This window comes from Sturnira hondurensis, unplaced genomic scaffold (genome assembly GCF_014824575.4).
Source record: "Sturnira hondurensis isolate 20B ecotype Veracruz unplaced genomic scaffold, ASM1482457v3 Scaffold0019835, whole genome shotgun sequence".
In the NCBI taxonomy this organism is placed as follows: Eukaryota; Metazoa; Chordata; class Mammalia; order Chiroptera; family Phyllostomidae; genus Sturnira; species Sturnira hondurensis.
Window position 1 is genome coordinate 2544327 of NW_028092466.1, and position 70140 is coordinate 2614466.

At 38.5% G+C, this 70140-nt stretch overlaps 2 protein-coding genes across 4 annotated transcripts; both read left to right on the forward strand.

The window, feature by feature from the left end:
* The first annotated feature begins 3642 nt into the window (after window positions 1–3642).
* LOC118974614 (myosin-2) lies at window positions 3643–30372 on the forward strand. 2 transcript variants are annotated; one of them, XM_037028103.1, is made up of 40 exons: window positions 3643–3658; window positions 3879–3923; window positions 5617–5843; window positions 5932–6075; window positions 7429–7585; window positions 10221–10248; window positions 10330–10444; window positions 10530–10622; window positions 10756–10819; window positions 11482–11580; window positions 11673–11776; window positions 11960–12098; window positions 12316–12434; window positions 12523–12672; window positions 13801–13971; window positions 14093–14402; window positions 15018–15094; window positions 16140–16227; window positions 16316–16433; window positions 17746–17869; window positions 17958–18094; window positions 19534–19789; window positions 21733–21975; window positions 22078–22254; window positions 22334–22479; window positions 22567–22657; window positions 22744–23133; window positions 23746–23872; window positions 24552–24670; window positions 24806–25002; window positions 25703–25886; window positions 25964–26129; window positions 26230–26354; window positions 26521–26829; window positions 26920–27123; window positions 27649–27774; window positions 27863–28033; window positions 28113–28217; window positions 28337–28432; window positions 30099–30372. In XM_037028103.1, the coding sequence occupies exons 3-40, from the start codon at window positions 5637–5639 to the stop codon at window positions 30249–30251; spliced, it is 5829 nt and encodes a 1942-aa protein (XP_036883998.1). In that variant the 5' UTR covers window positions 3643–3658; window positions 3879–3923; window positions 5617–5636; the 3' UTR covers window positions 30252–30372. The 2 variants fall into 2 exon arrangements, with proteins under 2 accessions (XP_036883998.1, XP_036883999.1); XM_037028104.1 differs by lacking the exon at window positions 3643–3658 and adding an exon at window positions 3717–3735.
* A 2758-nt stretch (window positions 30373–33130) lies between these two features.
* LOC118974615 (myosin-1) lies at window positions 33131–60346 on the forward strand. Of its 2 annotated transcripts, XM_037028105.1 has the most exons (40): window positions 33131–33147; window positions 33395–33425; window positions 35010–35253; window positions 35359–35502; window positions 35612–35768; window positions 36821–36848; window positions 37612–37726; window positions 37812–37904; window positions 38038–38101; window positions 38764–38862; window positions 38955–39058; window positions 39242–39380; window positions 39600–39718; window positions 39807–39956; window positions 42294–42464; window positions 43248–43560; window positions 43652–43722; window positions 45208–45295; window positions 45377–45494; window positions 45776–45899; window positions 45988–46124; window positions 46222–46477; window positions 48580–48822; window positions 48895–49071; window positions 49295–49440; window positions 49704–49794; window positions 49880–50269; window positions 50826–50952; window positions 52519–52637; window positions 52778–52974; window positions 54243–54426; window positions 54698–54863; window positions 54970–55094; window positions 55483–55791; window positions 55882–56085; window positions 56398–56523; window positions 56612–56782; window positions 58992–59096; window positions 59219–59314; window positions 60188–60346. In XM_037028105.1, the coding sequence occupies exons 3-40, from the start codon at window positions 35050–35052 to the stop codon at window positions 60338–60340; spliced, it is 5823 nt and encodes a 1940-aa protein (XP_036884000.1). In that variant the 5' UTR covers window positions 33131–33147; window positions 33395–33425; window positions 35010–35049; the 3' UTR covers window positions 60341–60346. The 2 variants fall into 2 exon arrangements, with proteins under 2 accessions (XP_036884000.1, XP_036884001.1); XM_037028106.1 differs by lacking the exon at window positions 33131–33147 and having other exon boundaries at window positions 33408–33425; window positions 35014–35253.
* Window positions 60347–70140: the final 9794 nt, after the last annotated feature.

The following is a 70140-nucleotide window of genomic DNA, read 5'->3' on the forward strand; positions in this document are numbered from 1 at the left end:
GACCGTCGAGTGCTTCTCCCACCAGACCAACCCCATTCAGTGCCAGCAAGGACTGGTTGGACAAATTTCAGAGACACTTTGAACTCAAGAGCATTTCTCTGCATGGAGAAGCTGCCTCTGCAGATAACAGGCAGCACCAGCAACTCCCCATAACTATGTTCATCTCTCAGACAAAGAGATCAGTTATGCCTACGCCTTTAGTGGAAATAGAAGTTATGGCCCAAGGTGAAGATACTGCACCACCTGAGGAAGCACCTGATGAAGTGGTGCCTTCAGAAGAGCTGTGATGGTCTTCTGGGCTGTGCAGTACATTCATCTCACCATCATCAGCTTCATTGCCATTAGTACTGCACAGATACATAGTTCATGATCTTTATCATTCAAGTTGTAGTATACTTCACTGGTGAGTACCCATATAGAATTTTATATGTTGTTAAAATTACATAGGTTTAAGACTGTAGAAAGGGTTTAAGAGCATATGAAGTGTTTATAAGAGTGTGGGAAAGGTTAATGACAGTGGGAAAGGTTTATAGGAGTGTGGGAAGGGTTTATAAAGCCTTAAAATATATATAAATAATAAAATAAATATAATGCCGCTACTTCATGGATTTTCACCTGTTGCAGGTGTCTCTGGAATGTAATTCCTGAGATAGGTGAGGGATCATTGTAAGAACTAACAAAAGACAGGCAAAATAGCAATCACAATCATTAATATCTATTAAATTAGTAACGGGTGTTCTCAGCTTCTAAGCATTATTTATTCCACAGAAACCTTTACAAGGCATCACTTCATTATCCATTTTATAGATCAGGAAAATGTCTTGGGAAGGTTTAGTAAATTTCCAAGGATATTCAGCTGATGTGTAATCAAAAGTCAAATCCAAGATCCAATTTCAGTTTTCAGAGACTTGAATGATTAGGATAAAGAAAGCTGGAGCATCTGAAATTCACAAACTAGGATTTAGGAGACACTTTCTGTATGTTCACATCATTCTAGGTATTGATGAGTATCTAATACATGTATAAAATATGGCTCCTTTCCTGCAAAGAACTTGTACACTGTATATTTTTAAACCCAATATGATATTGTTTGGGAGGTGAGCTGAGCTACTTCATTAGTGTTCACTTGGTGTTTCAGTTAGATTATAACCTCCTGAAGAGAGGGTTGATTGCCACTATACACTTTGAACTTCTTTGTACTGCACAGACAGTATTTATTCTTGAATCCCCCTTTTTCCTGAGTTGGGAAAGATTAATGACAGTGGGAAAGGTTTATAGGAGTGTGGGAGATATCCCACACTGTGTCAGATATCCCAAAGGGTAAGCAGTGGAAAGTAGAAAGCCCTGGCTCATTAGCGCAGTGGTCAAAACAGGTGAAATCAAGAAAAATGTTGGAAGTGAATGTACTCTATATCTTTGTTTTATTTGCAGAGTAGAAAAACAAATTACTTGGAACATTTACGTAGCATAAGTGAATTATCCAATAATATTTACCAATCACAAGTTGTTTACCATACCAAGTGGCATGGAGAACGATGAATGTGTAGTTCTCAACCACTGGAATGAAGCTTTGCATTTCCTTCTATACATCAAAAAATAATATATTGGACAGCTTCTTCCCTGGTATTCACTGAAGGAATCAAAAAACTGAGAAAAAAATGTAACCACAACATGACTTAAGAATGAAGGACATTTTGTAAAGAACATAAATAAGAAATATTTAAATAAAGTATAAAGGAAGTGCCCATATACAGAAGAAAAGGAACAAGAGTTTAGTTTGTACACTAAAAAATGGCTTCGTTTTTAGTGAAATAGTGTTGGGCAATAGAACTGCAGCTCGCCTTAAAGCAGAGCTGCCCAGCCAGTGTGTCTTGGCATCAAAATGGTTATAGATGTACATGAAAAGTGCATCCATTCTATCTTGAGCAGGGGAAGCCAGATCCTTTGGACGTGGTTTCCAGCTGTGAGAAGGCTAGGTAGTGGTTCCTCAGAGGGTGGCCTGGGTTGAGTTAGTGTTTGACAGTGTACTCTACAGTCCCTAAAGGAGGCAAGCAAAAATGGTGGTGTTTACCTTGTGCTGAGTGGAACCAAGGAGAACATTTACTTCAGCAGCCAGCTGAGAGTGTGATGCTGCCAGCTGTAGGCAAGAGACCCCTGGGGTTGCTGGGAGGATTAGCATTTCAGTATGCCTAAAGCAGGGCATGCAGGCAGAGTGCCACCGGCCAGCGTGGGAAGCCCGGAAGGCCAAGTAGTTTGTCCTGGTGGAGACAGTTCAGAGTGGGAGCTCCAAATCCTGGACTTCAAACCTATTAGGCACTTCTGTGTTTTGTGGCTGATGTGCCTGTTTACTAGTGACCAACCCAGCAGTGGGCAGCTCTAACACATGGACTTTTTGAAGATTAGAATTTTACCATCTTTTGAAATAGTTGATATGAAAAAGAGTTCAACTACATTTAAAATTTATTCTCATTATCCTAGAAGTTTTAACAAAGAGAAAAAAACAGGGCCAGTAAACTTTTAAAATATAATTTCAACAGTTTAAACAACATGATTTTATATTTTTATTGCCTTCTTGTGCAAAGTTTCCCCATGATGGTAATTATCAAGAATGCAAATGCTGTATGTGGTCATTTTAAAATTTTTTAAATGAGGAAATGTATCATTATTTCAAGTATAAAGCCAGATATAAATAAGTTTTGTTCTGTCAGTCTAGCTAAAATTGCTCCTTAAAAGTTTAGAAATAATGTTATTTGGAAGTTTTAGATACACTCAGTATTTAATATTTTCTTCAATGTTGGCTACACTTATTGTATTTGTATCATATGAAGAAGTGTTCTTACCAAGCCCTTTACAGATATAGCCAAATCACTCACACATTACACTAGCATACTACTCAAATATATCATTTTTTTCTAGGTGTGCTGATATAAAAAATGTTGGGAAGTACTCCTAATACACCTTTCACTACTAGAAATTATTAAGCCTTTCTCATTGCAGCCAAGTCAAACAAAGAGGTGAACAGGAAACTGCTATGCAGAGAACCAGCGGGGCAAAAGCAAAACAGTGAGAAAGTAAGGATGTTCTCCCAAACTACAACTATATTGGAACATTATAAAGAGAGGACCTTCTTTCTTTTTACACTGTTAAAGGCACATAGCTTAGTATTGCAGGGCAGAAAAGGACACATTAACAGGTAAAAATTAACCCTCACAAATTCAAATAAATATTTAAATATTAAAATTCAAATAGTTTTTTAAATTTTATTTTGATCATTTACCATGTTAAATGTGAAAAATAATGCAAAGTAAGCGTGAATGGCATTCCCAGAAGAGCCAGAAAGAATTTATGAGGGAAGCCAGGTATTGTGACTGCCCAGTCACTCTCCTTATCTATCAGCATGAACCCTTCATTCAGATCATCTTCTCAAATTATCCATAGGAGACTTATCCACATACTCAATAAGAAAAGTATTTCTAATTATATCCAACCATTCTTAATATGAATAGAATTATGCAGGGATGCAAGGTTGCCAAGACTTTTTTGCCAAACAATTTCTTTTGACTTAAGAAAGAACAGGCAGCTGCATTGTTTCCATAGCTATCCATATAAAAAAGCCCTTGGAATGAGGCTGACTCGTCCTGCTTTAAAAAGCTCCAAGGTAAGTGGGAACAGGACAGGACTTTCAAGAGGGACATTGGCCACGCTACCCACTGTCTGCTGAAGCTGCCCACTCTGGTACTGCTCCTCTGACACTGCATGTTTCCCACTCATGGCTTTTGTTAACTTCTGTTTGCAATAGCAAATAATGCCACAAATGGGATTCTGTTTTGTTTTGGTTTCGGTTAACTAATCAAGTGCTTTTCCCTTTTCTTTTACAGAACACTGTCTCACTCTCAGGCTACATTCTCTCACTTGCTAACAAGGTAAGATTTAGACTGACTAGTACCTGGAGGAGAATGCAAGAGACTGGGGGATGGATTCATGCTACTTAGCAACCTTTGGAAAAGTGCTTGTCTCAGGAAATACCTGTTAAGTACAGTTGTTAAACTGTACTTCAGGAAAGGTGCTGAAGAGGGAGAGAGGAAGAACAGTGCACATACCCTTACTGATGGGGTAATATTTTAGCAAAAGAACAGTCATTAATAGAATAAAAATTTGTTTCTGTAGGAAAAAAAGTGTGCACCAAGATTCCCTGGCTAAAAGTCTCAAATTTGATAAAAATGTATCTTGCTACTAGACTTTATTTAGTAAACATGATATCTCATAAATAAGACAGGAAGTACCTAGGAAAATAAGACTTTTAAACTTCTTTAAAATCTTTTCAAAATGTTACCTTACTCCAGCGATTTTCAACTGGTATGCCACAAGAATTTTTAAAACATACAATACCTGACTATTTAGAGAAACAGTGACTTCTTTTCCCTGAGATTGTAAAAAGAAAAAAAATACAACAACCAGCACAATAGCTATCTGGTATGAATGAATCAAAATTATCTCTTTCTGTCAGGTTGACAAAAATAATTTTTATTGGTGTGATGCAGAACTTTAGTTTATGTGTGACATGAAATGAAAAAGGTTGAAAATTGCTGCGTTACCCAATGCTGAGTGTTGTATGAAATAAAAACACTGTGAAATGTTTGTTACATCTATTGTAAAGGTATTATTAATCTGCCCTGCTACCGCATACTACATTTCTAAAAGAAAGACTGGTGGATGGTGATTAAAATGAGTTTCATGTAATTGGATCATGAAATGACTACAGGAGCATCCTCTGCCCAATCTTTTATTCTACTGATATCACTGGCGACCTGCAGGTGACAGAGAATGGCACAGCCTAGCATGCATTGTTCAGGAGGAAATTTGGGAAAGCAAAGGGAGCCCTTAAATATGGAAGAATAAGATAACATTTGCTATGGCTTTATCCTAAGTTACTTTACTTGGGACTCATTAATTGAATTTAATACACAAAGAATTGTATTGGAGAAAGTCTACTAAGCACCCAAGTGAAAAAAGGTAAATAAGATTACAATCCCCCAAAATCCACTGAATGTGAGCAGTTCTGAGTGAACATCTAAATGAGCAAAGAAAGTTCTTTTACATCACCTGGCAAAAAAATTGTTGTTACACTATAATAAATGACGTTTTATATCTAAATGGTAGCCTGAACTACTTCAAATTGCTTTCTCAGTCATCATTTTAACTTTATTTTCAAAGTATCTACACCATATCTCACAGACTGTGAATTAAGAAAGGTAGATATTGTAATTCCTATTCTAAAGATGGAGACACTGAGGCTCAGAAAGACCAAGTGCCTTACCCAAGGTCCCAAGCTCCTTAGCAGCATGATGAGACTACAACCCAGCTGCCTGATTAGAATGCCAGTCTTGGTGGATAAAAGAAGATAATGTGTGTAGAGCCCCCAGCTCAGTGTTGGGTACTCAGGGACTCTGATGCATGGGAATCTTTGAGATTATGTTCAGTAACTATAACACAGTGTACAGTGGACCTGCCTGGTGACATTTCTAACAGGACCTTTGAAATATCACTAGTATAGAAATGACTGATATATACAACAGTCCAAAATCTCTAGTGTGAAATGCTTCATCTTCTCTGTAGGACCTCTATGCTCAGCAGCCATGAGTTCCTCAGACCAGGAAATGGCCATTTTTGGGGAGGCTGCTCCTTATCTTCGAAAGTCTGAAAAGGAGCGCATTGAGGCCCAGAACAGGCCCTTTGATGCCAAGACATCTGTCTTTGTGGCGGAGCCCAAGGAGTCCTTTGTCAAAGGCACTATCCAGAGTAGAGAAGGAGGGAAAGTGACTGTGAAGACTGAAGCGGGAGCAGTGAGTAAAGTTTCAGCAGCTGACATCGTATTGATTTTTTTGTTTGGTCACTCCATCAACATAAACAGTGATTTTTTCTGTTCACCAGACTCTGACAGTGAAAGATGACCAAGTCTTCCCCATGAACCCTCCCAAATATGACAAGATCGAGGACATGGCCATGATGACCCACCTGCACGAGCCCGCTGTGCTGTACAACCTCAAAGAGCGTTATGCAGCCTGGATGATCTACGTGAGTGCCCCTCCTGGAGTGACGATGACCTGGACCCCACCAGCCCATTGCCTCTACTATAGTATCATTGGGTCACAGATAGTGACCCACTTTGCTTTCACTAGCAGTATAACTAGTTAAAAGTTTGACTATTGCTATTGTAAGTTGCAACCCAGTAGCTGGCACTCTATCCTGTCATCTAATCCAAAGCTGAGCAAAGCCATTGTCCACATACTGAGTTTACCACAGAATCTTGGAGCAGCTACAACTTATGTCTCAGCCACAGCCCACATTTCAACCCCACCTCCTCATTCCAGCAGCAGAATCATCCAGAGAGAAAAGATAAACTTATGTGACAGCACTTAAACATAATGTTTTTAAATACCAAATTTCACTCATTTTCACTCCTCCAAAATAACAGCAATTTGCATCTGTGCATTCTTGTCCCTTCTATGTGGAATGTCTTGATGAAACCTTACAGCTTCCCTGGGCAGAGTTGCATTTTCTGTCCTATTGTTCCTGGCCCGGCAGTAACATTGGTCATGTTTTTTGACCATCATTCATTTATATGTCCGTCTCCTAGGTGGACTGTGAGCTCCTCAGGGAACATTGTCTCATTTATGTTTCTTTCCCAGTGCCTCACAGAGACCTGGCACATAATACACACTCAGCACATATTTTCTAACTGCAGTTACTGGGTTACACTAATATTTTGTATAGGTAGCCAGAGCTGATATTCAGCTGGACCACACCTATACAAACTACTGCTTAGAGTCAGCATCCATTCTTATTGGTTGGTGCCTGTCCTAGATGAGTTGTCAAAGATTTGAAAGTCATCCTATTTAAACATAATGTATTTACAATATTTTGAGTTCTGTTTCTTTATAATGTAATAGTGTTTTGCAGAGAATTTACCTTTTTAAATGTTTGTATCATATTTCCTAAGATGATTTACCATAGTTCACTTAACCATTCCTGTATTGTTGGGCTAAATAATAAATTAAGTTGTGTCCAAATTTATGTTTTTATGAATTCAAACTATCTTAACATTGCAAAAGAAATATGCATATTTCCTGAAGTACAGGAAGAATGTCTCATATTACACATAAAAATCATTTGGGGGCTTCTGCTATGTGAAGATCACTGACAAATCCAAACAGGAATAAACTTAAATTGTGGTCTCTTCCCTCAAATTTTTTGCTATCTCATTGTTGTACCTAGCAACTAGTTTTCACACTGAAGTGTTGAAGAAGTAAGGCATCAGTACTTTGCTTACTTAACATGTTCCTTTAGGTTATAATGCATTAATTATTGAATTGTACAAATAATGGACAAGGACTTTGAGTAGTTATTCTTTCTTATTCCCTTGCACAGACCTACTCAGGCCTCTTCTGTGTCACCGTGAACCCCTACAAGTGGCTGCCAGTGTACAACCCTGAGGTGGTGACCGCCTACCGAGGCAAAAAGCGCCAGGAGGCCCCGCCCCACATTTTCTCCATCTCTGACAATGCCTATCAGTTCATGCTGACTGGTGAGCTGAATGCTCTATATGTGCATCTTCTTAGAAAAGAACCATATGAGAAAGAGACTTGAACTACCTCAACACTCTCTTTGAGACAGTCCCCTGCAGCTGAGGCTGATGTGTTTGTGAGGGAGATGGTCTAGGAAGGAGATAGTGTAAAGATGACTTGGAATCACTGCTATTACATAATTGGTAATAATCTACTAAACTTTTCAACATCAACTGAGGTTGGCCATAGCTACATAATTTACTTTTGAATAACTCTGAAAGTAAATAACATTGAGTAAAAATATAAGCATACCTATATATATGCATATCTTCCATGCCTACACACACACTCTCACTCACACAATCACACACCCAAACTATGTTTCTATTACCAAGAGCCGAAAAACAGAAGAGTAAAATTTGCCTCTGTGGTCTTATCCTATCACCAAAATTATGACTAATAAACAGCCTTTTTATATTAAGCATGGCAAAATGCTATTACCTTTTTTCTAGAGCCAATCTGAACACACTCCAGATTTTAAGGGGTTTCTAGTATAAGAGTTATACCATGAATCTTCTTTATTTTAATATCAAATTTTATTTTATTTTTTAAATAAATTTTTATTTTTGTTCAAGTACAGTTGTCTCCATTTCCTCCCCCCCCCTCCATGCTCCTCCCACCTCACCCATCCTTACCTCCCACCTTTGAACCTATCCCCTTTGGCTTTGTCCATGTGTCTTTTATACATACTTCTCAATGGTCCTTCTCCTATTTTCCCCCATTATCCCCTTCTCCTTCTCATTTGGTTACTGTCAGTTTGTTTTTTATTTCAATGTCTCTGGTTATATTTTGCTTGCTTGTTTGTTTTATTGATTAGGTTCCACTTATAGGTAAGATCATATGGTATTTGTCTTCCAACGCCTGGCTTACTTCACTTAGCATAATGCTCTCCACTTCCATCCATGCTGTTGTGAAGGGTAGGAGCTCCTTTCTTTTTGCTGTGTAGTACTCCATAGTGTAAATGTACTGCAGTTTTTTTATCCACTCATTTACTGATGGGCACCAAGGTTGCTTCAAGCACTTGCTATTGTAAATTGTGTTGCTATGAACATTGGGGTGCACAGGTTCTTTTGAATTAGTGTTTCACAATTCTTAGGGTATAACCCAAACAGTGGTATTGCTGGGTCAAAAGGCAGTTCCATTTCTAGTTTTCTGAGGAAATTCCATGCTATTTTCCACAGTGGCTGCACCAGTCTGCATTCCCACAAACAGTGTAACTAGGGTCCCCTTTTCTCCCCCTTGCTAGAACTTGCTGTTGTTGATTTGATTATGATGATTGTTCTGACTGGTGTGAAGTGGTATCTCACTATGGTTTTAATTTGCATTGGCTAGTCTCTAGTCTCTCATGGCTAGTGATGCTGAGCACCCTTTCATATGTCTCTGGGCCCTCTATATGTCCTCCTTTTTAGGTTCTTGGTCTACTTTTTATTTGGGTTGTTTGTCTTTCTGGAGTAGAGTCATGTGAGTTCATTTTTCAACCACCACTTTCTCCCCCCAACCTCCCCACTTTTTGCCCTCAATCCTTCCCCACTTTGGCTTTGTCTATGGGTCCTTTATACATGATCCTTGATGACCCTTTCCCTTCTTTCCCCTGTTATCCTCTTTCCCCTTCCCTCTGGTTACCATCAGTTTGTTCTTTATTTCCATGTCTCTGGGTATATTATGCTTCCTTGTTTGTTTTGTTGATTAGGCTCCACTTCTGTTTTCCATACTGTTTTCCACAGCAGCTGCATTCTCACCAAGAATGCATTCTCACCAAGAATGTACCAGAATTTTTATTTTGATGAACTCCCATTTGTTTATTCTTTCCTTTATGTCCCTTGCTCTAGGGCACATATCACTTAAAATATTGTTGTGTGGACTCTCAGATTTTCCTTCCTATGTTCTCCTGTAGGGCTTTTATTGTATCACAATTTATATTTAAGTCCTTTACCCATCTTGAGTTTTTTGCACGTATGGTGTAAGTCGGTGGCCGAGTTTAATTTTTTTGGATGTAGCTGTCCAGATCTCCTAACACCATTTGAATCTTCTTTCTAGAACATTGTGTCAACTAGACCAATCTGAGGTACTAGGCACCTTGGGGAAAGAGCTTAGAGGATTCCTCTTCAAGTAGAGTAAAACATCAAAACAAACGTTTACCTTTTCTTAAATAAATGACTAAAGCCATGATTACTTCCAAAGTTACTGCTTTTACCATACTTACTCCTTTTCACATGCTGAAGATCTCCAATACCTATTTTCATTATTTCTTGTACCTATAAATGTCATTAACTTGTCATCAAAATCCAACTGAAGAACCTATCCCATGTTTTATATTTATTTAGTGGTATAGTATAAACAGAAAAATCAGGTGCTTCCTTGTAGTGTTCTCCTTAAATGCTTGCATGTATGCTCAAGTAGGTGGAGAATGAGGGGAGCCTTAGGGAGCAGGGGAGAAGAGTACAGAAAAAGGTAGTAGGTCTAGGGCCCATTATACCCTAGTAACTACTGAAAGATACTAAGTCTGAAAAGTACTAAATTCATTCCATATTACTTTACTTAAGTTATAAATACATAAGAAAACAGTATTAAACGTCTATAATTTCTTTTTTGTAGACAGAGAGAATCAGTCAATCCTGATCACGTAAGTAAATTTTACAATTTTTTCCATTACTGTGATAGCTGCCAGCTTTGGAACATTATAGACTGAGTTTTTATTTGACAGCGGAGAATCTGGGGCAGGAAAGACTGTGAACACTAAGCGTGTCATCCAGTACTTTGCAACAATTGCAGTTACTGGGGATAAAAAGAAGGAAGAAGCTACGTCTGGCAAAATGCAGGTGAGAGCCAGAGTCAGAACCAAGACTGCTGGGGCTCTTGGAAAGTCCGGAGCCTCAGATGTGAGCACTGCTCTTACCTTTGCAGGGGACTCTGGAAGATCAAATCATCAGTGCCAACCCCCTACTGGAGGCCTTTGGCAATGCCAAGACCGTGAGGAATGACAACTCTTCTCGCTTTGTAAGTCTCTTGGTCACAGAAGGGTTTTCTCAGCCCCAAATATCAGAGAAGGCATGTCTGAGTTATTATTTCAATCTCCTCTTTCTCGTGTGCTCCCAGCTTTGTATATAACATCATTTTTTTCACTTGCAAGGGTAAATTCATCAGGATCCACTTTGGTACCACAGGGAAGCTGGCTTCTGCTGATATTGAAACATGTGAGTAACAGGACCGCCTAGATGGAATCCAAAGATGACAAATGATGGTTTGGAGGAACATCTTGCAGCTCCTGCTGAGCCTGGAGCCTGTGAAACACCAGTCTGCTGCCAAACGTGCCCATGGTTAATGCCAATGTTACCCAGAGTCCACAGTGTGCTTTATCCATGTCAGTCATGAGCTAATGAATCTGTAGCAACTGCAGGAGCTGCTGGGCTTGTCAGAATTATTCCAGCCTCAGAATTCATGTCAATTTTTTTCTAAGAAAAAAAAACCTAACACCGGGGTTAAATGAGTTGCCTCTGGGTTGAGAAGTGCAATTACTTCTTAGTCAGAGCCTTGATAAAATTTTGCTTTTTGTATTCCCTGTATTATGAAGTGAGAAGAGATCCTGGGAGAGAGAGATTATCAACAGTCAATTATATTTCATAAATTAAGGGTCTTCTGTACGAGAAATGAATATGCTTTGGGCCAGCTCACCTTAGATTCTTTTTAGAGATGGAGAAGCAACTGCCATTGTAGAGATGTAATGTGTGGTACCTCATGGTAACATTCAGCTGAAGTCTCAGGGGACCAATGAAATCTAGGTAATGACTCCAAGTGCCAAAACCACTCCAGAAACTTTACAATCTCCCCATAATCCAGTATCTACTTTGCATTGCAGACCTTCTGGAGAAGTCTAGAGTTACTTTCCAGCTAAAGGCAGAAAGAAGTTACCATATTTTTTATCAGATCATGTCGAACAAGAAGCCAGAGCTAATTGGTAAGAAAGAACTTAAATTTATAAGCTAGGGGTTAATTGTTTCATTCATATATTCCAATATACAATGTATCCCCTGAATTCTATGTACTCAGAAATGCTCCTGATCACCACCAACCCATATGACTATGCTTTCGTCAGTCAAGGGGAGATCACAGTCCCCAGCATTGATGACCAAGAAGAGCTAATGGCTACAGATGTAAGTCACACACACACACACACACACACACACACACATGCACTCTTATTTTAAAAATCCATTATGTTTGGGAATGACAATAGCAATCTGCCATAGGTGTGTGGTTAAAGAGATAGTATAAATTCTCCTAAATAAATTAGTGTCTTCTGCTTTAACTTTTTTACTTCTCTTTTGTCCTGGCAGAGTGCCATTGATATTCTGGGCTTCACTTCTGATGAAAGAGTGTCCATCTATAAGCTCACAGGGGCAGTAATGCATTACGGGAACATGAAATTCAAGCAAAAGCAACGTGAGGAGCAAGCTGAGCCAGATGGCACTGAAGGTACCAAATGAAGCTCCATCTGTGTTTAATAAGAGAATCTAGGCCAAAAAAAAGCCCATTCCAAACTCATGTCTCCTTTACAGTGGACTTTCTAATGAACATGCACAAGTTCATCCCCACACAGACTTTCTATAAAGTGATTCACTAATCAGTCTGCACCTGTGAAATGTGGGGTGCACTGTAGGTCATGTCAGGCACCTGAATTGTGTCTCTCCAGTTGCTGACAAGGCAGCCTATCTCCAGGGTCTGAACTCTGCTGACCTGCTCAAAGCCCTCTGCTACCCCAGGGTCAAGGTTGGCAATGAATATGTCACCAAAGGCCAGACTGTAGAGCAGGTAGGTACATAATTCATATTCACTGCCAGGGAAGCAAGCATTTTACCATCCTCTAATAACCTCAAGAGATATATCTTTTTCTTTTAAGGTGATCAATGCCGTGGGTGCTCTGGCCAAAGCCGTCTATGAGAAGATGTTCCTGTGGATGGTCACCCGCATCAACCAGCAGCTGGACACCAAGCAGCCCAGGCAGTACTTCATTGGGGTCTTGGACATCGCTGGCTTTGAGATCTTTGATGTGAGTATGGAGGTGGTTGGTTATGGAGTTTTATCTTAAGGCAATGAAAATATTGATGAGAAAAATTATGAATATTATAATCTTTTCTTAACACTGTCAACAATGATGCCAAGACTTAAAAGAGTGTGATTGCTTCATATACTGTAGTGGCAGTTTTACTTCTATGAGAAACGGTGCACTTGATGGGGACTCTTTAACTGGCTACATGACCCAAAGGGAGTTAGAAATCAGTTTTGTGTAGTGAGGAAGAAGGCTCTAAAAATCCCATAATGCAAAATAAAGTTAACATAAAAAAATCGAAGTAAATCTGTGTAGTGCATATTATGCCCTGAGTATACATACAGTGGAAAAATCATTCAGAAATATGTAGGCCGATAGTAAGAGCTGAGAAAATGTTAGTAACTTAGAGTCAGCATTAATAAACTCAGTGCAATTAACTCTTAATTCTTATTAATGTAGTAAGATGGGATAAAAATTCACATTGGAATATGAAATATATTTTTCTTGCATATAGTTTTGAAGAATTTATCTTTTTCTTTCAAATTCTAAAAGTAAAACTTGGGCATTGAAGAAAGTGTGGAAAATCTAGGGAAAATTTTTCACATTAATTCCATTATTTATATCTAGCTAATCTAGCTAATTTTAACATTTCAGCATTTAAAAAAATACAAGTGTGTGTTAACACACTGTACATAGTATTTGGTTTTTCAATGACTTTTTCACTTCAAATTAAAAAAGAACATGGGTGGCAATGATTGCTCACTTGTCACGCCGAATATGATGCTCTCCATACAACAGAGCCTCCTCCCTGCTCACTTCTAATGGGTCACAAATGAGCTTTTAAATGAGTCAACAGAAATGAGAATGTTACTGGGAATAAACATGATATGAAAAAGTAGGAGCTCAGAAAAATACCTGGGTAAACCTAAGCAAGTGCAGCAAAAGTGGATTAACAATGATTTATAGAATTGTGCATTAGTGGCAGCAAATAAAACATTAAATTTCATAAGCCCCCAATGATTTGAATATCTAAAGGCTATTTGACATATATTTTTAAATTAAAAAGTCCTATATTTAAGAATGCTCAATTTGATAAAAAGAAAAGTAAATATATATATATTTATTCAGTTCAACAGTCTGGAACAGCTGTGCATCAACTTCACCAACGAGAAACTGCAACAGTTTTTCAACCACCACATGTTCGTGCTGGAGCAGGAGGAGTACAAGAAGGAAGGCATCGAGTGGGAGTTCATTGACTTCGGGATGGACCTGGCCGCCTGCATTGAGCTCATTGAGAAGGTCTGTTTTACATTTCAGAAATCATGTTTTGTGGCAACTAAATTATTCCCTGCATCTTAATTCTGTGCACAGAGAAAAATATTTAAATAAAATTATAATTTTGTGTGTGGTCTACTTCTAGCCTATGGGCATCTTCTCCATCCTGGAAGAGGAGTGCATGTTCCCCAAGGCCACAGACACCTCCTTCAAGAACAAGCTGTATGAACAGCATCTTGGAAAGTCTGCCAACTTCCAGAAGCCTAAGGTTGTCAAAGGCAAGGCTGAGGCCCACTTCTCGCTGATCCACTATGCAGGCACCGTGGACTACAACATTACTGGCTGGCTTGACAAGAATAAGGACCCCCTGAATGAGACTGTGGTCGGGCTGTACCAGAAGTCATCACTGAAAACTTTAGCTTTCCTCTTCTCTGGGGCTCAAACGGCTGAAGCAGGTAGTGCTGAAAAAATCCAACACTTCCTCTGGATATTACAAAATGTGGGGCTAGATTCAGGCTGATGATCTCATAAGATTGCTGGGCCAAATCCATTGTGACTCCAGGTTTTGAGTAAGTAGGCTGCACTTTAATCATTGTACATCTGTTGCTCACTCCAGCACTGACAGAAACTCTACTGTAAAGGGTCAGAGAGGAACTTGTCAGGAGCTCAACCAAAGAAATGCCTTCACCTCTGATTCTCTCCTGTTTCCCCTCCACATCTGCTGGTTATTTAGTATCTGGGGGTATTTAAAGTAATATAATAAGAAACTTCTGCCTCTCAAATTCTAGCTTTTATTGATGATTTTTTAAAGTATAGTGTCCCCAAATGTTCTAATATTGAGGAGTCCATCTCTGTACAGTGAGCTGAAAGCCTTTCTCTTCATTTCCTAGTGGATTAAAAAAAATCACAGAAAAGTAAATGCAAACTTACTTGGCATATAAGATTTATTCAGGATCAAACAGAGAGGCCAGTGGTTTCAAAAATGCTCAGTACAGAAGCCAGCAAATAGGCAAGAAATAGCCCTGTTGACTCAAAACTGATTTGAATGAGATCTTTTATTTTTTCTCCAGAGGCAAGTGGTGGTGGTGCCAAGAAAGGTGGTAAGAAGAAGGGTTCATCTTTCCAGACAGTGTCTGCCCTTTTCAGAGTAAGGAAGAAACTGTTCTCAACACTCCAAGTTACTCTGGGAATTTGTTTTTAAAATCATAGGATCTTCTTTCCACTGCCATTCAGATAAAGCTGATATTAACTAGTGACATCTGTTAATCTAGCTTTGGGGAGAAGAGCTTTAAATTACTTGAAAATTATTAGCTCATCTTTTATGTTAAGCCAAATAATAAACAATATTTCATAGGAGATTTTATAAAACTTAATACTCTGCCATTCTTAATTTAGCTGAGTCACAAAAATAAGCAATGACATGCACTCAAAGAGACAAAATAATCAGTAAAACTAATAAAAATCTAATAGCTTGTCTATAAGGAACCTAATATAGTATCCTTGTTCTTGATCCAGTCAATTCTCAATCATAACTGGTAAAATTATTTCTTTTATAGACAATATTTATTCCCTAAACATTGATATAGTTGGAAAGGGGCAGCCATATTTATGAGAAAAAAAATGTTCAAATGTGGTACAGGCTTATATTTTGTTATTTGGAAAACCATGGAGTTTAGCAGAAGAAAGTGTGACCACCTAGTATGGGAAGGCAATGGCTTTGTAAATGTAAATGAATGGCCAGGGGGTAGGAAGAAAGACAGTACTTGTATAAAAAGAATCGCATGTCAGGCTGCTTTATATATCTAAGTCCTGCCCACTCAAGTGGAGAAAGAAGTACTGGGGCAGAAACTACATCTCAGGTGAAACATCAAGTTGTTTGCTTAAGTCTTTATTTATTTATTTTTAGAGAAAGGGGAAGGAAGGGAGAAAGAGATAGAGAGAAACATCAGTGTGTGCTTGCCTCTCATGTGCCCCCAACCAAGGACCTGGCATGCAACCCAGGCATGTGCCCACGACTGGGAATCAAACCGGTGACCCTTAGCCACACCAGCCAGGGCAAGGTGTAACCTTAAGTGAAAATGCTCCATACTGGTCATTCAACTCAACCATAGATACTGATTTTATAGACATCACCAGAATGCTAATAACTATGTTTAAAGTCTGAGATAACAGGATTTTTCCTGATTTTATAGGAGAATTTGAACAAGCTGATGACCAATCTCAGAAGTACCCATCCACATTTTGTGCGGTGTATCATTCCCAATGAAACAAAAACTCCTGGTAAGAAGTTCTAGAAAGAAAACAGTGTGTGACAGCCATACCTCCTTTTTAACAAACTCTGCATGGAAATAAACATGTATTTTTTTAGGGGCCATGGAGCATGAACTTGTCCTGCACCAGCTGAGGTGTAACGGTGTGCTGGAAGGCATCCGCATCTGTAGGAAAGGATTCCCAAGCAGAATCCTTTATGCAGACTTCAAACAGAGGTCAGACTCTCCTAATTATAATGTACCCAACAGTTTAGTATAAATATATTTAATGCAAGCAAAACAATTTGGGGAAAATATACTTCTTTTTTGTTATTTTAATGTCTCACAAAAGGTAAAAAATTATGTCTCAAAACACCTTTAAAATGTAAATATACCACATATTAAGCATTCTGCAGACTTTTCACTAAATTTGTGAAGATTCTGGGTTAGCTCATAGATGTGTACATCTACTTTAATAATTATGAATACTACCGTTTTTGAGTGCTTAATATATTTGGATTATCTCATTTAATCCTTATAAAAACTCAGTAGAGCCAAGTACCATCAACACCTCATTTGATAGATAAATAAACTGAGTACTTAAATAGAACAGAAGTACACAGTGCTCTTAAATTCCTGAATTTTTGTTCATTCATTCATTCATCTGTCAATATTTATTGATCCTCCTCATGGTCAAGCATGTGCTGGACACCAGCTATAAAAGAACAAGGCGCTGGCCTCTTGTNTGGATTATCTCATTTAATCCTTATAAAAACTCAGTAGAGCCAAGTACCATCAACACCTCATTTTATAGATAAATAAACTGAGGCTACAAGAAATTAAGTTACTTCACAGAAGTCACATGGGTATTAAGTGGCTGAGTTAGGAACTCTCATGCATCTATAACTATCAAGTCATTTCCTGTCACTTTATCTTTTTCTCTCACACACTAGTTTCCCAGAACCATATAAGAATAACAGCTCCTCAGCTCCTTTTTCTCCTCCCTAGATAAGTCCACCTTGAGAATCAAATAAGAGGCAAAGTGGTAGGGGCTGGGTAACTGCCATAAGCAGCTGGTCTCTCCCAGGTCTGGGTCTGGGGAAATTGACAGAGAATGCCAGTCTCCAAGACCTCTAGCACTCTTAAGTTTGCTCTTAGGTGATTAGAACAGATCCTCATGCTTAAAGAGTACTTTCTACCACATTCCTCATTAAAATGTGCTTTCTTGGATTCAGAATCTTAAAAAACAAAAGCATCTAACAAGGATAGCACGCTATATTTTATTGGTCATCTGTACCTTAATGTGAACAAGATTATAGAATCTTTGCCTGAGAACAGGGTCTTATGAGGCAGAAAGTTACAACTATGGAAGAAGGTAGAATGGAATAAAAATAGTCAATGATAGGTTAACTATCAATACATGCAATGTCCTTCCTGTAAAAAACATAATATTTTTTAAAACTCTGATTTTTAATGGATCACTTAATGTTTAGCTACTATTTGCATCATCAGTAAACCAAGTTTTAAAAAACTGTATTTATTTGAACAGATACAAGGTATTAAATGCAAGTGCTATCCCTGAAGGACAATTCATTGATAGCAAAAAGGCTTCTGAGAAGCTCCTTGGGTCCATTGACATTGACCACACCCAGTACAAATTTGGTCACACCAAGGTAATAGTCTCTAAAGTCTATCTGATGTTATTCCTGTCCTTTTGAGGTTGATGTAAAGTTTCCAATCCACAACTCTCCCCATGCACAGGTCTTTTTCAAGGCTGGTCTTCTGGGGCTCCTAGAGGAGATGCGAGATGACAAGCTGGCCCAGCTGATTACCCGAACTCAGGCCAGGTGCAGAGGGTTCTTGGCAAGAGTGGAGTACCAGAAGATGGTGGAGAGAAGGTATATAAACATATTGTTTATTCGCATCTCTCTTCCTCAGAAACATATTTGAGGTGGCTTACAGTTAAGACTCAGATAGGTTAGGCCACCAAAGTAATAAGGAATGAACATGAGTCCTTCATTGAAGTAGAGACATACATGTACCAGAAAACTTTAGTTGGAGATCATCACTAATGAATACATCCTGAGTGTTTAGGATATATACATATGTGTGCGTGTGTTTGTGTGTGTAGAGAGAGAGAAAGAGAAGCATAGAGTGTGTGTAGTTCCTGTGTAATAAGAACAAAATCTACCAGTGAGTAAGCAGAAATAAAGTTTACCTAGCACTTGATTCTAATAAGAATTTATTGGGTGGATCATTAAATAAGATACACTGAATTGCATGGCACACAGTTTTTTCAATAGTGATCTTATACAAGACACAGAAACAACTTCTTCCATCTAATCATTTCCATTATCAAACTATCAAGATTTAAAATATTAAGAACATTGAAAGTTTTCTTTCAGTTGGTTAATACAATGTCCCCAAGGTACATGACTGTCTAATCATCTAACATAATGCAGGGACAGAGTACTGAGACTAGCAAGCCAAGTGTCTCAAACTACAGGACCCATAGTGAGAATGAGACCCACAGTGAGAAATGACTTTTCTACCTGTCATCTATACATCCATATATATGTATGTATCTGTAACTACATAAATAATTTACATAAAACAAATTTTATTTGTATCACCTGTAGTTATGGTAATATTTTGCATTATATTCTATTTAATTAAAAATAATGTGTGGTCATCACCCAATAGACATATATTTGGACAATTAACTGCCTAAATATGATGGTAATTAACTTTTTAAATAATTTAGATTAAAACAAATGTCATGAAAATATAGAGTAGAATGCAACATTCACACAATATTAAAATATAAAACCAGAGATTCTCAAAGAAATTCTAAGTTTTTAATGAGTACCTTTATCCCATGTCTCACATCCCTAGTTTCCCTACACTGTTCTTAATAGAGTTCTCGCAGAAAACTCTGAGAAGGACTGATGGAGAGCAGCATTTCTCAAATGGTCGTCTTTGGACCTGCATCATCAGAGTCTCTGGCAAAAAATAAAAATACAATTTTTTAGACCCTACTTCAGATTTTCTGAACCTGAATGTCTGAAGATAAGGTCCAAGAACCAATATTTTAACAAGCCCTTCAAATGATTCTTATGTACAGCAAAGTTTGAAAAGCACTGAATTAGAGAAATGAGTGATTGATAAGTCCCTGGCCATCATTACAAAATCAATTTCTTTCCTTTGTGCTTTTGAAAGTAGGAGAAACACAGTGGGGGCAGCACCTCCAACTCTCACAGCCAAGATTTCATCTAATTTTATCATCCACACACTCTCATTTGCATCAATCTACACTAATATTTCTGTGTAATTCCAGAGAGTCCATCTTCTGCATCCAGTACAACATCCGTGCCTTCATGAATGTCAAGCACTGGCCCTGGATGAAACTGTTCTTCAAGATCAAGCCCCTGCTGAAGAGTGCAGAGACTGAGAAGGAGATGGCCAACATGAAGGAAGAGTTTCAGAAGACCAAAGAAGAACTGGCCAAGTCAGAAGCAAAAAGGAAGGAACTTGAAGAAAAGATGGTGTCACTCTTGAAAGAGAAAAATGACCTGCAGCTCCAAGTTCAGGCTGTATGTAGTGGTATTATTCTGGGTACTGCTAATCAGGATGCAAGTGCAGAGAAGTCTGGTCACCAAGGACGTTAAGTTGGGTAGGCAATGTGGGAGGAACTCAGTGTAGAGAGGAAGTAAGAGCATAGTTATTGTACTAATAAAGCCGTATATTCCTTCATTGCCCAATGAACACCCCCAAACCAGCAGCAGGGCAGTGAGGTTGAACTGAAGTAGAATGGTGTCTTCCATTTTACACAATTTCATCAAACTTCAGGATTTGTAACATATTTTCCCTTTGAAGACAATCATCGAAAGTGATTTGAATATAAAACTATCCCAAACAGAATATTAAGGGGAGGATAGCATGAAGAGACTGATTTTTTTCTCTGAAACTTCCTTCAATTTCTAGTTGTCCATGCATCTTAAATCACAATATGTACAGCTGACAAATGGCAGTATTCTACATAAACTTTTAGTGAATTATTGCTTGTTGTTGATCTCCATAACTCAGACTTTCTCATTCCAATCCCCTGCATAGTCAGTGCCCCATCATTTCACACCCAGATTGCTGCAGCAGCTCTAAGTTGCTCTGCCTACCCCCACCCCTGACTCACTCCTCCTCCACCCAGCCTGTTCACTGCTCATGCCTGAACCAGTCCTTTTAGAACTGCTTCCATCAACTCCCATGTGTGATTTTTAAGAATGCCTTTCATTTGGTTTGAATTGAATTGGTCTGGCATAATTTATTCATCACAAAATCATATATTTTTTCCTGTTGATTAAGATCGTTCTCTTCTGTCAAGTTTGGGGTGTGTAACAACTCCTTCTAGATTAGAAAAGGAAAAAGATGTTTCTTTTTTCCCTTACCCTCTTCAAATCCATCCTGAATTTTTTCTATTGTCCCCAGAGGATTACCAAGAATCAGTCCTACACCACTATATCCACTGCATGGCTATATGCAGCACATTTTATTCTTTTGTGTATTCAAAAGCTGATATGGAGGCTCGGTGATAAATGTATATATTGATTTTTCTCTCATTTCCTTTACACCCTCAACATTCTTAATTAAAAACATAGCAGGTTGTCAATAACTTCTTGATTACCTTATGCCTTAACTTGAATTTAGAGTATGGCCAAGATTGTTCTACAGTATCACAAAGAGAAATAGTTCAGTAGCAGCTGCATCCTGAATTTCTCCTGCTAGAATGCCTCCTCTCTTCTCTCTTCCTGCTCCTCCCTCCATAAATGGATTCCTAAAAACCAAATCCTACCCATCTGTCAAGGCCCAACTCAAATGCCATTTCATTCATGAAACAATCTCTGATAAAATTTCCCTGATGTCTTATGTCACTAATTACTTTCAGAATTAATGGTAGATTTTGGGAGCTAGACTTTCTAATCTTTTGTAGAATATTGTTGGCCCTTCATATCCATGGGTTCCTCATCTGTGAGTTTAATCAACCATAAATTGAAAATATTAGAAAAAAACTACTGTTATTGCTGACATGTTATGTGTCTGTTTGGAATATGTACAGACTTTTTGTCATTATTGCTTAAATAATATAGTATAACAACTATTTACATACAATTTACAATGTATTAGGCATTATACATAATCTAGAGATGATTTGAACTCTATGGGAGGATGTTTGTAGGTTATATGCATATTCTATGGCATTTTATATACGGGACTTGAGCATCTGTGGATTTTGGTACCTGTGAGGGGATTCTGGAACCAATCCCCCATAGGTACCAAAGGACAAGTATATATACTCTTCTAAAGGAACAGGACAATATCTGATACATTTCATTTTTCCTATAATCTGGAATAGCCTACATTTCACAGGAAGAGAGGGTTCATAAAAGTTTAATTTCAAAGAACAAACAGCAGAAATTTATACTGTTATCATTGGAAATATTTCACTCTTTCTTCCCAATTTTGATTTCATTTCTAAATCAAGGAAGCTGAAGGCTTGGCTGATGCAGAGGAAAGATGTGACCAGCTAATCAAAACCAAAATCCAGCTTGAGGCCAAAATCAAAGAGGTGACTGAGAGAGCTGAGGATGAGGAAGAGATCAACGCTGAGCTGACAGCCAAGAAGAGGAAACTGGAGGATGAATGTTCAGAACTGAAGAAAGACATTGATGACCTTGAGCTGACACTGGCCAAGGTTGAAAAGGAGAAACATGCCACAGAGAACAAGGTATGAAACATATATAGGAAAAGTTTATGTTATTATCATTACTGAATAAAACTGAATCCACCAAAATATAGCATGTAATACAAAGTGTTTTTACTTCCTAAGGTGAAAAACCTCACAGAGGAGATGGCAGGCCTGGATGAAACCATAGCTAAGCTGACCAAGGAGAAGAAGGCCCTCCAGGAGGCCCACCAGCAGACCCTGGATGACCTGCAGGCAGAAGAGGACAAAGTCAACACCCTGACCAAAGCCAAAACCAAGTTAGAACAACAAGTGGATGATGTAAGTCTTGGATTATCAAGAAAAAAATTGTTTTGAGAGAAGCCTAAGCAAACCTTTTGACTCAACATTATTTGTTTAGCTTGAAGGGTCCTTAGAACAAGAAAAGAAACTTCGCATGGACCTAGAAAGGGCCAAGAGGAAACTTGAAGGTGACCTCAAGTTGGCCCAAGAGTCCATAATGGACATTGAAAATGAAAAACAGCAGCTTGATGAAAAGTTCAAAAAGTAAGTGTAAATGAATTATTTATGCATGAACTTGCTTCCAGAGGTGGATACAGACTCAATTGTTATTTTTTGCTACTTTTCAAAAAGGAAAGAGTTTGAAATTAGCAATCTGCAAAGCAAGATTGAAGATGAACAGGCCCTTGGGATGCAGCTGCAGAAGAAGATCAAGGAGTTACAGGTAAGTACTCGGTTTCCATCAGTGTAATTCAACACAATTTTGAAATTACTAACACAAACTAAGTTTGTGTTTTTCATCACTCTCAGGCCCGAATTGAGGAGCTGGAGGAGGAAATTGAGGCAGAGCGGGCCTCTCGGGCCAAAGCAGAGAAGCAGCGCTCTGACCTCTCCCGGGAACTGGAGGAGATCAGTGAGCGGCTGGAAGAGGCTGGGGGGGCCACTTCGGCCCAGATTGAGATGAACAAGAAGAGGGAGGCTGAGTTCCAGAAAATGCGCAGGGACCTGGAGGAGGCCACCCTGCAGCATGAAGCCACAGCGGCCGCCCTAAGGAAGAAGCATGCAGACAGTGTGGCTGAACTTGGGGAGCAGATAGACAACCTGCAGAGGGTCAAGCAGAAGCTGGAGAAGGAGAAGAGTGAGATGAAGATGGAGATCGATGACCTTGCTAGTAATGTAGAAACAGTCTCTAAAGCCAAGGTACTACAGAGTCTGGGAAATTGTGTATTAACAACAGTAATCCTTTATTTACACACAAATGCAGTAATCCAGGAGGTTAGTAAGAAAGACATTAGTATTTGTATTATTTCTACTGAACATATAAAGAATCTTAAATCAAAGAAGTTAAGCACCTTGCCCCCATCATACTATTAATAAACAAAAGCACTAACTTTGAACATAGGCTGTCTGTGTTCTCTAGGTCCCCAACTGAAGAACATAGGTCTCCAATATTCTCAATTAACCAATAAGCAAAGTGTCTCTACATAAAGGCAGTGAAATATTTATGAACATGCTTTTAGAAAATATACCATAAAGTTCTTACAAAATCTTAAATTTAAAACATAATCCTTAAATATTATATAATATTGAACAGAGCTTCGTGATTAGCTTTCTAAAAATCCCAATGTATACTTTCAACTTAAGACAGCAGTAATAAACTATAAAGAGAAAATTTTGTCTATATCATATTGCACATAAGATAATTTATTTCATATGTCAACATACATATTTTTCTGTTTTAGAAGAAACTGTAGCTAGAGCAAAATTATGTTAAAATGCCTTCATTTACTCCTTTTGCTTTTACTCCCACAGGGAAACCTAGAGAAAATGTGCCGCACTCTAGAGGACCAAGTGAGTGAACTGAAATCGAAGGAAGAAGAGCACCTGCGGCTAATCAACGACCTGACCACCCAGAGGGGCCGCTTGCAGACGGAATCTGGTAGCTCCCTCCTCTTCTATGGTGCCTAAGAGTGGGGGTGATGTGGTTCAAAACAACTGATTTGGTGATGTGAAATCCTAACCAAAGCCACTGAGAACATGGGTGATTCATTGAAAAGCTCAGACTCTCAACCTACTTGCAAGGTCACTTGGGGACAATGTTGGAAATAAAGGACAGCAACAAGCTCTGCTCCAAAAAGACCTTGAGTATTTGGCCACAGTGAGAGGATATTTGGGGTTAGGAATAACTCCAACATGGGTCCAGGGCTCCTGTTTTAGATCAAGCTTTTTTTTTTCTTTAATCTATATCACAGTGAACCAAATCCCTGAACAGGTCAATGGGTAACCCAGTGTCTAACAAGTCTTATAAAACTGAGACTATGTAGAATTAAGCATTTTAGCTCCCTTCTTGGACAGTTATCACCAGATTTTACACAGAATCATATAACCTGATAGAATAAATTATGGAGAAAACAAAAAGAATTTAAGCTGTATTTAATTTGTTCACATAATTATCACCATATAAATCAGAAAATAAACATTAAGCATGAAGATGCCAATAAATAATTCAATCATCTGAGCACTCAACTGGGGAAGGGTTAAAAGTTAAAAGTTATTTCAAATAGGGGCTTGCAAAATTTTCACTTTAACAAAATAGTGCTATTTGTTTTACCTGTCAGGTGAATATTCACGTCAACTAGATGAAAAAGAAGCTCTGGTGTCTCAGTTATCAAGGGGCAAACAAGCATTTACTCAACAGATTGAAGAATTAAAGAGGCAACTTGAAGAGGAGATAAAGGTAACTTATTATTAAGATTCACTTCCACCCCATGATCTGATCCTAATTGGAGTCCATTAACTTTTCAAAGATTTTGAAACTAATAATTAAAAACACTTAAACATCCAGTAAAATTAAGATGTAATTTTTCCACAGGCCAAGAATGCCCTGGCCCATGCCCTGCAGTCCTCCCGCCACGACTGTGACCTGCTGCGGGAACAGTATGAGGAGGAGCAGGAATCCAAGGCCGAGCTGCAAAGGGCACTGTCCAAGGCCAACAGCGAGGTTGCCCAGTGGAGGACCAAGTATGAGACGGACGCCATCCAGCGCACAGAGGAGCTGGAGGAAGCCAAGTATGTGCACAGATGAATGAATGTACAGAAAACTTTCCTTTTTTAACCAGAAAGATACAACCTTTGACGATCCCATGAATGAACCCACAATTAGCTTTTATTTGCCAGGCACTATCAAACCATCTGAAAACACATGAATAAAGCAAACATAATCTCTGCTCTGTTCACCTAAAATCTAGTTAAGAAAATAAAGAACAACAAATAATTATTCAGATAATTAGGCGTTATTGCTGTTGGTCAAGTACACAGAGCTCATTGATGATTCAGGGTTTTGCACTTGCTGGTCCATCTGGAATATTCTTCCCCAGGTCTCCCACTGGCTCACTCTCTGACTTCTTTTAGATCTTGACTTACATGTTACCTCCTCAGAGGGGCCTTCCTGAGTATCTATAATAGTTTCTCACCCCTTACCGTTTAAAAATTTTTCTTCATTGCACTTACATCAGTAATATGTTACTATGCATTTTCTCACTTGCTTATTGTTTGGAAACTTCATGAGAAAGGACCTTTTCTATCTGGTTCACTGCTGTGTACCATGTCTGGCTCATAAAAGGAGCTCATCAATATTTGTCAAGTGAATGAATTAATATTTTTAATATGAATGTTTATAGTATAAACTTTTTAATACCTTTCATTATGGTAATAGTTCATAGTTCTTGTTTTGGTTCACTTCTCTCTACAAATACGTATAACCTTCAAGGAAGAAGCTGGCCCAGAGGCTGCAGGATGCTGAGGAGCATGTAGAAGCTGTGAATGCCAAGTGTGCCTCCCTTGAGAAGACCAAACAGCGGTTACAGAATGAGGTTGAGGACCTCATGCTCGATGTGGAGAGAACTAACGCTGCCTGCGCAGCCCTGGACAAAAAGCAGAGGAACTTTGATAAGGTAATTTCTGCAACAGCCACTGTTCTCCACTATTTTCCTCCACCCTCTATCGCAGGTAACCACTCTTGGTTTTTCAGGTCCTGGCAGAATGGAAACAGAAGTATGAGGAAACCCACGCTGAGCTTGAGGCCTCCCAGAAGGAGGCTCGCTCTCTTGGCACTGAGTTGTTCAAGATGAAGAATGCCTATGAGGAATCCTTGGATCAGCTAGAAACTTTGAAACGGGAAAACAAAAACTTGCAGCGTGAGTCCCTTTCACTTTCAGTAATGTTCATGCCTTGAAAAACGTTTCTCTTATGCCCCCATCTGACCAAATCTCTACCTCTCTTTTACCCCAACAACAGAGGAGATTTCTGACCTCACGGAACAGATTGCAGAAGGAGGGAAACGTATCCATGAACTGGAGAAAATAAAGAAACAAGTGGAACAAGAAAAATGTGAACTTCAGGCTGCTTTAGAGGAGGCAGAGGTATAGGTCAAATTGTGCATTATAAACCAATTCAGAAAAAAATTAGGTCCAACCATACAAGTTGAATAAAAAGATAAAAAGCACATAATATGTGGAAGAAAAGGTATGCAGAAAAGTTTCCAAATATTTCCATTCCCTGCTAATGTCACCTCTTGCTGTCCTTAAGGCATCACTTGAACATGAAGAGGGAAAGATCCTGCGCATTCAGCTGGAGCTGAACCAAGTCAAGTCTGAAATTGACAGGAAAATTGCTGAAAAGGATGAGGAAATTGACCAGCTGAAGAGAAACCATGTTAGAGTCGTGGAGTCAATGCAGAGCATGCTGGATGCTGAGATCAGGAGCAGGAATGATGCCATCAGGATCAAGAAGAAGATGGAAGGAGATCTGAATGAAATGGAAATCCAGCTGAACCATGCCAACCGCATGGCTGCTGAGGCCCTGAGGAACTACAGGAACACCCAAGGCATTCTCAAGGTAAAGGGGTCCAGCAGTTGGTCCTAGGACATTGGGGTGACTAAGGCCCTGAGAACAAGTTGTCTCAGTGATTATTCATTCATGCCACAGGACACGCAGATCCACCTGGATGATGCTCTCCGGGGCCAGGAGGACCTGAAGGAGCAGCTGGCCATGGTTGAGCGCAGAGCCAACCTGCTGCAAGCTGAGATTGAGGAGCTGCGGGCCACTCTGGAGCAGACAGAGAGGAGCAGGAAAGTTGCAGAGCAGGAGCTGCTGGATGCCAGTGAGCGTGTCCAGCTGCTGCACACCCAGGTAGGATTCAACATAAAAAAACTCACTTTCAATAAATGTTTATATGTCCCAGAAAAATATAAGCCTAAATTTATATTTGACAACCAGGTTTTATACCTGTACCAAATTTTCATTGTATTATGAAGAAATCTTTTTTTGTTTTGCATAGGTTCTTGATATACTTCCTATAATGTTCAAAGGCTATACATGTTATTTTGTGTCACTATCTTTATGAACTCTAGTTATCAGTGTTGACAGTTGGATTTTGAAGAAATTGAATGTTTGAATATCTGTTATAATTTTATGCCTGTGTATGGTCTCAGTGGTGAATGGCAGTTATAGAATTAGAGATATTTGGCCTAATTACTATGTATTTGAAGATGCTAAATATTCTATAAGATTTCTATTGTATTAAATTTTACTACATAACAAAATAATACTGAAGGTCATTTTATTTGCAAATTTTTATCTGAAATTTTTCAAAAAATAGCTACTGCTAAGTTCTGAGGCACCATAACAAAAGAATTGTAACTTATTTTTAACCAGAACACAAGCCTGATCAACACTAAGAAGAAGCTGGAGACAGACATTTCCCAAATCCAGGGGGAGATGGAAGACATTGTCCAGGAAGCTCGCAATGCGGAAGAGAAGGCCAAGAAGGCCATCACTGATGTGAGATGAGCATTTGTTTTACTGATATATATGCATGCTACCTGCCATTACTAGCTTTCCTTATTTTCACGATTTATTTGCTAATTAGGCAGCCATGATGGCTGAGGAGCTGAAGAAGGAGCAGGACACCAGCGCCCACCTGGAGCGGATGAAGAAGAACCTGGAGCAGACGGTGAAGGACCTGCAGCACCGTCTGGATGAGGCTGAGCAGCTGGCCCTGAAGGGAGGGAAGAAGCAGATCCAGAAACTGGAGGCCAGAGTACATATCTCAATATCTATTTCCATTTGCTCCCACTGCCTCACTGGATCAAAGTTCTTAAGACCCTACTTACTCACAGGTGCGCGAGCTGGAAGGCGAGGTTGAGAGTGAGCAAAAGCGTAATGTTGAAGCTGTCAAAGGTCTGCGCAAACATGAAAGAAGAGTGAAGGAACTCACATACCAGGTATAGCACTAACTCTTATCAGCTAAGCTCTCTTTCACATATATGTGAAACCTCATATGCAATGATATAATGGTCATATACGTTAGAAGTAAAGCTCTATGCTTTTTATGATCTTTCAGACAGAAGAAGATAGAAAAAATATTCTCAGGCTTCAGGATTTGGTAGATAAACTTCAGGCAAAGGTGAAATCTTACAAGAGACAAGCTGAGGAGGCTGTAAGTATCCCTAAGGTTGAGGGGGAAAGTCTCCTGTTAAGAAAAACTAATAAATAATTAGATTTACTACTCATTGTAGTAAATAAGTTATTTGCATTATAGAGATTACTTCTGAAAAACTTTTGTGCCTTTTTGTACTTATTGCTCATTATTTGTAATATCAATGCCATAATTTTTTAAAAGTTAATTTTCAATCCACAAAGAAACCTCAAAAAATTTCCAAAACAGAAATGATACAGACCACATTTCTAGTCACAATGTGACAAAACTGCAAAGTGATGATAAATATTTTTAAAAAATCTAAATACTTAAACACTAATAAACTAATTTTCTCAAATATCTTTGCATTAAATTGGAAATTTAAAACATAATTACTGAATAATTATTAATTGTAAATAAACTTTTAAAGAAAATGCTATTTTTACAAAGTTATAGATATAGTCAAAGCTGTCCTCAGAGGACAGTTCATTGCTTCATATGCTTTCTTATTAATCAAAAATAAAAATAAATGAACAAATTGACATTCCAATAAATAAATGATAAATAATAATAGTGAAAGAAGTACTGATAAAGGTAGAAACTAATAAATTATATTGTACTATGTCTTAATTTGTTAATGTCAGTAATATCTGATAATATCTAGGGAGTTGCTAAAATAATAGTAGTAAAATAAATACACTTATATGTATCTTGATAGAGGAAAAAAGTCAGAAAATACAAATTCTCAACATTAGAAATGAGAAAGTAGATGAGCAGGTATACATTTTTAAGATGTGAAGTATAAAACTGTCAACAAATTTGAAATCTAGAAGTTAGTGACTTTTACAGGAGAATATAAATTAGTAAGGTGGCTGAATAAGTTATTTTACAACTACTTCTGAAAATGAAGTCAGGTCCATATGGTTCTTTCAAAACTTCAATTACCAGATGATCCCCAAGCTATGTAAGCCATTGCAGAACATGGGAAAATGTGGAAAGATTTCCAAATTATTTTAAGAAGCTCAATAACCCCCATACCAAAACCTGTCCAAGAGAGAAAAGAAAAAAAACTAAAGGCAGTTTTCTTGATGACTGTATTTATAATAAAAATAGATTACTAAGCTGATGAAACCCTTACTTTATTCAGGGGATTGTCCATCAGTGGCTAAATAGGCTTAATTCCTACTTAATATTAGGGAATCTGTCAATAGAATAATTATATCCTAAGAAGGAGAAAAAAGTAATTGGGTAAAAATGTGACAGAATAATATATTATGAAATTCAACATTTTTAAAAAACACTATTAAGAAAGTCTTCCTTAATATGATAAAGAATATCTATCTTGAGCAAACAGTCACCTTATAGCAAGCATTAACAAGCATGACTTTAATATTCTTGCCTTCTTCTCTGCACTTAAACTTCTTCTTGCTCTCCTTGTGGTATGTATCTTCTAATATACTTTCGCTTAAAAATGTGAATGTGATTTTTTTATGAGACACCAACCCCCAAATAAATCATAAAATTAACTTCAATGATAAGTGCAATCCAGGAGAAGTGAAGACAATCATGTTCTGCTTAGTATTTTAATTTCTTGGTAGATACCAAGTCCTTTCTTCCTTTAGGCCTAGGTAGTGTAGGAAGATGCACACACAGCACAGGTTCCTTACAATTCCATTTTTATTCTCAGGAGGAACAATCCAATACAAATCTATCTAAATTCCGCAAGCTCCAGCATGAGCTGGAGGAAGCCGAGGAGCGGGCCGACATCGCTGAGTCCCAGGTCAACAAGCTGCGGGTGAAGAGCCGCGAGGTTCACACAAAAGTTATCAGTGAAGAGTGATTGTGCCCTGATGCTATGGAATGACTGAAGAGAGTCACAAAATGTGAAGTCATTGGTCATGTCTATCTGTAATTATTGTCTATGCTACCCTATTGCAAAGGAAATAAAAGCATAGGGTAATTTGCAAACAAAATCCTTAGACTGGTCTTTTCTCTCTCTCCTAAATTGATGTCAAAGCTTAGGTCACAAGGCTGTCAAACAATCACATTCAACCTACCACTGAGATGTAGTTATGTACTAACTCTTATTTTACATCTGTAGTAGTACCTTAAAACTATACAGTTGTCACTTAAGAAAGCCAGTTCTGATGAGCAGAAACCTGACAGTCATTTGTACTTCTTTCTAATCCTCCCCTAATACTGGCGTATAGTAGGATCTTAGAAAGCTCCTGCTTCCCATGCCATGAGCCTAATTTTCCGGGTCTATGTGAAGGATGCCACTAGCTGTATTCTCATATAGGGGATTCAGACTGAAATAGATCATTAACTCCTCTTGCTTAATAACTGTTATCAAGAGTACAAACCCAAAGTATTATTATTAGTATATGAGGTTTTCATCATTAATCAGCATGTGGTATTAACACATGCACTGGGTTATGAGTACGACATGAAAGAGTGAGATGTGACCTCCCTGTGAAAGTTATAGGGTGGCTATAAAGGTTGGATACAAAGAGAATATCATTCTAAATATTACAATATAGTATCAATAAGCTACTAGCCTATGATTCCAGGCTAATAGCTTGGAGGCTAATAGCTTATGAGGCCACTTTGTGGCCTCCTATATAATCATTAAAATATAAACCTCAAAATAGGTTATATATTCAACACATGTAATGAGGAGTATGAGTTTGGTACAAAAAACAGATATGGTAGCATTCTCAATTGTTCAGAGTTTTCCTAGAGGTTTGATTTTTCAACTGGATTCAGTTAAGATCCATAGCCAAGAAGGTCAAATATGCACCTTCTTGGGTGCATAAAGAAAAAGCTAAAGCAAGAGTGTGCAACCTGTGTCTCATGGGCCTCATGCATCACAGGATGGCTATGAAAGCAGCCCAACAAAAAATTGTAAATTTACTTAAACATTATGAGATTTTTTTGTATGTGTTGCAATGTATTTAATGTGTGGCCACAATGACTCTTCAACTTCTAGTGTGGCCCAGAAGTGCCAAAAGATTGGACATCCTGAAAAGTAACTATCCATCTGAATAGGGAGCAAGGTTACATTGGTTTAAATGGCACTGTGAGACAATAACTTCAATTGGATGTGTAAGAGCAGTTTAACAGGTAATTAGGTTTCACAGTGTCACTGGCCTTAGGAAATTTGTGGAACTGCCCTTCTCACTGCATTGGCTCCTCTTCCATTTTGTTCACACATCACCTGTAATTGCTTATGTGTCTCATAACATGGCAATAATGACCAAAAACGAAAATCTATCCAGGGCAGATCAAAAGACTCATACGATTCTCACCAAATCCTACTGGCAGCATTATGAAAATGACTTCTCTTCCAGAGAATCATTTCCCACATTTTCTGGGTGCCCAATAAAGAAAATGGACATGTAATAAGCAAAATGATGTCCCTGTGGTAACAAAGCAGGTTAAGAGTTGGCTAGGGAAGCCCATCTCAGAAGAATGTCTCCTTTAAGACCCCTTCTGATGGCTTTAAATTATTCCAGGTGACCAGGGTCTAGATTACTATGTGATTTGTAAAGATTCTCTTCTATTCTTTAGATTTCAGTTGCATTACTAGTAAGATGAGAGATATGAATTAGATGGTATAACAGTAACATGATCATGTGACTATTACAACCAGTATCTCCTGATATCTGCTTAAAGCAACATATTACCATTAAATCAATTGAAATACAAGTACAATAACACAGGGATGATTGCAAAACAGGGTGTGTTAAGCAAAGTTGGTATCAGTTCCAGACAATCTTGACATAGAGAGATGCAAGTCCACAGAAACAATAAAACAAATTTTCTTTTACTTAAAAATTAGAATAGAAAACAACTTTCACATGGTTTGAAAGCAAAATGTGAAACATATACCATGGGTAGCTGATAGGAAGAAAAGTCATAGTTGCATTTTTAGAGAGAGAAAATCCATGTTTTCTAATATTTTCCTATGTTGAGTTTCAGGGAAGAAACAATTTCACAGGCAACTTTTACTAAAAACAAAACAAGCAAAGAACAAAAACAACAAGAGAAGTGGGATATCTCACCTCAGAGAGGCAATACCATCTTAGAGCAAGTCTGAAGTGGGAATGGTACTTTGTGACAATGAATCAGAGGCAACTGACTAGGGAAAACAGAAGAAGCTCTCTTTGGCTGCTCTTCATGGAGCAAATTTTAAAATTCAATTTCCAAGCATTCTTGAAAAAGCACAGTAAATTGCAAAACCAAAAACAAACTATGCATTCTTGGGAAGAGCAAATAATCTTTTCATGACTCTGTTAAAAATTAGAAACTTCCTTCCCTAGTATAATATCTGCAATTTTCTTTTAATTAAGACCTGTGTATGGGCAGCTGACACAGTCAACTCAGTGAAACAGAAGAGCAGCAGGCAACAAAGTCCAGGGATTCCAGAACAGAGCTGCCTTTGAAAAATCACCTTACATTATTCCAAAGGCAGATCACTTTCAGATCGCCAACAACTCAAATTATTTATAGGAGATTGATTCATATACTTAACCCAATGTGAGAGGAAATATTTCTAATTATATCCAAACATCTTTAATATGAAGGGAATTAATGCTTGGAGACCTTCATTGCCAAAAACATGTTTTGCCAAATGTGTTTTAAGAAAGAGGAGGAGGCTACGTGTTTTGCATATTTGACCCTATAAAAGTACCCTTGGAACGAGTATGACTTGTCTTTCCTCATAAAGCTTCAAGGTAAGTGTGAGGACAGGGCTCTGTCTGAGGGGCGGTAAGGGATGTGTGGCTGTCTTCACGCATGCCACACATCCTGGCTCCCATCGTCCCTGGCAGCCCTGCCATGAGGCACCAACTTACTCCCGAGCAATTTTAATTAGATATGTTGGTGTTCCCAGTCATTTCCTGGTTCTCAGTTAAGAATTATTCACGCTGTCTTGGGAATTATTAGAATTTAACTCAGAAGAAATTTATCTTTTTCTTACAGTTCTGGCTCATTTCAAAGTTGCAGCTCTAAGGTAAGAAAGTGACTTTTTTCTCATTCCTTGTAAGGTATGAGAAATCTTCTGCAGTGGCTTGGAGAGTGCTCAGGGGATTAGAAAATAAATGCATTTAAATTTCATGGTTAATCATGCTTCCCTTGAAAGATTCTGAGGGGGATGTTAGAAACTGGTTCTTATGCAGGTATGTCCATCGTCACATGTGAAAACACTTTTTCAGAGCCTTCAGGAGTTTCATACATATTTTTGCTCTTTGCAACATTGAAGTTTGTCTTTTAAATAATTGAATTACAACACACAATATAACAACACACAATACAACATTTCAGTGTTACTAATTTATAGAGAAAATGTAAATTCCCTATACTATAGCTTTTACTCAGCAATATATAACATAAAAACCCTTGAGATGCTGTCTAAATGAATTGAATCTTTGCTTTGAAAAGTGACTTAAATCTGAATGTTGTTTCACAATCGTAAAATGAAATTTTAAAAAAGAATGATATGAAAAATGATTATGAGCATCTTGAGCAAGACAAAGTACTTTAATTGTGTCACTCTAGTCACTGTCGTCTGAGTGGAAAATGCGGAGGTTTGCCTGAGTGCTTTAAGTTTTTCTGGAAAAGATAAGTTTATTATTACTTATAATCATAATTAACAGGATTAATGAAAGTTAAAGTGGCAAAAGATGACTCTTGAAAAAAATTTTGTGAATTTTTTATAATATTAGTAATACAGCAAGAAAATATAGGTAATAACATGTTAAGTCTTTGAGAAATACTAAAGACAGGCGAAAAAGCTGCATTTGTCAAAATTACGATACAAAAACTAAAGAAATTGGTAAATAATAGAATATGTTTTAATAAAACAAATCTCTCACATTTTTGCTTTCCTTTATTAAGTAGTCTTTGAAAATCCAAATTAATGATGAAAAGATTTTCACCAATACAAAATAGTTCCAACAACTTTAGCAACCAATTTCTATTATTATTTTTATTCACAAAGCCAGCTTTGAGCTTATTGGCTGTATCTAACCTTTGTTTCAAGAGGTGTGAACAATGTCATAGAGGGAAAAATGTCCCCTGCCTGCAAGGCACTCATAATCCAACTGGAAGATAAGAACAATAAGTGAGAGATGGAGAACTCCTACCATTGTCTTAGCTTTGTGTTTTGTATAAGCCCATAACAGGCAGTTATACAAAGTAATATATATATATAACAAATGAAACGCAGAAAGCAGCTACAATATCATACAGTAGGTGAGCCAGGTTACAACTGTCTCTTTCCAAATGCATGATGAAGTGTCTGTCGGCACTTGCTCAGAGCATGGGCACTGACATTTCACCTCCAGCCAAGCCAGAGACATGGTCACACTCAATGCAGGGCTAAGCACTGAACTGGTCTGTGACTAAAGAATATTTTTTATTTAAATTTAAATTTTATTATTTTTTAACTTTTCAATTACAGTTTACGCTCAATATTATTCTGAATTAGTTTTAGACAACAGAGGAATTAGAAAATCATGTAATGCTTTATTTTTTTCAATGTAAATCTAATGGTCCACTTTCTGAATTTCTATAATATCTTTTCTTCTTCTGCCAGGCAGAGTTTTCAACTGGGCTGCCATCAATAACCTGCAGCCATGAGTTCTGACTCTGAGATGGCAGTTTTTGGGGAGGCTGCTCCTTACCTCCGAAAATCTGAAAAGGAGCGAATTGAGGCACAGAACAAGCCCTTTGATGCCAAGTCATCAGTCTTTGTGGTGGATCCTAAGGAGTCCTTTGTGAAAGCAACAGTGCAGAGCAGGGAAGGAGGGAAAGTGACAGCCAAGACTGAAGGTGGCGCTGTGAGTAACACATCTGGACCCTATCAATTAGGTCCTGCCTCAGTGGGGGTTAGGTGAGTTGACACTACATTTTTTTGATTTGGCTTCTCTTATTTGACTTGACAGACTGTAACTGTGAAAGATGACCAAGTCTTCCCCATGAACCCTCCCAAATATGACAAGATCGAGGACATGGCCATGATGACCCACCTGCACGAGCCCGCTGTGCTGTACAACCTCAAAGAGCGTTATGCAGCCTGGATGATCTACGTGAGTTCATTCTCATGGCGTGCTCATACAGGTATTAGTATTTCTGAAAAATAGTAGATAATTAAGATCCCTACAAACTAATTATATTCCTTTTTCCTTTCTGTTATAGACCTACTCAGGCCTGTTCTGCGTCACTGTCAACCCCTACAAGTGGTTGCCAGTGTACAATCCCGAGGTGGTGACTGCCTACCGAGGCAAAAAGCGCCAGGAGGCCCCGCCCCACATCTTCTCCATCTCTGACAATGCCTATCAGTTCATGCTGACTGGTGAGTGGCTCAACTATCTTTCATATGAATTATTTTACCACCTATATAATCACAAAATGTTAAAGCTAAAAAGACCTTTAGAAATAATCTAATCCAACCCCATAGTTGTGCAGAAAAGGTGACTAAAACACAGCAAGGTACATACAGTCAAAGTAGGGACTAAATCTCCATTCTCCTGAGTCCAACTCCATGACTTTACCAGATCATGCTCCTGCTCATCCTTATGAAGTTTGTTTAGTATCTGTATTCAGAAAACCATAATTTATTTATATATTTAAGAAGAGTAAGATTAATCACTGAATTATATTGTCTGAGTAGAAATAATAAATGTGTTCAATCATTTTGGTGCATAAGTCTTTAGTTGATTTTGAATTTGATATTTTAGAGGTATTTTTATTTCTTTAAGCCATCAGAGCTCATTTCAGATAATATTTTCTTTTGAATGAAGTGGTGTATAGAGGGTACAGGCATATGTGCAGAAGTTTTTATTTCCCCCTTTAAAAGCATTATATTCTGATTAAATTGCCTTCTTTCACCTGCTCTTTCTTTGACCCAATGTCATACTTTTGGGAAGACTGATTAAAGTTACGGTTGCAGTCTGTGGCCATGAGACATAGGTGTGTGTGTGGCCAGTTGATCGATTTAGAAAGTAAATCTCAACCTTGGCTTGATTAATACTATTTTAACCTACTAAACTACAGTTCAAAGCCTTAGTATATTGTGCATTTTTCAGTTATATGCATTAATCAGCACTCAGCATGACACTGAAATTTACACATGACAACTAGGGAATGCCTCTGCAAAATACTTTTAAGCCAGAAAGACACACTTCCTGTGTGGGCTTAAGGAATTTAAAATATGACAACATTTTATTTTTCTCTTCCTCTACTTCAGAGGCTTAAGAATAACATGATATATAACGTTACAATAATATGTTAAAAACTCCATTGGATATGATATTTATACTTAGTACCCTAAGTGTTTTCCTATAGAAAGTTTTGTTTGTGTAACTAGTATATATGCTGATTGGCCACTGTCTTATTTCCCCCCAGATCGGGAGAATCAGTCTATCTTAATCACGTATGTATTACCATTTTGAGCCTTATTAGTATTTTATTTTCACTGGGAAAATAAAAACCAAAAGAAGAAATTAGTTAATGTCTACATACTAAAGCAATGGCATAATTAGCCTAAAACTAAATACTGTTTTCATTCTCAGGGTTTAGATTTCATCAGAATGTAAAATAACAATGTTGCAAGTTACAACATTTACTAGTCCAGTCTTTAAACTTCCACAGGACTCACAAGGGAGTAGGAGATATAAAACCCATTCTTAGACATGGCCAAAACCTGGTACAGGACAGAAAGCAACACACAGCCTTCTGTAGGTTAAGCGAATTGGGAATGCATTGGTGGTTCATTTTTAAGACCTACTTGAGGAATGTCTATTCCTTCAAAGACCTAACTTGAGCCATATCTTTGGTCTAAAGAAAATGAAGAACACCACATTGTTTCAGAGTTTTTTACTAATTATTTAATTTCCTACCTAACTGTTGAGTGGCTACATTTTGGACTTCTCAAGCCCAGGCCTCAGCACTTAGAAGGAATCCTGGCATGTCTGAAGCACTAAAGAAATATGTGTTACATGAATAATGAATGTATGTCCCTATGTCTAGTCAGTGATAAGCAATAGAAGTAAAGAGCTATATGCAGGCTGAAGAAAAAGATCTACAAGACTCTGACATAGACACATAAGGTCCATGGGTAGTAAGTGCTGATGGTGGAAGTAATTGCATTTGTTACACGACTTAATTTCTTACATACGTTTGGTCCTGTTTGACAGCGGAGAATCTGGGGCAGGAAAGACTGTGAACACTAAGCGTGTCATCCAGTACTTTGCAACAATTGCAGTTACTGGGGAGAAGAAGAAGGAGGAAGCTACGTCTGGCAAAATGCAGGTGAGAGCCAGAGTCAGAACCAAGACTGCTGGGGCTCTTGGAAAGTCCAGAGCCTCAGATGTGAGCACTGCTCTTACCTTTGCAGGGGACTCTGGAAGATCAAATCATCAGTGCCAACCCCCTACTGGAGGCCTTTGGCAATGCCAAGACCGTGAGGAATGACAACTCTTCTCGCTTTGTAAGTCTCTTGGTCACAGAAGGGTTTTCTCAGCCCCAAATATCAGAGAAGGCATGTCTGAGTTATTATTTCAATCTCCTCTTTCTCGTGTGCTCCCAGCTTTGTATATAACATCATCTTTTTCACTTGCAAGGGTAAATTCATCAGGATCCACTTTGGTACCACAGGGAAGCTGGCTTCTGCTGATATTGAAACATGTGAGTAACAGGACCGCCTAGATGGAATCCAAAGATGACAAATGATGGTTTGGAGGAACATCTTGCAGCTCCTGCTGAGCCTGGAGCCTGTGAAACACCAGTCTGCTGCCAAACGTGCCCATGGTTAATGCCAATGTTACCCAGAGTCCACAGTGTGCTTTATCCATGTCAGTCATGAGCTAATGAATCTGTAGCAACTGCAGGAGCTGCTGGGCTTGTCAGAATTATTCCAGCCTCAGAATTCATGTCAATTTTTTTCTAAGAAAAAAAAACCTAACACCGGGGTTAAATGAGTTGCCTCTGGGTTGAGAAGTGCAATTACTTCTTAGTCAGAGCCTTGATAAAATTTTGCTTTTTGTATTCCCTGTATTATGAAGTGAGAAGAGATCCTGGGAGAGAGAGATTATCAACAGTCAATTATATTTCATAAATTAAGGGTCTTCTGTACGAGAAATGAATATGCTTTGGGCCAGCTCACCTTAGATTCTTTTTAGAGATGGAGAAGCAACTGCCATTGTAGAGATGTAATGTGTGGTACCTCATGGTAACATTCAGCTGAAGTCTCAGGGGACCAATGAAATCTAGGTAATGACTCCAAGTGCCAAAACCACTCCAGAAACTTTACAATCTCCCCATAATCCAGTATCTACTTTGCATTGCAGACCTTCTGGAGAAGTCTAGAGTTACTTTCCAGCTAAAGGCAGAAAGAAGTTACCATATTTTTTATCAGATCATGTCGAACAAGAAGCCAGAGCTAATTGGTAAGAAAGAACTTAAATTTATAAGCTAGGGGTTAATTGTTTCATTCATATATTCCAATATACAATGTATCCCCTGAATTCTATGTACTCAGAAATGCTCCTGATCACCACCAACCCATATGACTATGCTTTCGTCAGTCAAGGGGAGATCACAGTCCCCAGCATTGATGACCAAGAAGAGCTAATGGCTACAGATGTAAGTCACACACACACACACACACACACACACACACATGCACTCTTATTTTAAAAATCCATTATGTTTGGGAATGACAATAGCAATCTGCCATAGGTGTGTGGTTAAAGAGATAGTATAAATTCTCCTAAATAAATTAGTGTCTTCTGCTTTAACTTTTTTACTTCTCTTTTGTCCTGGCAGAGTGCCATTGATATTCTGGGCTTCACTTCTGATGAAAGAGTGTCCATCTATAAGCTCACAGGGGCAGTAATGCATTATGGGAACATGAAATTCAAGCAAAAGCAACGTGAGGAGCAAGCTGAGCCAGATGGCACTGAAGGTACCAAATGAAGCTCCATCTGTGTTTAATAAGAGAATCTAGGCCAAAAAAAAAAGCCCATTCCAAACTCATGTCTCCTTTACAGTAGACTTTCTAATGAACATGCACAAGTTCATCCCCACACAGACTTTCTATAAAGTGATTCACTAATCAGTCTGCACCTGTGAAATGTGGGGTGCACTGTAGGTCATGTCAGGCACCTGAATTGTGTCTCTCCAGTTGCTGACAAGGCAGCCTATCTCCAGGGTCTGAACTCTGCTGACCTGCTCAAAGCCCTCTGCTACCCCAGGGTCAAGGTTGGCAATGAATATGTCACCAAAGGCCAGACTGTAGAGCAGGTAGGTACATAATTCATATTCACTGCCAGGGAAGCAAGCATTTTACCATCCTCTAATAACCTCAAGAGATATATCTTTTTCTTTTAAGGTGATCAATGCCGTGGGTGCTCTGGCCAAAGCCGTCTATGAGAAGATGTTCCTGTGGATGGTCACCCGCATCAACCAGCAGCTGGACACCAAGCAGCCCAGGCAGTACTTCATTGGGGTCTTGGACATTGCTGGCTTTGAGATCTTTGACGTGAGTTAACAGAAACTTTGTAGCAGGAAATTAGAAATAGTGCTGCTATAATCAATATTAGAAAATGTCTATGAAAGAATAGTTGTCCTCTAAACTAAATAGATATGTGAAAAAAGACCAGAAGTCCATAAAAGAGCAGGAATTTTGGAGTGAGACACATGGGAACTCAAACTCCACCTCTGTCAATTCCTACTTAGGTAAACTTGGATAATGTGAATGGTATCTGACCACTCATGAAGCTAATTCAATTACAACCTATAAGTATTCCTAACATTCCAAATAACACACTTACTTCTAGAATATTCTGCCAGTTAAAAGCCCCAAGCACAATACTGACTATTCTGCCAGTATTTAAAGCCCCAAGCACAAATCCCAAGCATATAGGTACTCAGTAAATGATAAAGAAGATGACGAGGGTGACAAAGATGACAGTGGGGGAAACAATGATAAATTCAAAGAAAGACTTCAAGATTCCTATCTGCTCTGAAATATCCAGGTATAGAGGATGGATGTGACATCCTAAAGTAACTAAAATTCATCTGCCTGAGAAGGAATACCTGCCATACAGCTTAGGAAACAGAGTACCAAAGCCCTCTACCTGACAGATGTGTCTGATCCACAAGTTGCATTTCTAAACCTTTTCCTATGAGTTGATTGATAGACACTAGAGGGATCTTTCTGAATTTTAGGGGCAAGGACAACTCCAGAAAGCCCCAAGCCCACATGAGAAGAAAGGAATAATTTGGCACCAAGCAGGAAGAAGAGCAATTCACGCTTTTTTCAAATAAGAAACCTAACAACAGTGCATACTTGCAATGTCTTTCGAGTTTTTTAAAAGCAGATTTGTTGAGATATAATTCACATACCATAAAATTTGCCTATTTAACTCATGGTTTTTAATGTATTTATAGATATGTGCAGTCATCATGACAATCAATTTTAGAGAATTTCCATCTCCCCAGCAAGAAGCCCATTCCCCATTAAGCCACTCCTTACTTCCCTGTCCCCCAACCCTTGATAAACACTTATGTTCTTTCAGTCTCTATGGATTCACCTCCTCTGGACATTTCATAGGAATGGAACCATGCAATACATGGTCCTTTATGACTGGCTTCTTTCACTTACTGTAGTGTTTGCAAGGTTCATCTGTGTGGTAAAATCCCTTTGACTTCTGTGTATGGTGAAACTGTTCCTAGAAACAAGCATTCACAATAGTTTTTAGATCTAGACATCCTGAATAGTAAAGCAAAGCAAATTCTAATACTGAGTAAAAAGACTGGCTCTGCTGTCAAAGCACTGGAGCCCCTGCCATGCCCCTTACTAGCAGGATCCTGCTCATGTTACACAACCTCTCTAATAGTGTTTCCTCCTCCATGAAACAGGGAAATAGTGCCACCTTTAACAGGAGGCTGTGAGGATTAAATGCAATAATTTATACAAGCACTTAGCACAGTGTCCAGCATATAATAAATGTTCAACAAATGTTAGTTGTTGACTTTTTATTCTTATTATTAATAATAACATACAGACAGTGAGTTTGCTGTCCTTTCACTGTTCATATTTTTCATCTTCTTTTTCTTATATAAGTCCCTTTAACTTTTTATATAAGGGCTTGGTGATGATGACAGCAAACTCACAGTTACTAACAGCCACACCTAAAACAAAAGCAAGCCAAGAGGACAGCTAGATCAGGAGTGGAACCATAGAAAGGAAGAACACATGGAGGGTTAGCAGCAGGGGAGTGGGAGGAAGAGAAGAGGGGAGAAGGTACAGAAAATAGCTTAGACAGTAGGTAGAAAACAGATAGGGGGGAGGGCAAGAATAGTAAGGGAAATATAGAATCTAATGAACTTGAGACACGTGGTCATAAACTAAAGGGGGGGAATGGTGGGGGAGGGGGTGTACAGGGTGGAGGAGAATGAAGGAATTATTTATTGAATAAATAATCAATAAAATATATTTTAAAAACATACAGACCACAGTGGCTCACATGTATCACCCTAGCTAGATACAACATAATCATAAAGAGATAAATCACTAAGAAATATCTAACTAACGAAAATAGATATTGTGAAAACCAAATAATTGTTTTACTGCACAGGGAAGCATCATCCAGACTGTGTTTATTCCTCCTTAGGGAACACTTCCAACAAGGGTGGTGACACATTCTAGCCTACAGTAGCAAAACAGGCATGAGGGAAATGGAGGCTTCCTAGAGGCTAGGCAAAGCCATGCTATTCCAAGAGGTCAGTTAGACTAGCCAACTAAGAAAAGCCCCTATCAAACAGAAGGTTTTATTACAAAGTGAATGTTAATTTGTATTTTCCATTTATTTAGTTCAACAGCCTGGAACAGCTGTGCATCAACTTCACCAACGAGAAACTGCAACAGTTTTTCAACCACCACATGTTCGTGCTGGAGCAGGAGGAGTACAAGAAGGAAGGCATCGAGTGGGAGTTCATTGACTTCGGGATGGACCTGGCCGCCTGCATTGAGCTCATCGAGAAGGTAAAGAAGTCATTGCAGTCCCCAGGGATGGCTGCTCTTTAGTTGGGGCCATCACCTCTTTGCTCTCTTTCCTGCTAATACATTGCTGCCCCTCACCACTCACTGCCAGGCTGTGAGCCCTCAGAGAGTAGGGTCCCCTCCTGTACAAAGCCTAAGTGTCTAGAAAGCACCCAGAATCTGTTCAGACACCTAGAGAGGTGCATGGGTGGTTAAGATCCCAGGGCTCAGTTATCCTTATAAATGTGATAGGGAGACCAGCAGAGACCATGGCATGTCATACCTCTCTGGCTTGTCCAAAGACCCATGGAGGAGGGACTGTGGAGCACTGGGGGCCTTGGAATGTTACTCTGAAAACAGCAGATAACACTAACTTTACAAAAAGGAATTCCATAGTGTTCTGAGTACTGGTCATGTTGGAAGGAAGTGACTACTAAGAAATCCAGATATGATCATTTAAAATATTACTTATATTACTTTATGTCCATGTACATAACTACACTTTTTGTAAACCTACTGCTGAAAGTGAGCTACATTTACATACACATAATTTCACTCCATGTACTTTGTTCAACAAATATTAATTAAGCACCTACTATATGTCAGCACTATTCCATCATTGCACCAAACAGGCCAAGAGCCTTGCTCTCTCAGCACTTACAGTACAATGCTCCCAGTAACAGAGTGACAGCACCAAAGAGGTCGTCTTTGGCTCCTGCAGACAGTGGAGTCATTGGCATATACTAGTGTCAAATGCTGAGGTATAGCTTGTTATCCTCCTTCTAGCCTATGGGCATTTTCTCCATCCTGGAAGAGGAGTGCATGTTCCCCAAGGCCACAGACACCTCTTTCAAGAACAAGCTGTATGAACAGCACCTGGGCAAGTCCAACAACTTCCAGAAGCCCAAGCCTGCCAAAGGCAAGGTTGAGGCCCACTTCTCACTGGTGCACTACGCAGGCACCGTGGACTACAACATCGCTGGCTGGCTTGACAAGAACAAGGACCCCCTGAACGAGACAGTGGTTGGGCTGTACCAGAAGTCATCACTGAAAACTTTAGCTTTCCTCTTCTCTGGGGCAGCAGCAGCTGCTGAAGCAGGTACTTTGCAATATAATTTACCCTGAGTGTATAAAACCTAAACCAAGGAAGCCTGCGCTATGACTGCTTGTGCTTTCTCTGTCCTCCTCAGAGTCTGGTGGTGGAAAGAAAGGTGGCAAGAAGAAGGGCTCTTCCTTCCAGACTGTGTCTGCTCTCTTCAGGGTACAAATTTCATTTTCTCTAATTAGATGCAGAAAATTAAACTTTTCTTTATTGTGTGGGGAAGGGGAAGTAATGTTGCAAGGATTCGAGAACTAAATATGACTCAAGGAGATAGATAGGTCAGTAGGTAGTGGTACAACTCAGTCTTAGGGAGGTTTGCAGTAGTTTGGAAGAGATACTCAAAGTAAGATAGGAGACACAGGCCTCAGGACGGATGACAGTGAATTGTAGAAATCAGTATGAGGTGGTAAAATTCAATTTGTGGGTCAGGAGATTAAGTCATTTGACACTTAAAAGTTTCTATTGCGATGGATTTACTTGAGATGTTGGAAACCTCCAAATGATGTTAAGTGCTTAACTGTGTATTGGTATAGAACTGAAATAAGTAGGTTTCAAAGGCTGAGTATAGAATAATAAAAAGGACTGGAAGCTGACCTAAAAGAAGAGTAAGAACCAGATGGGATAAGAAATAGTCCTTTAAGGAAAATTTACTTTTGACAATCCAATCTGTAAAAAACTGAAGCTCTAGTTATTCTGAAAAGCCAGGATTTCCTCGGAAAACATCTCACACTTGGTAACATAACTGTCAGTTTTCTGCCAGGCCCGAGAATAAGACATTATAAGGCCACGTTCTATGGAACCAGAAAGAGCACGAAGCTGTCTAACTATGATAAGGAACAAACTTGTGATAGGGAAGCAGAAACAACTGAAAGTCAGGTAAAGGAAAAAATGGAGCCCTGGCAGGTGTGGCTCAGTTGGTTGGACCGTCTTTGTGTACACCAAAGGGTCCAGGGTTTGATTCTCAGTCAGGACACATATCTGGGTTGCAGGTTTGATCCCTGGTTGAGGTGCATACGGGAGGCAAACAATCTATGTTTCTCTCTCACATTGTTGTTTCTCTCTCTTTTTCCCTCTCTCTAAAATCAATAAATACATATTTTAAAAGTTTTTAAAAAGAAAGAAATGGAGATTTTGAGAAAGACATTGAATTATTTGTAAAACCAAACCACATATCCAGGCAAAAGAGTATGGATAGAATATTTCCATATGAGAATATTACTAATTTTACAACATATGCTATCCCATTCAACAGCAGTGAACAACACTTCAGCATCTAGTAGAAATATATATGTATATGTATATGTATGTGTATATACACACACACACACAAAAAATAGGAAATAGAAGATCATTTTAGAAATGTGGAAATTCCAGACCTAACATTTTACAAATTCAAATTCAAATCTGGATGGGTACTGAAAGTATCAGAGGGAATGCTTTGTAAAGTATATGACTGTCTAACCATTAATCTGTACACCTGAAAATAACACGAAATAATATTGAATATAAATAATAATTGACCAATAAATGTAAAAATAATAATTAAAAAATAATTTTATGTCATGGATCACAATGATTATGTCTGTATATATGAATGTATGAAATAGTATATTTTTTAAAACAAATATTCATATGATTCTACAGGAAAATCTGAATAAGCTGATGACCAACCTGAGGAGCACTCACCCTCACTTTGTACGGTGCATCATCCCCAATGAAACAAAAACACCTGGTAAGACAGTTCTGATATCCAGACAAGCTCCATACATTTGCTTTAGACCATGAAATGAGACATGCATATTCTTCCTTTTAGGGGCCATGGAGCATGAACTTGTCTTGCACCAGCTGAGGTGTAACGGCGTGCTGGAAGGCATCCGCATCTGTAGGAAAGGATTCCCAAGCAGAATCCTTTATGCTGACTTCAAACAGAGGTCAAACTTTTTTACTACAAATTATTTTAAGAGATTCTTCTTATTAACTTTAATTTTTCAATAAAAACATTTGTACCTCCTATTAAAATTGAAGAGAAACAAATTTAACTGACTCTGTGTTGACATACCAAAAGTTTGACACCCTTTGAATATATGAAGAATAAAATGGTAGATATGATTTCTAAAGTTTGTTAGACTATCCAACAACTATGTTGTTTCTATAGTAAGGCAGGGAGACTTCTTGTTCATGACACCAGCTATATCATTTATTTGTTAAACAGATACAAGGTATTAAATGCAAGTGCTATCCCTGAAGGACAATTCATTGATAGCAAAAAGGCTTCTGAGAAGCTCCTTGGGTCCATTGATGTTGACCACACCCAGTACAAATTTGGTCACACCAAGGTAATAGTCTCTAAAGTCTACCTGATGTTATTTCTGTCCTTTTGAGGTTGATGTAAAGTTTCTAATCCACAACTCTCCCCATGCACAGGTCTTTTTCAAGGCTGGTCTTCTGGGGCTCCTAGAGGAGATGCGAGATGACAAGCTGGCCCAGCTGATTACCCGAACCCAGGCCAGGTGTAGAGGGTTCTTGGCAAGAGTGGAGTACCAGAAGATGGTGGAAAGAAGGTATTAGTAGGGATAATTTACTAAACCCCATCAGCCATGGTTTTAAATTCTGATTCCTGTTATAATCTGACTTTGAAAATTTCTGTTCTTGTCACAGAGAGTCCATCTTCTGCATCCAGTACAATGTCCGTGCTTTCATGAATGTGAAGCACTGGCCCTGGATGAAGCTGTATTTCAAGATCAAGCCCCTCCTCAAGAGTGCGGAGACAGAGAAGGAGATGGCCAACATGAAAGAAGAATTTGAGAAGACCAAAGAAAGTCTTGCAAAGGCTGAGGCCAAAAGGAAAGAACTAGAAGAAAAAATGGTTGTTCTGATGCAAGAGAAAAATGACCTACAACTCCAGGTTCAAGCTGTGAGTGTCAGAACCCATTTCTTGTCATCTGATGCTAAAATTTTATTTAAGCAGTTCTAGGGGAGAGTCTGGATTCCACCTAACTGAGGGACTTACTATCAATCTTTCCTAATTCACAACTTCTGAGAATGTTCTATAAAATTTCATATGCAATGTTACTGAAAAGAACTGTGATAGGATCCCTCGCTGTTGATAAGGGAAACACAAGTGTTCTTCCTTTCCAACTATTTTTTTCTCCTGGCAAAATATAGGCAGGAGAAGATGATATTTGCTGTCTAAGATTCTCCCTACTAAAAATGAAAAAAGGAGTAGTGAAAAAAGAACAATATTGACAGTGGAGAAAGAAGAGACTTTGTGATGCAAATAAATCAACTTACAACCAATATTCTGAATTTTTATATCTATGTCCCCCCTGGCATAGATATATGAACTCTTTTTAGAAACACTCTAGTACCTGGAAGAATAGGATCATTGCAAGGATAATGACATTATCTATAAGTAGTATCATTTTTTATGCAAAACATGACAGATAGTGTTGATATTCTTCTTCTGATGTCCAATAAATATTCAGAGACTTGGGAAGAAATAGTTGATCAAACAACACAGCCTAATCCATTTCTGTGAACCAAATGACATGAGAATTTGAGTTGCTACCATTGAAATCAACAACTGAAACATTAAGGGTTATCCTCTAGTTTTGTTTTTTTAATTCAGAAGGGAATCTATATTGGAACTACAGGTTTGGGACACATAACTAAAAAATTTAAAGGAAGATGAATCCTAACCTAGGTTGGCCTTGTGACTTCCCCCATAGTTTACATACATCAGGGTTTTCTAAATTGAGAAGAGGTTCATCATACCTTCAAAAATCAAAGGATAATTACAGGGGGTACCCATGCTGTATCCAAGCATAGTCCTCTCCTTTGAGTATAGAATGACCTCTTTTCAACATTATTCTGTCAACTATCCATTAATAAATATACGTTGAAGTTCCAAACGTAAGGTATACAACTCTGAGAAAGAGATATGGCCTCTGCTCTCATAAAGATTATATAGTCTAACTCCTGACTCTTCTCACAAGAAGCATGCTTACTGCTTTCCTGAGAAACAACTTTAACTTGTTCAGTTCCCCTTAGCTCTTCCAGGTGCTTCCTTTAGTTCTCAGCTACTCTGTCACTGTAAGACATGTCTTCCCTTTAAGTCATTTTTCTGATATTACCCCTCCCTCCTAGCAATCTGATAGATACACAACAATTGTGTTTGTTTTTCATACCCTAAATTTTCCTGGAAATAAATATTAAATAAAACTGATCTGAAATTGTATACCAACACATTAAGTGTAGAGAAAAAAAGGTTTTCCATAACATGGCTGGGTCTAAAAATTAAACTGACAAAAATAGATAAACAAGAAAAAAACATACAAGTTTTATTACATTTTTGCATATTTAAATATACAAAAAGGGAATCTTCACAAGAAGACCTGAAGAAATGACAGAAGCAGAAAGCTTTGATTCCTTTCGGACAAAGAAAAAATAAGTTTGTAAAGAATTGAAAACACACAGGAGTGTACACTAAGGGTAGTTAATGATGAAGCTGTAACTATAAAGATAAAGGTTAGTGTAATAAGGTTGGTTTATACAGACTCCTCCATCCCCAGTTCCCCATCTCTGGTAATAAGAACATCTCCTTTCCTCCTAGTATGGAGAGGAGAAATGGTTAAAATGGGAGTTTTATGACCTAATTCAGGAAAAATGGTGAGGGAATGTGATCAGAGTGACCTTCCTTGTTCTGCGATTTTTTTCAAACTCCTTTAGCTTAAGATTTTCAATATGCCAAAGTGCCATATATTGAAAGGATGTACCCTGAACCCCATCATTTAAGTATAATTGTGTCATAATTTCACCAGGAACCATGACTTAAACTCTTTTATTTGACCCTCAGTGTCATAAGTGTCCAATATATATTTCCTAAATGATGGAAAGCTAATAAAAATTAACCTAAGGCTTTAAAATACAATTTAATCTTTTGGTTTCAAAATATTAATGACATCTAAAAATATCCAGAGAACTAAAATATAAATGTGTCTATTGTTTTTTTCTCAGGAAGCAGATAGCTTGGCTGATGCAGAGGAAAGATGTGACCAGCTAATTAAAGCAAAAATCCAGCTGGAGGCCAAAATCAAAGAGGTGACTGAGAGAGCTGAGGATGAGGAAGAGATCAATGCTGAGCTGACAGCCAAGAAGAGGAAACTGGAGGATGAATGTTCAGAACTGAAGAAAGACATTGATGACCTTGAGCTGACACTGGCCAAGGTTGAAAAGGAGAAACACGCCACAGAGAACAAGGTATGAAACATATTCTGTTATACTACAATAAGCTGCTTGATAGTAGAAACATTCTCTTCCTTGACTTTCTAGGTGAAAAACCTCACAGAGGAGATGGCAGGCCTGGATGAAACCATAGCTAAGCTGACCAAGGAGAAGAAGGCCCTCCAGGAGGCCCACCAGCAGACCCTGGATGACCTGCAGGCAGAAGAGGACAAAGTCAACACCCTGACCAAAGCCAAAATCAAGCTAGAGCAGCAAGTGGATGATGTAAGTGTGAAAAACAGTGTTGTCTCTTAAGATAAAATAATCAATTGTAACACGTAAACATTAATGATGCTCATAAACTCTTAATAACTGGTTTGGGAATAATATTTAAAGTTCAGGCTATTTAATGTATCTTTTAAAATTCCCCTGTGTATCTTTGAGGGCTAGTAACATGGCCCTCAAAGTGATTAATAACAAAAATAAATAAAATCCACTAAAAATCTAGCTTGAAGGATCTCTGGAACAAGAAAAGAAACTTCGCATGGACTTAGAAAGAGCCAAGAGAAAGCTGGAAGGTGACCTAAAATTGGCCCAAGAATCCACAATGGATGTAGAAAATGACAAACAGCAACTTGATGAGAAACTCAAAAAGTGAGTATTCAATTGTAACTTTCTTATTGTCAGTCAGTTCAGACAAAATACATGCTTTAAAAATCTCTACAATATTACTTCATTTTATATAGGGAAAAAAGACTTTTTTTACTTTTTAGTTAATGAAAACTGTAGATTACTGACTTGTAAAACATGCATCTCACTTCCTTACCACTAATAGTATAAACAGATGTTCAATTATACCTAGATACAAAGAATGGTAAGAGAACTGAATGTAAGCTAATGTGATGCTCTTCTAATAGGAAAGAGTTTGAAATGAGCAATCTGCAAAGCAAGATTGAAGATGAACAGGCCCTTGGGATGCAGCTGCAGAAGAAGATCAAGGAGTTACAGGTAAGTCATAAATTTCACCCTTTTTAGGCATTTCAGGAATCAAAACTGCCATGAATTCACATTAATGTTAGTGTGTCACTCCCAGGCACGCATTGAGGAGCTGGAGGAGGAAATTGAGGCAGAGCGGGCCTCTCGGGCCAAAGCAGAGAAGCAGCGCTCTGACCTCTCCCGGGAACTGGAGGAGATCAGTGAGCGGCTGGAAGAGGCTGGGGGGGCCACTTCGGCCCAGATTGAGATGAACAAGAAGAGGGAGGCTGAGTTCCAGAAAATGCGCAGGGACCTGGAGGAGGCCACCCTGCAGCACGAAGCCACAGCGGCCACCCTGAGGAAGAAGCATGCAGACAGTGTGGCTGAACTTGGGGAGCAGATAGACAACCTGCAGAGGGTCAAGCAGAAGCTGGAGAAGGAGAAGAGTGAGATGAAGATGGAGATCGATGACCTTAGCAGTAACATGGAGACTGTCACCAAAGCCAAGGTACAGTCATGGTTTCTGTAACACAGGTGTGAGTGAGCCATTCAAGTATCATTAGTAACTGGAGAGAGACTATGAAAGGACAAGGCAGGAGACTTCCAGAGAGAGGGGCAACTTGGGTGTGATGGGATAAAGTGCTTACTCACTCTTTACGGGAGAAGAACCATATCCAAAGAATATTCACAGTAAAAACTTAAGCTCTTTCAAATAAAAAAAAATTCAACTATACATTGTGAGATTTTTTAAACACTTCACCTTGATTAAACGTTTTGTTTCTCTTTTAAGCACAAATACATAATTTGTTTCTCAAAAAAATCTCATGAGCTGAATAAAATTATTCTCATATTAAGATAAGCCAATTGAGTAAACACATTCACAAATAGACTATATATCTTGTTACTCTTCCTATCATGTCTAAGGCCTATTATTTTTGTTTGTAATAATAGTTGATTCTCAAAATAAATGAAAATTGAAGCTCCTATGGAACGCTTGAGATTAATAAAAATTTCTATGGTTCAAATATTTGTTTGAGGTATCATCTACCACCTTTTGAATGCAGGGGAACCTTGAAAAGATGTGCCGTACACTAGAAGATCAACTGAGTGAACTAAAATCGAAGGAAGATGAGCAGCAGAGGCTGATCAATGACCTTACCGCTCAAAGAGCTCGCCTGCAGACGGAAGCAGGTGGGCCACTTACCAGTGTTGACCTTGAATGACAATTTTACCTTGTATGCTCAATTTGTTGAAAAGCTCTGCATTGACCTATTTGAGATCATGTATTACCTTCCCTGAGATGCCCACTCACATGAACACATTACTGACCATGAACATGAACAGCTTTCTTTCTTTTTGTTTTGTTTTACTTTTGTTTGTTTTTTATAATAAAGAGATCTGGAGGGTTGTTTGTTTTTTAAACATTTCAAAATGTTTAATCAAATTTTACTCTAATCAAAAAGTTATTAAATAAAAAGTATATCCTCACAATATTTATTTTCACTTTTCCAAATGCTTCTGCAAGTTATTTGTTACTTCAGTTCTTAGTAGCCTGTATAATATTGCCATTTTAAAGATGACAAATTATGGTAGTGATAAAATGACTTGTCTAAGAATGCTTACTCCAGTTACTTTCCTGAAGTTTTTCCAAATGCTGGTAGCTACCACAGTGAAGGAGGGAAATATTCAGGATCACACCCCAGCCCAGGAGCACTCCAGTGAGGTTTTTAGTATTCTGAATATCCAAAGTGGGGAGTCTCTGCATTCATTCCTCCCCCCATCAACTTGTGCACATTTCAACTAGAGTTCTACATCCCCTAGGCAGAAGTAGCATGATAGAAATTGTTTATAGGTCATCTGAACTATTAAATGAATAGGCAAATCAAAGTGTTGGAACCATTTGACTCTTTCATGATCATTCAAATATTATTCTTTCTAGAATACAGCCCAAAGTAGGGTTTTTATTACTATCATACAAATAAATGGTAAGTACACTTTATGAAAAACAAAAATTGAAAAAGAATCAAAATACTCCTTGTATTTTTTCTTCCTCAATATATGTTTGCACCTAGTAATTTAGTGGTATACAAAAAAAGCAAGCTGTGATTCTTACAAAATGTTACAGATAAGGCTTCCAGGTAACCCTATCTCTAAAATGGTGTTCAAAAGTTTTTCTCTCTATTTAGTTTAATGTATTTTCTGAACTATGATGCTTAAAGAATTGGAGATAAACTTCAATATCATTTACTTTACAAACTGATTAGTAACCCCATAAATCAACTCCTTGGGGAGTTGAAGAAAACTTGATTATTTCTTAATATAAAAATGATGCCACAATTTTTTTGAACATGACTTCTACTTATAGTGGGAATTGCTCATTGTCTCCTATTTCCTACAGAATAATTGTTTCTACTCAACTTTCAATGAAAATTAAACTAGTACACTATTGCCTTAGACAATGTTTTATTGGTTTGACTTATATTTCTTTTCATGTTTCTTAACAATTTCTATGGTAATCAGATAATTTAAATACCTCCCAAAATCTCTGTGTTGTTCATAGCACACACTCCGCCTCAACATTTTCCACACTTCTCACTTTTACATAAATTTTCTTGTCAGGCTTGAAGTAGATGTAGGTGGTTTGCTGTAATCCATGATATTCATGTTTTGCCTCAGCTCCCTTTCCCTGTTCCATTTTTAATTTGCAGCTTTGACTTCCAAAATAAAGTTGTATTGTCTGGATTTTGGTACTTATAGGTGAATATTCACGCCAGTTAGATGAAAAGGACTCTTTAGTTTCCCAACTCTCAAGGGGCAAACAAGCATTCACACAACAGATTGAGGAACTGAAAAGGCAACTTGAAGAGGAGATAAAGGTAAGCCCTACTAGTTGTTCTTGTTATTATTCTTGTTTCTGCTTACTTCTACAGATTTTCTTTTGGTAACCTACAAGAGCTTAGGTACTCAATAGCACTTTAAACATATAAAATTAAATCACCAATCTCTACTTTCTCAGGCCAAGAGTGCTTTGGCACATGCCCTGCAGTCCTCCCGCCATGACTGTGACCTTCTTCGGGAACAGTATGAGGAGGAGCAGGAAGCCAAGGCCGAGCTGCAGAGGGCAATGTCCAAGGCCAACAGCGAGGTTGCCCAGTGGAGGACAAAGTATGAGACAGATGCCATCCAGCGCACAGAGGAGTTGGAGGAGGCCAAGTATGTTCCAAACTTACTTAAAAAGTATCTCTGTTAAAAAAGTGCTTCTGCTACCACTATGAATGGGCAAGGGTCCACTTCTCCCCCCCCCAAAATGTTTAAAAACCTAGGAAAAATACACATGAACATAAAACTAAGCAAGAAAAACACTCTAGGTTGTCTAAAAAAAGACATTAAGCCAGAGAGTAAAAAAAGAAAAAACATAAGGCAAGAGGAAGCTGAATGATTGTTCTTAAAGGGGGAGACTTTTGCCACCATTCTATCTATACAAGTGTGGATAGAATAAGAACTAATTGTGCTTTCTTGTGCCTCTCCTCTCCCTCAACAACCAACAAAAATATTGGTCCAAGGTGATGGATATGTGAGAGAAAAATAATTGAACTTTAAAGTACAGCTCCTCCTTTTGAGATGTGAAAATATGGACACATTGAAAAGGAAGGGGGAATAAATATACTGGAAGAGACAATAAAATTAAAACAGACATAACATTCTGTAATAAAAATAAAATTGTTTTATAATGGACTAAATATACAATGAAATCAAAAGTTCAAGACTTAACTGTTAAGAGAGACAGTCTGGACAGAAAGGGACCTACTTATTCAACAGGAAGTTTAAGGAGAGACTTATTCATTTAGTCTATGGCCAAGGCACATCCCTATCATCGGAATTATAGTGTTTTGGTGAATGCCTTAGAACAGATGCTTAGCAGAGCTCTCGGAGCAAAATTTATGTAGATTTGGGAAAGCTTTTTCTTAAAGGATTTATGAAACGCTGGGAAAATACAAATATAATTAAACAATTGGACAAAATCAAGTATACTTTATTTGAATACAATTAAGACAGCATCTGAGTAAATAATACATATGACAGCCTACAAGAATACACAAAGATTAGCAAAATACAGACTCTACTCTCTGGATATCAAAATTCAGTGCAGAAAACGATAAATAGCAGTCATTCGAGGTAGATATTAACATTCTCTAAAGAAGGACTGAACCAGCTACTCTGAAGGGCAAAATGTTGCCTTAGGCTGATCATGATTGCCTTAAAGCCAGACTATGAAGTACAGCCATACTGAAATCTGGGTTGTCTTCAGTATTGGGTTGGTGGGAGAGTGGGAATGAATTAACACAGAACTACACCTGGAAAACAAGTTTCAAAAGCAGAATATTATGGAGTCTGACTGGAAATCACTCTCTTGTACCCACTCTGAACACCCAGTTCCACTGATGACTATTCACGTCTATTGTCCCTAATTCACTTCCCAGGAAGAAGCTGGCCCAGAGGCTGCAGGATGCTGAGGAGCATGTAGAAGCTGTGAATGCCAAGTGTGCCTCCCTTGAGAAGACAAAGCAGCGGCTCCAGAATGAGGTTGAGGACCTCATGCTCGATGTGGAGAGATCTAATGCTGCCTGCGCAGCCCTGGACAAAAAGCAGAGGAACTTCGATAAGGTAATTTCCAAAGAAGCTTCTGCCTCAGCATTCAACATATGATTAAAGATAGCCTGCTACTCAGTGTGCCTTATTCCAACCATCTGACGGCTGTTCTCAGCAGCTCTTGTCTCATTGATGGGGTGGACAGTTCCTGTGATTTTCACTGTTCTCATTCATAATGATTTTTCAGTCCCAGACGTCTCAACTCTGTTTGAGAGTTGCTACAATAAATGGTTTCATTATCTCAAACTTTCTCCACTAAATTTCTTGACTATTCCTTGCCCCTCAGGTCCTGGCAGAATGGAAACAGAAGTATGAAGAAACTCACGCTGAACTTGAAGCTTCCCAAAAGGAGTCTCGCTCCCTCAGCACAGAGCTGTTCAAGATTAAGAATGCTTATGAGGAATCCTTAGACCAACTTGAAACCTTGAAGCGGGAAAATAAGAATTTGCAACGTGAGTACCTTTTATCTTTTCTTTAAAAGAGTAAAGTGAGTTGAAAAAGAGGTGAAAGGATGCTTTTCCTCAACGAACAAATTTGTATGTTTTTGTCCACCAACAGAGGAGATTTCTGATCTCACCGAGCAGATTGCAGAAGGAGGGAAACGTATTCATGAACTGGAAAAAATAAAGAAGCAAATTGAGCAAGAAAAGTCTGAACTTCAGGCTGCTTTAGAGGAGGCAGAGGTAGACATTACTGTACACTTGAAAACAATTTTGAGAAAAATTAGGGTCTATCGCATGCAAGAATGGATGAATCAAGAGAAAAGACAAATAATTTTTACCCTGCATACGAGTATGGGGATGGGAAATTGACCACATATACAACTAACAGAATTGTATGTCAGACTGACTGCTAGACACTGAGAAAACCAAGTTAAAGGCCTTGCCTTCAGGGGCACTACCTAGCTGGGGAGACAGAAGTAAACAAAACCGACAATAACATATTGTAAAAATTCCTACAACAATGGAATAACGATGTGTTAATGGCAGCCCCAAACTAAGAACTAATTCCTATTCCAAGAATACTATACACTTTTATTCCCTGCTAATGTCACCTCTTGCTGTCCTTAAGGCATCACTTGAACATGAAGAGGGAAAGATCCTGCGCATTCAGCTGGAGCTGAACCAAGTCAAGTCTGAAATTGACAGGAAAATTGCTGAAAAGGATGAGGAAATTGACCAGCTGAAGAGAAATCATATTAGAGTTGTGGAATCGATGCAGAGCACGCTGGATGCTGAGATCAGGAGCAGGAATGATGCCATCAGGATCAAGAAGAAGATGGAAGGAGATCTGAATGAAATGGAAATCCAGCTGAACCATGCCAACCGCATGGCTGCTGAGGCCCTGAGGAACTACAGGAACACCCAAGGCATTCTCAAGGTAAAGGGGTCCAGCAGTTGGTCCTAGGACATTGGGGTGACTAAGGCCCTGAGAACAAGTTGTCTCAGTGATTATTCATTCATGCCACAGGACACGCAGATCCACCTGGATGATGCTCTCCGGGGCCAGGAGGACCTGAAGGAGCAGCTGGCCATGGTTGAGCGCAGAGCCAACCTGCTGCAAGCTGAGATTGAGGAGCTGCGGGCCACTCTGGAGCAGACAGAGAGGAGCAGGAAAGTTGCAGAGCAGGAGCTGCTGGATGCCAGTGAGCGTGTCCAGCTGTTGCATACCCAGGTGAGTAGCTAGGATAAGAGAATAGTGAAAAATAGAGGAAGGAATATCAAATTCTTGCTCCTGTCTTAGTACTATCTAAACATTTACTCATAATGTTTCATGGACGATAAAGTTAAAATATTTAGTACTTTGCATTAACAATATTTGTGCTTTTCTGAATTTTGACATTCAGAGGTGACTGTCTTTTAAAAATACATTGTCAACTGAGATGCTAATTAATTTAATTAATTAGTTTGTGATTTCATTAGAACAGCAGGCATTGTGACTTTGCTTTCATGTACTTAATATTTCTAAATGTGATATTTTAACAAGAACACCAGCCTGATCAACACCAAGAAGAAACTGGAGACTGACATTTCCCAGATCCAGGGGGAGATGGAAGACATTGTCCAGGAAGCTCGCAATGCAGAAGAGAAGGCCAAGAAGGCCATCACTGATGTGAGATGAGCATTTGTTTTACTGATATATATGCATGCTACCTGCCATTACCAGCTTTCCTTATTTTCACGATTTATTTGCTAATTAGGCAGCCATGATGGCTGAGGAGCTAAAGAAGGAGCAGGACACCAGCGCCCACCTGGAGCGGATGAAGAAGAACCTGGAGCAGACGGTGAAGGACCTGCAGCACCGTCTGGATGAGGCTGAGCAGCTGGCCCTGAAGGGAGGGAAGAAGCAGATCCAGAAACTGGAGGCCAGGGTGGGTCTTCTGATTAGCATATTTTCCATTTCATTCCAATGCAACACATGATTTTTGACTACCTCTACTAAATAACACACAGGTGAATGAGAGACATTTCTTGTTGTAAAAAGCTTATCATCAGGGATATCAAGGTAGGGCATCAAAAACTACATAGAAACTTCTAGACAAGATGGAGGTGTAAGTGGAAACACTGTGCCTGCTCGTACAACCAAAATAAAGGACAACACAGATTTTGAAACATAAACACAACCAGAAGAGTTAGAAAATTGAAGTGTACGAAAGTCCAACCACCATTTATCCAGATTGGTAAAAGGGGTGGGGTCCACGAAGGGCAGAGAGGGATCCCAGAAGGAAAAAGTGGTGGTTAGCAGACTGGGGAGTGCAGATGGCATAGGGCTAGCAGACCCCAAGTGTGGGGAGGAAACAAGCAGACCCAGTGAGGTGCACAAGGTGGCCGAGTGACCACGGTCCCACATTTGTGGGCAGATAAGTGGGGAGCAAGACAGATCAAGCAACCTAGGGTCCAGTGCCAGGAAATAAAGCCTCAAAACACCAACTGAAAACACCTGTGAGGGTTGGGGGACAGGGAGAGACTCCTAGCCTCAGAGGAGAGTTCATTAGAGAAACCCACAGGGTCCTAGAATGTACACAAACCCACCCACCCAGGAACCAGCACCAGAAGGGCCCAACTTGCTTGTGGGAAGTGGCAGAGAGGACTGCAATTCGAGAGAGAGAGTGGAGCAAGCACCATTGTTCCCTCTCCGACCCTACCTACACATACAGTATCACAACCCAGCAACTGGGTTGCCCCACCCTGGTGAACACCTAAGGCTCCGCCCCTCACTACATAACAGGCAGGACAAGACAAAAAAATTATGGCTCAAACAGAAGAACAAATCAAAGTCCCAGAGCCAATACTTTTAAGCGACCAAGAGAGAGCCAACCTATTAGATTCACAGTTCAAACCACTGGTGATCAGGATGCTCACAGAACTGGTTGATTTTGGTCGCAAATTAGATGGAAAAATGAAGGCTACACTAAGTGAAATGAAGGAAAATGCACAGGGAACCAACAGTGATGAAAGAAAACTGGAACTCAAATCAATGGAGTGGACCAGAAGGAAGAAAGAAACAATCAAACAGAAAACAATGAAGAAACACGAATTCAAAAAAATCAGGAGAGGCTTAGGAACCTCTAGGACATCTTTAAACATTCCAACATCTGAATTATAAGGGTACCAGAAGGGGGAGAGAAAGAGCAACAAGTGGAAAACGTATTTGAACAAATAATAAAGGAGAACTTCCCCAATTTGGCAAAGGAAATAGATTTCCAGGGAGTCCAGGAAGCTCAGATAGTCACTGTCCCAAAGAAGGTGGACCCAAGGAGGAGCACACCAAGGCACATCATCATTACATTAACCAAGATTAAAATGAAGGAGAGAATCCTAGAAGCAGCAAGAGATAAGGGGACAGTTATCTACAAAGGAGTGCCCATCAGACTGTCAGCTGCTTTCTCAAAAGAGACCTTACAGGCAAGAAGGGGCTAAAAAGAAGTATTCCAAGTTATGAAAGGCAAGGACCTATATCCAAGATTACTCTATCCAGCACAACTTTTATTTAGAATGAAAGGGCAGGTAAAGTTCTTCACAGATAAGGTCAAGTTGAAGGAGTTCATAATCACCAAGCCCTTATTATATAAAATGTTAAAGGGACTTTCTAATAAAAAGAAGATAAGAAATATGAATAGTGAAAGGATAGGAAATTCAGTTATTAACAACCACTCCTAAAACAAAAGCAAACTAAGCGGACAGCTAAATCAGGAGCGAAGCCACAGAAATGGAGATCACATGGAGGTTTAGCAACAGGCGAGTAAGAGGAGAAGTGGGGAGAAGGCAGAGAGAATAAGTAGCCTAGACAGTGGGGAGAAAATAGGGGGAGGGCAAGAGTAGTGTGGGAAATGTAAAAGCTAAAGAACTTATGACACTTGGACATGAACTAAAGGGGGAGAATGTGGGTGGGAGGGGTTGTGCAGTGTGGAGGGGAATGAAGGAGGGAAATGGGACAACTGTAATGCCATAATCAATAAAATATATTATTAAAAAACTACACATAAAGCACAGTAAAAGAAATACTACAGGCCATATGAAGAGTAGAAATTCAGTGAATTGATTATAATAAATGTCTTTAAAATGCCCACCTTTTTGCAGGTACGTGAACTTGAAGCTGAAGTTGAAAGTGAACAGAAGCGCAATGTTGAAACTGTCAAGGGTCTACGCAAACATGAAAGAAGAGTAAAGGAACTCACTTATCAGGTAAGGAAAATGGCCTGTCTAGGTTTTCACCCCAGTCTGCAAAGGATTAGAAACCAAATGTAAAACAAAATATGATGGTATTTATACTTTCAAGAAACTCAGTCTTTAAAATATTATTTCAGACTGAGGAAGACCGTAAGAATGTACTAAGGCTCCAGGATCTGGTAGATAAACTGCAAGCAAAGGTGAAAGCTTACAAGAGACAAGCTGAGGAAGCGGTGAGTACAGAATCCCTTGGGGGGATTGGGCAGCCTCCAGGTCTCAGACATGCCCAAGCCAATTTGGTTAAAGGGATGAAAGAATAAAAAGGGTAAAAAGAGGAAAGCTTAAAGAGAAATGGTTCAGTGAAGGTCTGAAGAATGAGAAGAAATCAACCACTTGATGAACCAGGAAGAAATGTTCTAGGGATAGGGGAAAGCAAATGCAAAGCTTCTGAGTCTAAAGAAGTCTGATTCAAGAAGCAAAACAAGGGAATTAGAGTAGAGATGGAGCTGAAGAGCTGGGCGGAAGGAACAACACAGGGTATTCTAGGTTATAATAAGAAGTCTGGCTTTTATTCTAAGTGCAGTGGGACACTGGGAAGCCACAAGATGGTTTTCCATCAGGTCAGTCGATATATACATATTTAATATATACACATATATGTATATGTACATATATACATGTATGTGTGCACACACACATATATACACATGTATATATATGAAAAAGACTACTCTGGCTACCATGTGGAGAATGATTGTTGGGTAACATAAGTTGGTGCAGCAAAACATTGTATAAGGCTTTTTAAGTGGTCCCACAGCTTAAATTAGGAGAGTATTGGACCATACAGAAGGAACTGGAGATACTTTGGAGGTAGAAACTATAAGATATGCTAAAGGGTTGCACTTTGGAGATGAGAGAAAGAAAATCAAAGGTAATTGGTCAAGTCATGGTTTGAGTAAACAGGTGGATGACATATTACTAAAAAGAACTAAAAGAAGAATGTATCAGCACTGCAAGAAGAAAACAGGAATTCCAGACCCACTGACCTAACAAACTAGAAATTCTGAACTTTATTTGGTCTGAAATCTATTTCCATTCATCCTCAGGAGGAACAATCCAATGTCAACCTCTCCAAGTTCCGCAAGCTCCAGCATGAGCTGGAGGAGGCCGAGGAGCGGGCTGACATCGCTGAGTCCCAGGTCAACAAGCTGCGGGTGAAGAGCCGTGAGGTTCATACAAAAATCATAAGTGAAGAGTAATGCATCCAAATACTGAAAAGTGACCAAAGAAATGCACACAATGTGAAAATCTTTGTCACTTTGTTTTGTACTTACAGTTTTTGCAGATAAAAAATTTATTTGCAAAAAATTTGTGTCTCTTTTTCCCCCACTGGGTCAACTTACCTTTTTATGCATCAAATGAAGAAAAAACATTTTGCTTCTATCTTACAGAGAAGGATTTTGTCAGCAAAAATAAAAGGTGAGAGGAGCAGCCAGATGAGTCCCAGTTAGTCAGTGCCCTAAACCATACATGCGCAGGGAACACCTAGAGGTAGACCATACAGAACATAGAGGATTTGTTAAACCCCTCTTAGCAAAACCCTAGCTAGTCATCAGAAAAGCAGATTTCTGTTAATGAAGTTAACAGTCTTGACACCAAGGTGGAGTAAAAATATAGTAAAACACTACCAACATAAAAAAAGAAAAAATAAACAATTTTGGTTACACACTTAAAAATATTTAACATGCAAACTCTCCCCTATTATGAACTATTAAGTTGAGATTAGAATCTCTTAAGGAGGAAATATGTTTTATGGATTTTTTCTGGTCATTTTTAAATATGAGATTCTTAGTTTTTTGCTACCTACAGATGTTTAGTTGTTTGTTTTACTGAGCCTCTTCCCTTGTTATCACATTAGAATGGTAAACAAGGGTTAAGAATAAACATATTTTCAGTATTCATTCTTCTCTCTCTTTAGAGGCTTCTGCATCTTTTACAAGGCTTCCCCACAGTACTTCTGATACAAAGAGAAGGTCAATTAATATTTTTAAAAAGTCGAGGGAATTTCAGGGGAAATAAGGGAGGGATTTAGAGGAACCTATATAAAGGACACATGGACAACAACTGAGAAGGGTGGAAATGGGAGGGAGGGGGGAGGATGGGGGGTGGGATGGGATGGGAGTAATAGACAGAAAACTGTACTTGAAAAATAATTAAATAAAAAAATTGGAAAAAAATATTTTTAAAAAGTCAATTTTCTACACTCATTATTTTGTCTTTAGCTAGCTACACTGTGCCTTTCTATAGCATTGTGGTAATTAGCATCATAATTACAATGTATAGTCTACCTTATATGTATAATTATAAGATATAATCTGTATGTAGTATTACTACTACAGATTTACATGTGCTGAGGGTAGCATGTGCCTTTTATTTATGTAATTTTTACAGACAGGGAGCAAGCAAGAATCTTGTTTATTAGAACTATAACAAAGATTTTACAAGAACAGTATACAACCTATTTAAGAGAAATAATACAAAGTTGAAAGTTTTTAATTTTGTTATTCAGTAAGTCAAATTATTCAGATACACACTTATGGGCTTTGGTGCCTGGAGAAGTTTCCCTCTGGGTTATTATGCACCTTCATTTATTTTATACTGATTATTGGATTAATTACTCTAATATGCATTTTGAGCTCACTTTGAAGTAATCTATAAAACAGTTAATGGTCCTCAATATATTATCCAATATCCTGCTAAAGGTTACAACCTATTCATCCAATTCCACATTGCCATTTCATTTGGCTATTCATTTCATAAGAAAATGAATAGATAAACAGACAAATGTTAAGCAAAGATATAGGAAAGGAAGATAGGGTCTGATAACAACAGCCAATCTTAGTTGTACTCTCACCTAATACTGACCCTCCTGAAAATCATGAGGTTTCTTATGTCTCTGGAACATCCCCCACCACTTAACTTAAATTTCAGTCTGCCTCTCCCTGAAAACAATGCTTCCCTGGAAGCTCTCTTAAGTGGTAACAAATATTTTCTCCTTAGTCCTGAGCTAAACACAAAATCCCCTCCTCACCTTTGGTCTCCATTGCTGCTTATACTCTTGTTAAAAGTTCCTGTATCGAGATTCACGCTTTTCTGCTATTCCCCATACCTATTGCTATTATCTACTGACTTTTTATTTATTAAAGAGTTTGGCACCTCTTCCCTCGTTATCCAATTCTTATCACATTTCTAGGACACTTCAATTCTGTCCACATGAATCATTCATCCAATCCAATGACTCCCACCTTCCATTGTCTTCTCTTCCATTCCACCTCTTCTGCAGCCTCACTCCAGAAAATGCGGCATCTTCAAAGTCACCAAACCAAGCAACTCCTTCCTGATTTTCTCGCTTGCTTGTTGAACTACACCAAACAGAACAGGTCTCCAACACCATTGACACTTCCAGTATTCTGGCCTTTTACTTCTTTCATTTTCATCAGACCCTATTTTACCTTTATTTCTCTCTCAACTAAGCAAAAGCTTACATCTATCTTTTTGTCTACTCTCATGACAACACCATAGAATTCCTTTGCCATCTCCTATTCCTCTATTATACTGGAGTGTAAAAACACTAAATCTGAATGAATTAGATAATTTACTACTTCACACTTCAGAGAAAATGGTACCACTATAAATTCTTAACCACCAAACCCACTGGGCCTTCAGTGCTGTAGTTATTTTGTCAACTTGCTCAAACATTCTATTTCACTCTACTTGAAATCTTCTCCACTCTTCCAAAATTTACATTTGCCCTTTGGCTCTGGAGAATAATCTCACATCCTGCTTGAAAGAAAAATAGTAGATGCTATTGGATAAAATTGCTTTACATTTCTGCTGTCAAGTCATGTTCTCCCTTTGCCTACGTGGGTCTCTCCTCCAATTTAGAGCTACCTCTCTTGCCTGGCTCTGAAACTCATCTCCCCAACCTTAGAATATTTATAAAATGGACCATTCTTTTCCCTCACCTTTATTCCATTCTCTCTTACTCTACTGGATCCTTTCTTAAGCTCTCCCTTTATCCATCCATTTTTTCTCTAGTTATTATCTCGTTTCCCTAATTTAAAATAAAATTTCGCAAGAGTCTCCATTTCCTTACCTCCCACCTACTCCTCTACCCTATACTGTACCTAAATGGATTTCACTATAATTCTGTCACTTCTTTTTTTTTTTGCTAAATCAAATGAACAATTCTCAATCTGTAATTAAACCGAATTTCTAACTGCCTATCATACATCTGGTCATTCTCTCTTGTTGGAAATGGTCTCTTCCCTTGATTTCCAAAACTCTGTCCTACCCTGGTGTTCTTTAGTTATGGCTTTCCAGCTTCTCTTTTCCTCTCTTCTATCAGTTCATCTGCTTCTGCCTAACCATCAAGTGGTTTTGTGAATTCAATGTGATGTGGCTCAAGTTTCCATCTCAAGCCCCTTTCTTCTCACTTTACATTTTCTCCTCGATGATCTCATCCACTCCCTTGGCTTCTTTACCATCTATAACCCACGAATTTCAAATTTCCATCCCCATCCTAGTTCTCTATTCTGAGCTCCAGACTTGATATCTCTGCAAATAAGCACTTCAAACTAAACACATTAACGATTCTCTTTTACCCTCCTTAAAACTTCTCTTGTACTCCTATACTGTTCCTCAAAGTGGATGGCCACAGTAATGATTCAGTTGCTCAAGCTAAATATTTAGGAATCAGCCTTGAAATCTACCTATCCTCATTCACCCATATCCAATCAATATTATGTTTTTTTCTTTACTACCCCTAAATATCTCTCAAAACCATCAACTTCTCTCTTTTTTTCCTGCCATAGTCCTCATCCAGACTGTCATCATCTACTGCCTGGTCTTTCACACATCTATTCTTCTTTCCCAAGTCTAAACCAGCCTGGCAAAATCTGAACTATAGCCAAAGAGATTTTTTTTAAGAACAATAATCTGATCATATCACTCTCTAGCTTAAGATCACTACTTTGCTCTTACTATAAAAACTAGAATCCCAAAGATTGCCCTGATGACCTAGCAGGCTTCACCTTGAGATACTCTCCTTCTCCATCTTCAGGTTTCAGCTGCACTGACCTCCTTCTAGTTCCATGAATATACTCTAAGCCTTATCACCTCAAGGACTTAACACGTTGTTCCTCGGCTTCCTGGAATCTTTTCTCACATCTCACTTTCATGCTTTGACTAGAAAAGGCCTACTTATCCTCTAAATCTCAGCTTAAATTTCATTTCTTTAAGAAAGCTTTCCTAGACCTCTAGAATAGGTCAGATTTCCCTGTTATGTTCTCTTCACTTATCATTTACTAAATTGTAAATAATGTCTTTCTCACATATTAAAATGTAAGGTACGTAAGTGTAGATAAGGGATCACATTCATTTCTGTATCATGCTTGAGTAGAGTACATGCTCAAAAATTGTATTTTGAAAGAATGAATGATGTTTCCATACTTTGAATTTGCTTCCTACACACCCTACAATCTTTCCATTTGGCAAATATTTACCTATCCTTTAAGTTTCAGTTTAAATGTTACTCCCTTTAATACTTTCTTTAGAAGTCAGGCTTCCATCCTTACATGATCTATGACACCCACATAGACTTAAACCTTCATTTTCACTGTCATATGCTTCCTAGTCCTTTTGCCTCTGACCATAACACTCCTTCCCTTTCTTTGTAAATTCACCCTACTCATCCTTCAGGAGCATCAGCTCTAAGAAGCCTTCCCTAGCTGGAAGAAGAATCTCCCTAGAGCAATTACCTAATACTTTCTCCTGTTAAATTATCCTCTCCTGTCTTATCTCTTCCATTGAGTTATTCTATCATGTCTTCTTTCTTACACTCAGTTATTGCATCCTGTCTATGTCTCCTGCTCAGTTATTGTGCCTTGTCATAACTCTGTTGCCCAGCTACTGCATCCTTCTTATCTCTCCCTTACATTTATTGTATCCTATCTTATCTGTCGGTTTCATTTATTGCAACCTGTCTCATATCTTCCAGTTACTCCCCCCTATTTTGTCTCTCATCATATTTATCTGCTCATTTGTTATATCTTGTCTTACCTCTGCAGTTCAGTTATTTCTTCCTTTATTATCTTTCATTTGCATTAATTACATCTTATTCTCTTTCCTTCTCTGTCCTTTCCATATCCTCTCTCGTTTATTGCATTATTTCTTATCATTTTCAGTTATTCCATCCTGTCTTCTCTCTCCCATTCAGTTATAACATCTTGTTCTCTCATTCCCTCTCTCTCCCTCCCTTTCATTTATTGCATCCTTTCTTGCCCCTCCTCTTCAGTTATTACATGTCATATCTCTCTTGTTCAGTTATTCCATCCTGTCTTATGTCTCCTACTTAGTTAATGCACCCTACCTTATCCCTCCTCTTCAGTTATTGCATCTGTCTTCCCTCATCTATTATTCAAAGCAAGTTCAAATTTTAGAGTGATAAATCATATAGTCATCACTGACTTCATCATTATGAACATCTGTACCACCTTCACAAAACCCTGATTTCAAGCATCCTATTCAGTCTCTGCGCAAATTACCAAAGCATACAAGAAGAAATAAATAATCTGAATAGGCATATATATATTAAAGAGCTTGAATCAATAACTACTAAGCTTTCCCCCCCAAAAGCATCAGGCCCAGATTCCTTTATTAGTGAATTCTATCAAACATTTAGAAAAAATAATACCAATTCACCACAATATCTTCAAGAAACTAAAAGCAAAGAAAACATTTTCCCAACTCATTCTGTTAGACCAGCATAAAGACATTATAAGACAGAAAAACTACAGACCAGTACATCTTATGAACATAGATGCAAAAGTCCCCAACAAAATACTGGCAAGTTGAACACAACAGGATATTAAAAAGAATTATACACCACAACCAGGAGAAATTTATTCTACTTCATCTCTACCAATTATCTCCTCTTCTTCCAGCTCACCTATTCCAGAGAGTCCATCCCTGCAATTCTTTGACACCACTGAGACAGACCACTTATTCATTGACCCATGCCACTTTCTCATCGTTTTGATATCTGCTCTTTTATTTTCATTTCCTTCCTTATCCAAGCTCAAATTTTGTGGTCTAGTATTATAATCCCTCACTTGAAAAGATTCTTAAGTCCTTGCCTTTCTCTCCCTATATTTCACTGCTCATATTTTCTGTGGTCACATGCAAGCAACTAAAGTTGCTGGAGAAAAATGTACAGATCTACCAAACTGGTTCCACTTCAACTTGATGATTATAACTCAATACTTCTGGGCAAGCCTGGGACACCTCCTCTTCAAAATGAACACTTCACATCTTCTATCTGTATATGCACTATACCTCTTCCACTGCCCTCACTCTTAGCCAGTGACCTTGCCTCATACTTCACTGGAAAACAGAAGCAAGGAAATAGAAATTCCCACATCTTTCTACTAGCAAATCTACCAACTAACCTCTAACCTGCACCTTTCTCTTACTCTCTGTCTTCCTGCCTCATACATGAAATGTCCCTGCTTCCATCAGAGTCCAACCCTTCCACTTGGCCTCTGGACTCCAGACCCTCTTGCCTGGTGTCACACAATTATCCCTTCCCTCTCTTGCATGCTCAATTTATCTAACTCTACAGGATCCATGTTATCAACACAAGTATGTTTAATCTCTCCAATCTTTTAATAAAACTTCTCTTGGCCTCATGTCTATCTCCTAATACAACTTCATTTATTAGCTACCCTTCTAAACAGTCCTTTCTTCTCCAACTTTTATTATGAGACATAATACTTGCCTCTAGATGCTGAATCATCCCAAGGCTTGGGGTTCTCAGAGGTCCCAGATATTGTAGAACAGACTGCTGTGTCCCTTCGACATTCCAAATTCATGACCCATAGAATTCATGAGCATAATAAAAAGGTTGTTTTAAGCCCTATGTTTGGAGTAATTTGTTATGTAGTTACTGTAACTGGAACATGGCCCAAACCATCATTCCATTCCATTTACATTGTAGCAATAGCCTGCTGCCTATACTTGACCTTCCCTTGCAGCCTATAATCTACATTCAATACAGATATCTGAGTGGTTCTTTTAAACCTTCAGTCAGATTACATTGATTCACTTCCCAAATTTCTTCTCTGGTTTATCTCAGTCAGATCAAAATCCCAAGCCCCCACAAGATCCTACATTACATTGCCCTCCCTACCTCATCTGCCACTCTTCCCCTTGACCATTTTGCCTGATCATAGGTTTCCTTGCTGCTCCTTAAACAGGTATACTCCTGCCTTGCTGCTCCTGTACTCCAGGTGGACTCAGGGACTTTGCAGTTTCTGTTCCCTTTGTCTAAAATACTCTTTTTCTAGATAGCCATACTGCTTGCTTTTTCACTTCTGTCAAACTTCTACCCAAATCTCACCATATTCTAGAAGCCTTTCTGTATCACCACTTTGGTACAGCACTCCCTTTCCCCTTTACTCTGCTTTATTTTTAGCACTCACTATTATCTGGCACACTATGTACTGACTTGTTCATTAGTTTGTGTATGTCCACCCCCATTAACTGAAATTTCCATGAGGGCATGGGCATGGCTAATTTTTGTAGCAACACCCTGTGCTAAAACAGTGGCTGACACATAGTGGACATTCAATAAATATGTATTGAATAGGCAAATGAATATATGATTGTACCCACATGGTAGAATGAGAACACTAAAGTGTAATAAGCAGTTGACTCAAAAGTGAATATACAACTTCTTTTCAGTAGTGATGACCTGGTAGAGTCCCAGAGAAATTTAATAGAAGACAAACAGCAATCTGACTTGCCAAATAGCAAAGGGTTTTATTACAGTTATACTGTCATGCTGCATACCACAGAAGCTAGGATATAAACATTTTCTCCAACCTAGCTCCCAACTGTATTTTTAACACAATTTACATAAGAAAAACATAAAACAACAAAATAATCCTATTCATTGACATTTCCTAACCACCACCTATCTGCAGCCCTTTACTACCACTTTGACTCCCTGTGCATATTTGGGAGAAATATCAGCATGCTATTGCAACCTGTACCTCTAATTAAGAAATATCTACTTTGGCAGCCCCTGTTGGATACTATTCTAAGCATTGTACATATGTGTGTCTCTGTGTGTATATAAATTAAATGAGATTACATATAATTACATATAATTTCCATTCATACAGTAAAATAATCTATAATCCATATATTCCTTATATAAGTATTATATACTATAAACTACTTATATAATCTAATTAAATCCTACACTCTATTAGGTGAAGTGAATATTAGGTTTTTCACCAGATTTGTGTTTTTAATTGATAAAGAAGTACAAGGTCATGGAAGAGTATAATATTTCCAAATCTGGAGGATAATGAGGGAGAAATGCTAGAAAGAAGTTTTTATCCAGACTGCTGATGTACAGCATCCAAAATCATTCTCCTTCCCACCCATAACTAATCATAAAGAAGCACACAAATACAAGAAGGCTTAGTGTTAATTTCCTGTATTTCCTATTTAGACAGTCTGTAGAAAAGCGAGTATAAGGGAAATGTCTCCTCCCTCATTCAGTGTTGGCTCTCTTCTCCCTTTACAAGCTCTGCAAGGTTCTCTGAGCCACTCCTGGTGGACTGCAGGAAACTCCTTCATATGACATAAAAATGTAGCTCAGCACTCACATGGAAAACCAGGGGGGAGCGAGTGGCATGCAGGACCACGCCCATGGAGAGGTTCTCCCATGGGGAATCATGCCTGCATTGTATCCAGTCTGCTATGAGACTTGCTTTTGCTAAAAACTCCCTCACCCTGAATTGAGGCACAAGGGCTTACTGCAACTCCCTAAAATCTAAGGTAAACTTCTCAAGTATGGAGTGTGACCCATTCAACCACTTTTCCCCCTGATCTGCAACATACTTCTCTTTGAAGTAATTAGCAACATTCTTTCCTTTGTTATCTATAAAAGTTAATCCCCTGCAGTGAACTTGTGCATAGTAAATGAGGAATACCTTCCATGTGATGTACCCAGAAAAGCAATAAAAGCTTGTCCAGGCAGAAGCTGAGCTCTCTGGCCCTCTTGCCCTCTCTCTCTGAGAGTGGCCCTGTTGTCTGTGTGCATTTGTTCACAAGCAGCCACAGCATACATGGATCCTGCCAGCCAGGATCTCCCACAGTGGACCATGCCAATCTCCACTACAATATCATTGTCTTATTTTAGAGTATTCAAGATCTGAATGCTCAGTCTATCTGTGATTGGTCAAAATTCTGACTTTTAGGCAGAGTCCTCATCAGCCAGAATTGTATAACTCAGACTATGTATCTTGGTCTCATTCACAGTTCCTTAGTTTATCTTCCAGTTCCACAAGTCATACATGTGCTTGATAACATTTATGTCTATAATTTAAATATTAAGTTGCAAAAGAAGTAAAAATAAGTGAGTCGTGAAACTCTTAAATTAGATGTTTCTTCTTTCTGGCTTAGAACATAATATTTTGGTAAGTCCTTAGACTTCTAAGAATCATTTCCATGGAGATTTAAAAAAAAAAGTCTGACCAACTATTCCACAGTATCATATCAAAAGAAATAAAAAGTAGAAAAGTTTCAATCTATTACATGTTAAAAAGAAATTCTAAGTCAATAGGATATATAAAAACTGTAATCACATTAATCAGCAACTGAAGCTAGCAGATCACAGTTGAAAAGAAAATATCACACCCAATCTTAAGGACACCTTAGGGTAAATGGATTTCCTGTCATATTCAGTAACAGCTGTGTATGTGGTAAAATCACCAAAATCCAATTTAAAAGTATCATGCTCATATATTATGGCCCATTTATCTTCTTAGTTTGCAAAGAGAGTATTGTCTTTCCTCCCACCTTCAATTAAAATATGTAGTACCCACCTCATTAGAGCTACAGCTAGTCATGAGGATTTGCCCATGAACTAGAAATGCATGTTTTGTATCTCCTATTATGCAGTGGAAACATGCATGGAACATCACAC

Bases quoted from the DNA above. Each gene is read 5' to 3' on its own strand.
- LOC118974614 (XM_037028103.1), top strand. From the start codon at position 5,637: ATGAGTTCCTCAGACCAGGAAATGGCCATTTTTGGGGAGGCTGCTCCT. The intron at 10,445-10,529 runs GTGAGAGCCAGA...TTACCTTTGCAG, and splicing joins CTACGTCTGGCAAAATGCAG to GGGACTCTGGAAGATCAAAT. The intron at 18,095-19,533 runs GTATATAAACAT...GTGTAATTCCAG, and splicing joins CAGAAGATGGTGGAGAGAAG to AGAGTCCATCTTCTGCATCC.
- LOC118974615 (XM_037028105.1), top strand. From the start codon at position 35,050: ATGAGTTCTGACTCTGAGATGGCAGTTTTTGGGGAGGCTGCTCCTTAC. The intron at 37,905-38,037 runs GTAAGTCTCTTG...TTCACTTGCAAG, and splicing joins ATGACAACTCTTCTCGCTTT to GGTAAATTCATCAGGATCCA. The intron at 45,296-45,376 runs GTAAGACAGTTC...TCTTCCTTTTAG, and splicing joins CAATGAAACAAAAACACCTG to GGGCCATGGAGCATGAACTT.